General features: G+C 38.7%; 1 long non-coding RNA gene across 1 annotated transcript; it reads right to left on the reverse strand.

Moving 5' to 3' along the window:
* Positions 1-8,457: 8,457 nt before the first annotated feature.
* Positions 8,458-34,168, reverse strand: LOC139184840 (uncharacterized). Its single transcript, XR_011568351.1, has 3 exons — positions 33,728-34,168; positions 9,569-9,682; positions 8,458-9,056 (listed from the first exon to the last, which is right to left on the reverse strand). It is a non-coding gene; the product is annotated as an uncharacterized lncRNA (long non-coding RNA).
* Positions 34,169-72,089: the final 37,921 nt, after the last annotated feature.

Consider the following 72,089-nt stretch of genomic DNA (forward strand, 5'->3'; position numbering starts at 1 on the left):
TTTGGGGGGCTCCAAAATCACTGCAGATGGTGACTGCAGCCATGAAATTAAAAGACGCTTACTCCTTGGAAGGAAAGTTATGACCAACCTAGACAGCATATTCAAAAGCAGAGACATTACTTTGCCAACAAAGGTCTGTCTAGTCAAGGCTCTGGTTTTTCCTGTGGTCATGTATGGATGTGAGAGTTGGACTGTGAAGAAAGCTGAGCACCAAAGAAATGATGCTTTTGAACTGTGGTGTTGGAGAAGACTCTTGAGAGTCCCTTGGACTGCAAGGAGATCCAACCAGTCCATTCTGAAGATCAGCCCTGGGCTTTCTTTGGAAGGAATGATGCTAAAGCTGAAACTCCATTACTTTGGCCACCTCATGCAAAGAGTTGACTCATTGGAAAAGACTCTGATGCTGGGAGGGATTGGGGGCAAGAGGAGAAGGGGACAACAGAGGATGAGATGACTGGATGGCATCACTGACTCGATGGACGTGAATCTGGGTGAACTCCGGGAGTTGGTGATGGACAAGGAGGCCTGGCGTGCTGCGATTCATGGGGTTGCAAAGAGTTGGACACGACTGAGCGACTGATCTGATCTGATTTGATCTGAACCTTCACTTATGAGTCACAGGTCTGGAGCACTGTGAGGGCTCTGAGCCTGGAATTCAGGCATTAGATGGTCATAGACATTGACCCAGGTGATTTGTTTATGAATACAAAAGTAGTATCATTAAGCCTTCTCAATATAATTCTGCCCATACAAATCATTTTTGAAGATCTATATTGATTGTCTAGTCAAATAAATATGAAATAAATTCTTTTCGATCTGGCTAACATTATTGGCAAATAAGTGAAAATTGATACTCTTTTTTTCTCTTTCATCCCAGATAATATGCTTACAGGATAGTTTTTGTCTGGAATATGAATATATCATTCTTGAAAGTAAGCCCCGGAGCATTGGGCTAATTGCCACAAGACATAGCATGCAACCCCAGATCCACAAGCATCTACCTCCACTAATCTCTGTGTGTGTTCTTTCAGAATCCACCCTCCCAGCTCTGTGAGTCTATCTAAATATACATGTGGTTTCCTAGACTTGACTAAAATGACAACATATTTCAAGTCAAAAAAGAATTCATGTTGCTTTTTAAAAAAAAATTACAGGTAGTGTCTGCCCATTCCTTGGCCCCAGCTAACTCAATCAAATCATAGAGAAGTTTATACCTACCTTTGAAAGGATTTTTAATCATTTGTTAACATAGTCATTGAAGCAGAAGTAGATGTTTTTCTGGAATTCTCTTGCTTTTTCTATGAGCCAATGGATATTGGCAATTTGATCTCTGGTTCCTCTGACTTTTTCAAACTAAGTTTGAATATCTGGAAATTCTTGGTTCATGTACAATTGAAGCCATGCTTGGAGAATTTTGAGCATTACTTTGCTAGCATGTGAGATGAGTGCAATTGTGTGGTAGTCTGAACGTTCTTTGGCATTGCCTTTCTTTGGGATTGGAATTAAAACTGACCTTTTCCAGTCCTGTGGCCATTGCTGAGTTTTCCAAATTTGCTGGCATATTGAGTGCAGCATTTTCACAGCATCATCTTTTAGCATTTGAAATAGCTCAGCTGGAATTCCATCATGTCCACTATCTTAGTTTGAGTGATGCGTGGATCACAACAAACTGTGGAAAATTCTTAAAGAGATGAGAATACCAGACCACCTGACCTACCTCCTGAGAAATCTGTATGCAGGTCAAGAAGCAACAGTTAGAACCAGACATGGAACAATGGACTGGTTCCAAATTGGGAAAGGAATACTTGAAGGCTGTATATTGTCACCCTGCTTATATGTAGAGTACATCATGCAAAATGCTGGACTGGATGAAGTACAAGCTGGAATCAAGATTGCCAGGAGAAATATCAATAACCTCAGATATGCAGATGACATCAACCTTATGGCAGAAAGCAAAGAAGAACTAAAGAGCCTCTTGAAGGTCAAAGCAAAGAGAAGAGTGAAAAAGCTGGCTTAAAACTCAGCATTCAAAAGCCTAAGTTCATGGCAACCGGTCCCATCACTTCATGGCAAATAGATGGGGAAACAACGGAAACAGTGACAGATTTTATTTTCTTGGGCTCCAAAATAGCTGTAGATGGTGACTACAGCCATGAAATTAAAAGACACTTCCTCTGTGGAAGAAAAGCTATGACAAACCTAGGCAGCATATTAAAAAGCAGAGACATTACTTTGCCAACAAAGGTCTGTATAGTCAAATCTATGCTTTTTCCAGTAGTTATGTATGAATGTGAGAGTTGGATCATAAATAAAGCTGAGCACCGAAGAATTAATGCTTTTGTACTGTGGTGTTGGAGAAGACTCTTGGGAGTCCCTTGAACTGCAAAGAGATCAAACCAGGCAATCCTAAGGGAAATCAACCCTGAATTGGAAGGACTGATGCTGAAGCTGAAACTCCAATACTTTGGCCACCTGTGGCAAGGAACTGACTCATTGGAAAAGAACTTGATGCTGGGAAAGATTGAAGGCAGGAGGAGAAGGGGATGACAGAGGATGAATTGGTTGAATGGCATCACTGACTTGATGGATGAGTTTAAGCAAGCTCCAGGAGTTGGTGATGGACAGGGAAACCTGGTGTGCTGCAGTCCATGGGGTCACAAAGAGTTGGACACAACTGAGTGACTGAACTGAACTGAACTGAACTGGATCATTTGCTGAGGAAACCACTGCATGCCTCCTTGCCCTTTACAGGCACCTCTAAGTGACAAGACAGGCATGGTTGTTTCTTTTTACCGCAGGGGATTGCACTGAATATTAAATACGTATCTTTCCCACTAACTGAGACTGATGAAAATGCATTCCCCCCTCAAAATACTTATTGTGCATTCACTGATTAAAATGGAAAATAATACCATTTACAATCATGTTTAACATTTAGCTTCTAATTAGAAATAACACAAAATAATCTTATTTTATTATTGATATAGATTATGGTCCATACTCCTGTCATAGCATTTTTTCTTCTTAACTCTTCCATCTGAACTTACCTATCCTCTGTGTCATTTTCTCAAGTGTTTTAGAGGATTAGTCAGTTAATGCAGAATACTAACCAAAGCTTCCCAACACTAACCAAGGCTTTCCAAGTGGCACTAGTGAAATAGAACCTGCCTTCCAATTCAGGATATCTAACAGACTCAGGTTCAATCCCTGGGTGGGGAAGAGGCCCTGGAGGAGGAAATGGCAACCCACTCCAGTACTCTTCCCTGGAGAATTCCAAGGACAGAGGAGCCTACTGTCCATAGGGTCGCAAAGAGTCAGACACAACTGAAGTGACTTAGCATAGCAACCAGAGCTTGTGCAATAGTCACAGATAAATATTTAAAATATTGTTGCTGTTATTTAGTCACTGTTGTGTCAAACTCTTTTGCGACCCCATGGACTGCAGCCCACTCCTATTTCCACAGAATTTTCCAAGCAAGAATACTGGAGTGGGTTGTCATTTCCTTCTTCAGGAGATCTTCCCAACTCAGGGATCAAACCCACAGCTCCCGCATTGCCAAGCAGATTCTTTACCACTGGGCTACCAGCGAAGCCATTTTAAATATAGAATCATCTAAATTAAAAATAACTCTTTGCTATTTAACCAAACCACACAAAGCAGTGAAAAATGAAAGCATTCTGATCGCTGGGCTAGTCCAGACAGAGTCCTTTTTGCCAGGTCTGTACAGACAATCTCTGCTTTCATTTCTGTATATTGAGTCAAAATTTAGAAAGAAAAAGAAAGTAGGTCAAAAATTCATTCTTTGGAAATTTGATCTGATGAATCATGAGTCACAAACCAAGTCAGAAATATGATGGATAGCATCTTTAGCATTTAAGAAAGCATTGGCTTTAGATTGTCTCTGTCTAGATACACAGCTAATCATCAAAATCTTTACCAAAACTGTATATAAGTGTAAAAAAATTCATTTCAGACACATAAATCTACAAAGGTGAAAGAGGAAGAGAAATTGTGACCATTACGTGCTCTGTCTTGGTTGGGGTTGTAAATCAATTTCCCCAGCGTTTTTGCTTTGCTCTCCTCCTGCTTTCCAGAGTTTGATGTTTCTCGTTTACAAAAATTGGGGATATATTTCATTTACCAAAAAAAAAGTTGGATTTAACTCTATAATTTATAAATATTTATGCATATTTCCAAAGAATACATGGGCTTAACTACATTTTTCCCTGATTACTTATATGCTTAATACATCATGTTAGATCTCACATCTTGCACTTTCACAATAAAGCATTCAGATGAGAAAGCAATAGCCCAAACAACCTGTCAACGAATCAGCAGACACTTGGAAAAAAATGAAACCTGAAGTTAGATATAATCTATAAAATTGGTGAAGATTTTAATTCAAGGACTATTTTCTATTTACACTTAAAAAAAATTTTTTTTTTCCTGTTCAAGGATGAAATCTCTGCTCGGCTTCTGTAGAGGGTTAATAAACAGTCTCGCAAATGACCAGCTGGTGTCAGCGACCCTACCTCATTTCTCTTCCACCTTCACTCACATGGCAAGTGGGATACGAATGCGTTGTTCGGCACTGTATTCAAAGATGACACGACTGACAGTGATTGTGCGAGCCCAGTGTGTGACTGAGAAGCCCAATATGGTACCAGGAATCCTTCCTGTAGTTTTCACATATGAAGCTTGTTGGGAGATTTGTGACTGCAGCTGCTTTCAAGAGAGCCTGCCGTTGTTTATATCTCTGCCTCCAAAATACAAAATGGGCCGTTGCTAGGAATGAACCACTTCATTTCCTGACCAGTGCAAGCCAGACTGATGTCTCTGCTGTTCGTTCCCAGATGTTCCCCAGCACGACCATGTTACTCATAGTTGTGTTTTGCATCATTCGGGAATGAACAAGATAAGTTAACTTGGATGGTAAGTATCTCTTTGGTCGAAGGTTGTATCTCTTTTCAGTAAGAACTGAAACCCACCCTCCCCTTCCCATGCTGCCTCCACGAGTTTATTCTCTACGTCTGCATCTCTATCCCTGCCTTGAAAATAGGTTCATCAATAGCATTTTTTCTAGATTCTGTATATTTGCATTCATATATGATATTTGTCTTTCTCTTTCTGACTTATTTCACTCTGTATAACAGGCTTTAGGTTCATCCACCAGTGTAGAATGACTTGAGAGGGTAGCAATGACATATATCCACACTACCCTGTGTAAAGTAGCTAGTGGGAAGCTGCTATATAACACAGGGAGCCCAGCCGGCCATCTTCACTGACCTGGAGGAATGGGGTGGGAGTGTGGGTGGGAGGCTCAAGAGGGAGGGGATATACGTGTACATATGGCTGATTCATGTTGTTGTACAGCAGAAATGAACACATTATAAGCTATTATCCTCCAATTAAAATTTCAAAAGGAAAAAAACTGAGAACCAACTCTTAGAACCTACTCTGCATTACAGAGCTGTGATCGAAAGTAGGCAGAACGCAAAGGAGTATGAGCCTTAGGCTATGTCATCAAGTTGTTTACTAGACAGAAACACTCTTAAAATACTGCAAACCAATGAGTGATTAGGACAAGTGCTGGACAAAGACTTCCATAAAATGTAACTAGATGGAGAGACAATTTGAGCTTTGGATGTGATGAAATTCTTTACGGAGCAGAGTACATTTGATAAAGAGATGATCAGAGGGGACTCTCTGAGCATGGGAAATGTGAAAGCATGTGTTAGTTGCTCAGTCGTGTCCAACTCTTTTGCAGCTCCATGGACTTAGTCTGCCAGGGTCCTCTGTTCATGGGATTTCCCAGGCAAGAATACTGGAGTGGGTTACCATTTCCTTCTCCATTTTCTTCTTCCAGACCCACAGATTGAACCCAGGTCTCTTGCATTGCAGGCAAATTCTTTAGCATCTGAGCCACCAGGGAAGCCCAGGGAATGTGAAAGACTATACGAAAATGGCATATGGACCAAGTATTTTGAAAATAGTAAAAGACCAAAATGGCAAATGGACAAAGTATTTTGAAAATAGCAAATCTACAAGTTGGGTTCAAGAGGAAGACTACAAGATATAAGATAAAAGTAGGATGGAGCCAGGGCATATTAGAGCCATTACAGAGATTTCATAGAAACTTTGAAAATAATTAGATTAAGGAGCCATCCGTCCATGAGTAGGATGAGTTGTTACCCTTCTGGCACAAACTAGTTGTGTAATACTGAATGAAAGATTTGACCTCTAAGGACCTCAATTTTTAAATCTGCAGAAAGAAAGAAGACTAGAATAGAAAAAATAGTTCTCAACACCTGGCTGCAGGAATGTTTGGAAAATTATGAAGAAACAATGAAAGATTTGGGAAGGAGAGTGATACTGGTATCTAATGGACTCCACCAAAAAAGCCTGATATTCTGTGATACATGGAACAGTCCCACCAGAAAATGTCCACACAGTTTTCAAATAACCCCCAGACACAGGGGAATAACCTATTTGTTATTATCTGAGCCTAGAAGCCAATTCTGTTCTGTTTGAAAATCTAGAGTATGTAAATTAAATATTAATATAATTGCTTTCCCTAGATGTTACACTCTGGAAGTGGTTGAATTACCAATAAAATCGTCATCTTCATGATGAGCCTAAGTATTTATAAGAATGTAATTATTGAGCCAATGTTTCAAAATGCCAATATAAAATAAGGTGTTGACAGTATGTATTTGAATACTATCTTCATTTAAACCCAAACCCATTCATTCTCAGTAGGGGCAAACTCAGATTACTTCACCGTACCTTCTGGTGTAATTACACCTAAGTTTTCATATTTTGAAAGGTTCCTTCTCTTATTACAAATTACTTTTTCTTTGCTTCCTCATTATTATAGTTAGGGCATTTATTAATGCCCTAACTGTGAATTTTATTTCAGCTAGTAAAGAGGATGGTGTATGTGATGCTATGGACTGTAACCGGTCAGGCTCCTCTGTCCATGGGATTCTCCAGGCAAGAACACTGGAGTGGGTTGCCATTCCCTTCTCCAGATCTTCCTGATCCAGGGATCAAAGCTGTATATCTTATATCTCCTGCATTGACAGGTGGGTTCTTTACCACTGGCATCACCTGGGTAGACTGGGAGAAAATATTTATAAGCCAAAGATGCATTGTGTCTGCTGGGATTGAGGACCAGTGGGTGAGATGACTTGGAAGGCCCTTCCAGAACAAACCCTCCGTTATTCCACTGATGTAAGAGAGTCTGGGTATCAGATGTGGGTATCAGTGAATTCTCAGAAGCACAGTGTGCTATTTCCTAACAAATACAGCTATAGATGAGCAAATGATTTCTCAATGGATGGAAGGAGCAATGTCAAAACAATCCATCTTTCACTAACAGAATGATATTTATCCTTAGGATATTTACCCTGGAAGTAAATATAAGCACAAAATCCTTAGGATTTTTCAGTCAATTCATCACCAAAAACAACGGGCTTTTCTCTGCACTGTCCTGAAACAGCAGCGGACCTCTTGCACCCTGTCTGCTAAGCGGTTGCTTACTCGTCTGATCCATTTCCAATGACGTTTGAAATGTCACAACGCTTTTTCTTTTTCTCTTACCATTGTCACTCTTCCTCTTGCATGCAAGCAGTCATGGCCGTGAGATTTTTCACCATGTCTTCAGTTTAGCAAACATGGATGTAAGGCTTTTAAACTTGCAGCACATCCTGGACTCTCCCCAACACACCTTGTGCAAGCGACACCCTGACCTGAAGAGGGTGCAGGCATAACACCAGCCTCGGCTGTCAGAAGATTTCTGTTTCCTTTACCGGCTGTAGGATGTTTGCAGGGGCCCCTGGGAGATGCTCAGCTAATGAGTTACAGGCTGCCTCATCTCTCCAATGCTTTGACTATCTGCCCAATCTTTCTAAGTTCCTAACCTCACGCTTCCTCTTTCCTCCTACTAGATGTCCTTCTGGGAGACACTGGATATGGGGATAAAACATTCTAATCCCGGGGCCTGCAATCTTGTCAGTGTGTACAACCCAGGGGTCTGTTGCTTTGTTTATCTTTCCTACTTGTCTAGTGGGAGGTTTGGCAAAAAGGAAGGATTCAGATTGTGAGTCTTGAAAAAATATCTGAGTGGTTTGTTGTTGTTTTTTAAAATTCCAGTCATTAGTAATGGAGGGCTGAAACTCACTTGAAAATGAAGATGTATGCTTTGAATATAGCAATATTTTCACTTAACAATGAGAGAGATCTTTCACATTCTGTTGTCTAAAAACTGACATCGGAGCTCATTTAGTAACTGTCATGCAAACAGAACAGCAGCTCAAAAAGTAAGACATCTTTATGTTAGAAAAGCAAAGATATTATTTCCAAAGCAGAAGTCTGTTGACTCTCACTTAAGCCATGCTTTATTTTGGACAGACTGAACCAATTGAAAGAAGAGGAATTTGGAGATAGAAATTTTATTGGCTGCCTTCTGTTTTTTAATAACAGAAATTTCACTTCACATGAGGATCTCTGATACACAGAATCCTAACCAAGTCAGATAATGTTTTCATATGGCTGCAATATGAAGAAAATGAAAGCAAAGATGCCCCCTGATTAGGAATGTATGTTATAGAACTTGATTGTTGTGCCCTGATGGGCTTAAAAGGACTTCAAGTCCAGTTCGCAGACCATAATGTATAGACACCATACAGATATCCAGACTGGATTGGTTCCTGACCTTTGATGTGGCCACATCTCTTCCCTGAACACAGAGGTCTTCAAAGTGGCCTGTTGGTGGAGGAGGTTTTCAATGAGGCAGGGCTGGGACATGGGTTGAATAATTCCAGTCTCAGAGGAGCTGTTCGTCACAGCTGAGCTTTGTGAGTGTTGGAATGATGTGTGTGTTATATGCGTGGAGGGTCTGAGCTTCAAAGGCTGTAAAACAGAGTATGTCGTATCTTATATCACTTCTCAAATCTGTGCAAATTTAGATTTCTTCCTGACAAGACCTTCCCATTAGAATGGGAAGTTCAAAAGTACAGTGTGGTTTGGATTGACTGTTCAACAATAAACACCCCTGTGAAAGAAAAAGTCAAAAACAATGGTTAAAAATGCTAGTCTGAAGAATCGGATACAAACCTCTGTCATTTATGAGATATCATTTATCCATCAACTATGACTTCTTTTTATTCATTTCCTCTTATCCTGTGTGATTGCTGATTATTATCATTATATTTCTGTCAACCTTAACTCCAGGATCCGCAATAAAGGTCTTGTGAAGTGAAATAGCACAATTTGTCATGCACTGGAGTTTGCCTGGTTCAGAGTCTTAGAATTAAACACATAATTGAAGTGCTCCTTTGTCTAAACTTTATCCACAGCCATAATGTAGAGAACAGAGAAAGGGTTGGAACTATAGTGTTTCAAATGAAACCAAAATACTAAAAATATTCTACAGTTCAAAAGGCTCCTTGAGTAAATAGCCTATCACATCTATGGTAAGCCATAACTATGGTTAAATAACTAGTTCTAATTGCTCATCTATAGGGTAGCTTATTAGTCACAGAAAGCGTAAGCAGTTAACCTAACCAAGAAGTTGGTGTTGGATATCATTCTTCTGCTATATTGTAATCATGAAGCATTTTCAACAGCTCTGCAGACACTCTGTTCATGACATGGTGTTTTCTCATAAGAAAAGCATTCCTGAAAGAGTAGATTGAGAGAAAATATGAAGCATTTAGCGAAAACATTTCCACTGACATGACTCTCATGAAGATAAAGAATCTCCCTTAAATTTAAAACAAAACAGAAAAAGAAAGGAAAAACAATAAGAACAAACAAACCCATGGCTGTGGACTTTAAGCAGCAAAAAAATAACCAGACTAAACCAAGTCTAGAGACCTAGATTGGAAGACTAGGTGGGTCATTAAGTCATTCATTGATGGGATGGGAGGAGGAGGGAAATGTCTAGATTGTTAAGGTTATTCAAAACTGGAAAGCTCTATGACCTAAACATCTTAGATTAACTTGAGCCCTTTCATATGGGCTTTCATTCAGGTGGGGCTTCCCAGGTGGCTCAATGGTAAAGAATGCACCTAACAATGTAGGAGAAGCAGGTTCAATCCCTGGGTGGGGTAGCTCCCCTGGAGAACAAAATGGCAACCCACCCCAATATTCTTGCCTGGAAAATTCCATGGACAGAGGAGCCTGGTAGGCTATGGTCTACAGTGTCACAAAGAGTTGGGCAGGACTGAAAATGCACACACATCATTGGTGCTTATGGCTCAGCTGAGTTGAGAAAGGTCTGTTTACTTGAAAGAAGTTGTTTGGTGAACTAAACCATGAACTAGATTGGTCATAACAGCTACCCTCCAGCCTCATCATTAGAAGCAACAAGTAACAACACAAATACTGCTGCTTCTGTGTGTCCACTAACAAACCTTGATTCATAGAACTTCATTTTGTCAGCTTAACACAAAGTCTACATTTTAATATGGAAACAATAAAAAATAGCCTGTAATATTGACAGTTCATGAAAATCTAAAATATGTTTCCAGTGGGACTGCCCTGGCAGGCCAGTGGTTAAGACTCCAGGCTTCCACTGCAGGGAGCACGGGTTCAATCCCTGGTCTGGGAACCAGGATTCTGCAAGTCACATGTTGTGACCAAATAAATAAAAAGTTTAAAGTAAAATAAAATCCAAACACTAAAATAAAAAATTTTTAAAAAGTAAAATAAAATATGGCTCCAGTGACATGTTTGGTGATTCCATTTGGTAATTATCATTGTACTTTGTATTATCACTTTGTTCATTCCTACCTTTAAAGACATGATTTTTTTTTAAACAACTGATCAACTAGAAATAGAAGTCTGAGTTTATGTGTTTTATTTACTTTTTAAGGCAAGATGCTTATTACTGCCCCATCTTAGCACTCTTTGATTTTAGCAGCTATTCATTTTGCTGAAAGTTGGAGAAGTCAAGCACATTTATGATAAGCTCTTCTGGGCAAACAATCTTGTAAAACAAGATTTTACTCAAGTTGGTTATAAACTTGCTAGATTTGAGTGGGATGTTATATATATATTGGCTTCTTTAAGTCTACTATGGAAGATTATATTCTGGAGGGTAAAAAAAAAACTTTGAAACTAGAATGCAAGGAGAAATGCCAGCAGTCATTTCATTTCCCCACATTGCTAGTGGCCAAATGCTCTGAAGGTAGAACAGTTAAATGCAGTGTCTCCCTGACTGTGAGATTTAATTCACTTGCTCAGAATGGTAGGAAAATCCAGAGAGGCTGAAGACTCAAGCCCCACAAGGTCTTGCCTCATGAGAAAATTTGGACCAGGAAATCTTACTTGGCTTTGAGCTACATTCAAAGGGATGTTTTTCAAATTATTAAGAAGAAATCTGAAAAAAAAAAAAAAAAAGAAGAAATCTGACTAAGGTGATTATTCTTTATTGTTTAAGAATACAAGCCTTCTCCTCGGTTATTTCTTTTCTCTTTCTCTTATTCAATCTGCATCACCTGAATGTCTATCTAAATATGCAGTAAAAACAGGGAAAAGGATAAACAGTGAATTCACCAATTGTTGAGATGCTTTGAAACTACATTCTTTTTTTTTTGATTCCCATATGTTTTCAAGGCCATGGGGACAAAGGACCCTGAGTGAGAGATCCTGAGTAAACTTAAAGATTTAGAGCATCCAACAGATTAAACTCCTTCCTTTAGCATGTCTATTAGAATCTTTGAGTCTTTAATATAATTTAAAGCAATTGTCCCCATAGGGAGGTCTAACATTTTGCACAATTACATTGAAATAGTTGACCTGCCTAAGAAAACTAGAAGAATTTTAAGGGTACGTTTCAAGACCCTGTTTCTGTTGATAATAGTGTTCCAGAATTTATATTTATTAATATTGCTCTATTTTGGTCAGACTCCCACAGGAAATCCCAAGGAGTGTACGTTTCTGGCATATTTTATCTTAGATAGTTCCATCCCTTTGGTCTTGCATTCTGATTGCTAGACTGAAGAGTACCTTTGAAAGCCTCTGCTCTTTAATAGAGCTGAGGATGACAACAAGCAGGAACTTCAACACTCTAGGAAGACAATCTATCTACTTTCTCCAGTTATCATTAAAATGTCTTTTAGACGTAGGTCATAACTGGAAACCTATAAATGATGTCTGTGTAGTGAGCACTTCCCACAGAGCTGGAGTCCCAAGTGATTAAAATTTATCACATTGTTCTTATGGTTACAAATGCTGCTGATATGTGTCATTACTTAGAAAGTACTATTCATAACATTTGATTTCAGTCCAAATAGTTTTTTTTTTTTCTGAATTTCCCATAAAATGCTCTTGATCTTTTTTTTTCAAAGGTCTAATCTGCTTTTCTTTTGAAAGAACAAAGAAAAGAGGTTGATTGTCCTCTAGTTTAAATTTTGTTTAGTGTGATGTATTTATTGCCTAGTGGGATGCAGCTAATTTTCCGCTGGCTTTTCCGAGAAAGTCATTAGGATAGAATTTAATCCTGTTCACCATTGCAGGCTCTAAGCTCTTTCATGATTTACAAGTTGTGGTGTTTAGTATGTAGCTCTATTAAAATGATATGTAACTAAGAGGCTTCATATTTGAGCAGTGCTTTGATTTTCAAAAATGCACCCGTTGAATGTAGAAGTTTGCCCTTCACTAACATAACACGATATACACTGGAATGCTTCCTAGTGAGCTCTTAATATGGTAGGGGTTTGTTAGAACATAGGAAAACAAGGTAGCCTCTCTTTTAGTCTTCTGGAGAGCTAAAGATCTAAAGTTATTTCAACATGATTTTATAAACCTCATGGATTTTTCAACCCTCATGGATTTTCCATACCTCTGAGAGTTTATACACTGGGGCAAAATGTTAGTGCAGAGTACCCTCAGACATTCATCTCTTATGAGGTATTTTACCTGGAAAGCAGTGGATTGAACTAGCTTGTATTTATTGAAAAATAAGCCTGTGAAGGCAGCATGCCACCTGCTTTTCTGCCTAAATGTTTATTTCAGGAAAATTTGAGATAACCATGGCTGGACAAATTTGCTTTGAGTTTTTGTAAATGATTTTTAAATCCTGGAACTAAGAATACTTTATAATAACATTGAAATATCAGGAAAGGGAAGAAAGTGAGACACTAATGGAATTGAACACCCAAGGTATTTTTTTTAATCTTAAAGATAATTTATTATTGACTCACATCATCAATATTTCAAGTGAGAACAAATTTCATGAAAGGTGTGATCTGAGCTTTTGCTCTATTTCTTTGTGACTCTCTGCACTCAAGCACTTAGTGCTCCTCTCCTAAACCCCGTTAATTTTGGTCGCTTCCTTATTGGCTACAAGATGACCATCCATAGCTACGTGGATTACTCACTTCTTGGTTCACTTTCAAGTATTGTGCCCCTCCCATTGTCATCCAAACCTGACCCCTTAACTCTGGGATAATTACATAACACAAAGAGTTTTTAACTAAGAAGTATATCAAAACTTTTATCATGATTTGGATTCCTAGTTACGAGAAGTTCAACACCATCTAGCCTTCTAATTTAGCTAATACATACACTGCGGTTACTACTGCTGCTAAGTCGCTTAAGTCGTGTCCGACTCTGTGCGACCCCACAGACGGCAGCCTACCAGGCGACCCCGTCCCTGGGATTCTCCAGGCAAGAACACTGGAGTGGGTTGCCATTTCCTTCTCCAATGCGTGAAAGTTAAAAGTGAAAGTGAAGTCGCTCAGTCGTGTCCGACTCTTAGCGACCCCATGGACTGCAGCCTACCAGGCTCCTCCATCCATGGGATTTTCCAGGCAAGAGTACTGGAGTGGGGGTGCCATCGCCTTCTCCAAATACATACACTATTGTACTATAAGTCAACGTTCTGCATTTTACATTTTAATGTGATTTGACATCACAAGGGATGTCATGAAGATAATGCAAATTTTTACATATAGTTTCGTCTTTTATTTTTACTGATCACAGGATCTTCGTTCCCTTATCAGGGATCAAACAGCGCCCCCTGCAGAGGAAGCACAGAATCTTAACCACTGCACTGCCGGGGAAGTCTCTTACCTCATAATTTTAGAAATAAATTAAAAAAGAAAAAGGTGAGCTTCTTCAGTTAGAATTCTTGAGTGAAGAATATTTGGGGGTTAAGGAAGCAAATTTCCAGATCTAGGATTTTATTTATGTCCAAAACAAAATGTACTAGTTCTTTCCATTGCTGACATAGTTGGCTCCATGTAACTTTTGGAGCAAATCTCTTTTTGTATAATTATCTTGCAGTTTAGAGTCATTTCGTGGTGGGAAAAAAAGCCAGCTGGTGGCTAGCAAAAATAAAATACCAGGGGTGTTGATAGGAAGACAAAAAAAAAGGGATCATAGCATTGATTTTATGAATCTTACTAAAACAAATTCCAAGGAACTAACTTATTTTGTCATATGAGTATCTTAAAATTATCAAATAATCTTGGAAACAAGTAAACTATTGGCTGGGGCTTGACAAGATTTTGTTATCTGGAGATTTTTCATTGTACATTAAAATACTGAAAAGAGACAATGATACCTAAAATTAACCAACACAAAATGTCTGACTATAACAGAATTTTATAGCTAATGTAATTTCAAACAACCTCAATCAGGGTTTTCTATATATTTGTTGTAATTCATTTTGCCTTTTTATATTGAGCATTATGTTGCAATGATATGTCTGTAGGCAAGATGGGCCCAATAACCAGAAAAAGAAGCTATGTCTCTTGATTTTTATAGTCAATCAATCAGTAGTTTTGTCTATGTGATAACAAAGGCTGATTTGGTGTCATTGTTTTTTGTCTAGCAATGTCACTAAATTTCCTGAAAAGCTTTAGAAGTTATTCATACCAAAAAAAAAAAAAAAAAATATATATATATATATATATATATATATATGTATGTATTCTAAACATCCTTAGAATTGCAGAGCACCAGATTCAGACAAGACTGTAAAGATCTAGCTCTAAATCCAATGTGAAAAATCACCACTCTCCAGTCTCTCCAACAGGTGAGAGGTGCTGGTCTTCGAAAGCAGCCAAGTCCACCCTTATATGGAAGTTTCTATAGATTGGTCTTTGTATACATATGACAGAAGAGAGAATAAAACTTGTCCTCCTCAACAATGAAACTCTTCTTTCCTCTAGATAAAACACCTTGTGTTCCTGTAGTTTTTCTTACTCTGACATGATTTTATATCCTCTCACCAAATAACATCTTTTGCTTTTGAAATCATCCTTTCCTAAAGCAGGGTGCCTAGACACGAACCCGGGATTTAGAAACAAGTTTTGAGCACTGTGGAATGTTGAGTGGGGTTATCATATCTTCCTTATCCTAGAAGGTTTGCTACAAATTTGACCTAAACCCTAGTAGACTTAGGGCAGCCCCACCACTCTGCTGACTTACATTGAACTCACTGTTACCTAAAACCCTAGGCCATCTTTTCTAGCAGCATTTTCAATACAAACAATTTTTTTCCAGCTGGTTTTCTGAACCCAGGTATAGGGATGTGTATTTATTGTTTATTCTTATCAAAATTCATTCTGTGAGACTGGGCCAATTTATCTAGCTTGCCAAGCTCATTTGGAGCCTGATGTTGTCATAATTAGATGCGGGTATCTTACCTGCCAAACCCCTGAAAACAACATCCAGAAGGCAAGGCATCCCAATATGTTCAATTCTAACCCCTAAACCACTCTTGCTGAAGTTTAAATCCTTTCCCAGGTAAGGTAAGATCTCAAATAGGCCATGATTAAAAAGTGGACTTATTCTTTATCAACTCACATCCTTGATAACACTTCTAAGCAAGAATAGCATGCCTATCAAAGTAAAAATCACTTAGGGAAGCACGATGGATAAAGTCCTTTAACATGACCAGTATCTCTTTTGATGGTTTTTTTGTTTGTTTGTTTGTTTTGGTCTTTAGGTAAAAATGTTGATGATGAAACTCAGATTGTGTTTTTACCACAGTTGGATTTTTGGCTTTCTTTAACTTCATGTAAAGTGAAGACAATTAAGCAAAGGACAGTGAAAGCCCCTAAGAAATAGAAATGAAATCAAGGCAAAATCTCCAAGTCAAGTAGAATTTTTCTGTCTAACAGCTTTCAAAATATGCTTGACTATGATTCCTGTGGGATTTACACTGTTGTTCATTAGACACTATGAAATAACAAAAGTAATGTTATTAGTAAAATGTAATGATTACAATAACTTTCCCCAGAAGCAGACACACACTAATCACAGAGAAGTCTTTGCATTTAACTTAAAAGTGTACAATCATCAAAATGCTTGAGCAGCCACATGTGTAGGAGTGGTGAGCCTTGCACATATTTATGAGCTGCCTTAAATCCTTTCTGGAGTGAGGAGACAAGTAAATAAAAGACACAGTTACATATTTAATGAGGAGGGAGAGAAAAGCCGAAATTGGCATGCAGTCATTGCTCTCACAGACCATGTTATTTTCTGAATGTCATATTGAAATGTGTAGATGCCTCCTTTCAGCCAACACCATCAGTGTAGGGGACATGCTGTATCTCCAATGTCATAGATACAAAGGACATTGTTAAGCAAAAATACTGTAATGTGATAGCTTTTTTTAATGACCTATTGCCCTTAAATTTTTAAATAAATGTAAAAATGCCTCCTGCCATCATCCACAGAGTGATTCCTGAATGTCTTCAGGGGATGTGCCTTCTTCTGTGACTCTGGGCAGAATTCCATGCTACTGAGTCAGTATCTTTCATTTAGTTTAGATAGGATTTGCATGTGATAATACAATTCCATGTTGGAAGTCATTTTATTATATGACCTTTTGAGAAGAAAAGTCCTTTTCATTAGAGACAATTCTTTGTTCAATTGCTTCTTGTTTTTAACTAAGTGGCATAAATTAATCCAGTCACAGGATAAGCAGAGACTGATTTGCAGGGCAATCCTATTTTTAATCCTGTTTATCCCATGTACAGCAAAATCCTGATCTTCTGTCTTTAGGCCCTTTAGCCTCACCTTCTCCACACTTTTCCTGGGGCTCCTAGCCTTGCACACTATTCTTCCATGAAACCCTAATGCATAGCATGACCAGACTTAGCAGATAAATTGACAGAATGCCCAAACGAGTTTCAGATAAACAACTGAGAATTTACAGTATTAGCATCAGTATATTACAAATATTGTATAGGATATACTTATACTAACACAGTCTTGGTTGTTCACCTGAAACTCAAATGTAACTGGATGGCCCTGTATTTCATCTGGCCATGCTACAAACACATCTTCTGTGTTATTGTTTCCAAGTCATTTTGTGCAGATAGTCCCTTCCATCTCAGATGATTTACTATGCCCTGTCAACATGGGAGACCCAGCTCAACTGGCTTTTCCTCCTTTTCCATAAAATCCTGGTTGACCTCCTCCACTCCAGCCTCAGCAGAGCTGAGTATTCCCTACTCTCTGCTAAGACTGTGCCTCAAGCATGACTGAGTCACAAGCTGTATCTCACCATAGACCTATATATATGTACACAGATACATCTGTGTGTGTGTGGTGATGAGGTCTCTGGGGCACAGTATGCTTTATGCATCTGCATCCCTAGTGCTGGAAGACAAAAGAAAGAGAGCTTCTGGATGGGGTAAGAGTAGAGAGTAGGAGCCAGAGAAAACTGGGTTTGAATCTGGCCTCTGTAAATGAGACTCTGGATGACATGTTTACTAAAGTTTCTCATCTATAGTTTTTAAAAAATGAAACATCCCCAGCCAAGAAATTACTGAAAATTAAATGAAGGTGTTTATATGTAAGTGACCTTTCACCAAGCATGTGTGTGTTAGTGTCTCAGTCATGTCTGACTCTTTGCAACCTCATGGATTGTAACCCACCAGGCTCCTCTGTCCATGGGATTCTCCAGGCAAGAATGCTGGAATGGGTTGCCATTTCCTCCTCCAGGGTATCTTCCCAACCCAGGATTCAAGTCCAGGTCTCCTGCGTTGCAGACAGAATGTTTACCATCTGAGCCAGCAGGGAAGCCATAGGGTCATCTAAAGAGTCATCTAAATAGTTACCTTCTAATCTCACTCTTCTTATTGAACTAAAAAAGTCCTTTCAGAGGTACATTGTTTTTCCTTCCTTCATAATCTAGAAAGAACTTCAATTTCAGTCTTGAGATTAAGTTTTATATTTTGTCTGATTACGGCCTCATATACTCAACTTTTTATAAGATGTTCTCATTGTTTTGCCCACTTATCCCCAGATTCTGACTGAATGCCTTGTCCTTCTGTAACAGTCAAATAGCACTTCCAATCGGACCATATAAAACATGTGAAACTCTGCTCCCAAAAGCTTGCAAGGGAAGAGAGTTTCTAAAAATTACTCTTGTCTCATCTGTCTGACTCACATTTATCTAAAAATAAAAGGAAAACTAGGAGAAAAAATAAACGAACAGAGGATAACGTGCAGCCCCATGTTTCTAAGTCAGATAACAAGATAATTTTTCTGCATGCTCTATATTTCACTTTACTTTCCAAAATGACCTTTCCACCCCTAAGTCCTATCACTAGAATATAAATCCATTAATGAGGAATCTTTTCTCCCCCTGTCCTTTTTCATATCAATCTCAGCAGGATGCTAGACTGTTCTTTGAGTTCATTCACTTTATAGCCATTAAAAAGAAAATATGGTCTGGAGACGGCCTGTCTCCAAACGGTTACACACAGGATGAAGAAATAAATTCCTGAGTTTCTAGCTTTCACCTACTACTAATTTTCTATGCAAAACCCAGGGAAAATTCCAAAACTCATTTTTTAAATCTGTGAAATGGGTGAATCATTTAAAAGTATTTCTTTCACATATGCCATTTTTAGCAGAAAACAAAAGAAAAAGCTCTTAAAACATTAGTGTTTACAGTTAATAATTTTTGAAATCTGCTTGCCTAACTTTGAGCATCATGGATTAATGCCATGGCTCATTAGATGCTCTGAAATGTACTAATTGGTAAAATGTGATGGTTACCATAACTTTTCCCAGAAGTACACACATTCTAATCCACCTTTCAAAGGTAAAGAATTCTAGAGGAATCACCGAGGAAAATATGTAGGCAACCTTGGAGAAAATTAACAGACATCCTAGGAGATACATATAGGGTGATGTTAAATCACTTAACCCTTTACTTATTCATTCATCAAATGTTTAGTGAGCATATACTATAGGCAAAGCTCTGTGACGGACTTTCTGAGTTTCATATCCTTGATTTTCTAATGACAATGGGACCATATTAATAAAATGGATAACTCTGGGGTTAATAGCTTAATGTCCCTAAATTAGCCCTCTGATCATTTTATTGACATTAACATTTCACATCTAGGTAAGTTTCTTTCGGTAATGAAAGGAAGAGATCTTGAGATAACAAAACCTTACCGTGAAGATCCCATACAGGAAAGTGTGGTGTGGAGAAGTCTCTGAAACCGTCCTGAATCACCTTACCTGTTAGACATGCTACCACATAGAGTGCACGCGTGATCCACAAAAATAAGACCTCTTATTTTTGTGCTAAAAAGGGTGATCCTAATAAAAATTAAAAAAAAAAAAACAGCCTAGAAGAAATAAAATATACCTGCTTGAATTTTTTTGTAATAAGCATGTATCATTTATATCTATAAAAAATTTCTAAAGAAGAAAAGAAGGGAAGGAAGGAAGTGTACATAATTTAATTTTTTTTACAATTAATACTCATAGGAGGCTGTGGGTGGCAAGACAAATGTGCACAAACCAGTGCCTTTAACCAGAAGGCTTGGAAAAGCATCCTGATAACTGAACCCAAACCCTCGATATCTGAATCCTGCAGCCATAGAGGTTAGGGTAGGAACTTTGGATCAGCTTCTATCTTCCTCATTGTTCCTCAAGAGTTCACTTTGGTTTGCGACACAGAGTACCAGAGAGGAAAAAGAACTCCCTCCAGCTTCAGAAAAACAGCCGAGAGGATTTTCAGAGCTTTCTGCATTGATGGGAAACAATCATTCTTGACCTCTTGTCTCTCCCTCCAGAGGCTCATGGCTCTTCGCAGACACAACTAGAGAGACTGAACAGCTTCTCCCATATTTCCAGGTCATAGGGCAAGGCTAGAGTTGTTCAGATATTTACTAAATGCCTAATCAGCGTTAAACATAGTGCTTGGCATTCTACAAGTTTAAAAAAATAAAAGATATGTTTCCCACTGGAACAAGAAAAAAATGTACATAAGCAAAAAGTGGAAGACAAATTAGCTGCAAAACAAGAGATTTCACAAGGTTGTTGCTAAAGGCAAACGTACACAACATGAGAGCTCTCTTGACCAATGTATTAAATGTGTACTGCTTTTAAAAGTGGATTTATCGATGTCTGTCAAATGCATGCAGTGTGCATACACACACACACACACATATATATATACACATCAGTTCAGTTCAGTTCAGTCACTCAGTCATGTCTGACTCTTTGCGACCCCATGGACTACAGCATGCCAGGCCTCCCTGTCCATCACCAACTTCCAGAGTCCACCCAAACTCATGTCCATTGATTCGGTAATGCCACCCAACCATCTCATCCTCTGTCATCTCCTTCTCCTCCTGCCTTCAATCTTTCCCAGCATCAAGGTCTTTTCCAATGAGTCAGTTCTTTGCATCAGGTGGCTAAAGTATTGGAGTTTCAGCTTCAGCATCAGTCCTTCCAATGAACACCCAGGGCTGATCTCCTTTAGGATGGACTGGTTGGATTTCCTTGCAGTCCAAGGGATTCTCAAAAGTCTTCTCCAACACCACAGTTCAAAAGCATCAATTCTTCTGTGCTCAGCTTACTTTGTAGACCAACTCTCACATCCATACATGACTACTGGAAAAACCATAGCCCTGACTAGATGGACTTTTGTTGGCAAAGTAATGTCTCTGCTTTTAATATGCTGTCTGCTGCTGCTGCTGCTGCTGCTGCTGCTGCTGCTGCTAAGTCGCTTCAGTTGTGTCCAACTCTGTGTGACCCCATAGACAGCAGCCTACCAGGCTCCCCCATCCCTGGGATTCTCCAGGCAAGAACACTGGAGTGGGTTGCCATTGCCTTCTCTGAATATGCTGTCTAGATATATACATATACAATCGCTAGTCTGTTAGAATAAAAATTTTTTAAAATCAGAAGTTATGAAAATATACAAAGTTTAAGCAATTATAAAGAGAGCAGAGATTAAGAAGAGACGGCATTTATTGAGCAATTTGATTGCTCCAGGTGCTCTGTTAAGTGCTCTAAATGCATTTGGACAATTCTTGCAACAAACGAATGAGATAGATATTATTACCATTTAATATTTGAGGAAACCAAGATTTAGTTTCTAGTAATTTGTCTGAGATATCACAACTAGTCCCATACTGCTGAAGCACTTGGTGATATGTTAGAAAATTAGTGTGTTCTCCATTGCATATATACAACATTAGTCTGTACAACATGAGTGTTTAATCCATGAGTAAGAATGAGAAAAAATATTTGAAGAAAATGAAGCTTGGAAGCAATCTGTAAAGAAAAGCATATAGACATTTCATTTGTATTTCATAATTAAACTCTACTTGAGTCTCTAATATATGCAAGCCCCTCCTTTTGCTGGTGATAGTAGAAATATGAACGATAGGTATAGTTAGCTGTCTGCAAGAAGCTAATGATAATCCTGTGTGAGTGATGGACTGGTGAGAAGGTGAAGACAAAAGAGACAGACAATGCAATAGGTAGAACGTCCTGCAATGGAGATGTGAACCAAGGGGTGTAGAAGAACGGGGTGGACCACATAGTCCACATTTTGGAGCTGGGAATGACTTCACTGAGGAAGTCATAGCTAAACAGGGCTTCGGTAGACTGGCAAAGTTTGCCTGAAAAAAATGGGCAGGTTACACATTTCTGATAGAAAAACAAAGTAGGTACAAATGCATGAATTTGTGAGGCCAGGTTTTCCATATGAGGAAACAAAGCACCTCTGAAGTGGAACAGAGCCAGGAACTATTGGAGGTGAGGTCAGCCACAGCCAGCATTAAAGTAGGGAATGAGGAAAAGGCAAGTCAGTGAGGGTGAGAAGAGGGTGAGAAAAGGCAGAATGGGTAAGAAAATATGGCTGATCATTGGGAACTAAGAGAACTAAATGCCTCTCCTTTTCTAGCTCAGAAAAAGACATCATAATTCACCCCAGTTGCTCAGTCCAGAAACCAAGGTAACATGGGTGCCTCCTTCCACTCCCTCATTCCCTACATCTCATTGGTCTCCAAGGGTATCAATTCTGCCTTCTAAATCTCCCTCCTGTCCACTCACTGCTCTGCACCCTCAATGCTACTGAACCTCAGCAGGTTTCTATGTCCTCTTGCCTGGGCTAGTGCAGCAGCCTCATAACTGCCCCACCAGAGTGCTTGCTTTCCAGCCAGCATGATCTTTTTAACAACACATATCCAATTATGTCCCTTCCAGGGGCTTCTCAGCCCCCTTGAGGGAAGATTACTGGATTCACAAAGTCCCCTCCAGCCTCTACTTACTGTTTCCCACCCTGCCTCCCAGGTCCTCCACCTCCTACAAAACACACACATTCTATGATCCACTCATGTGGAATTACTTTCTTTTCCTGAGATAGTCATGCCCTCTTTTCTCCAGACTTTGACTCAGGCTGTTTTCTCTGTCTGAAGCATTATCTTCAAGTTTCTCTTGAGTAACTCCAACTCATTCTATAGCTTTCACCTTCCACCTTTTCTGGAAAGCCTTCCAGATCTTCACAATCAGATTAAGCATCCTCCCTTGGTAACTACATAACACATTATTCTTCCTTTCCCCCAGCATGTTTAGTTATCTGTATTCCAAAACACGGGCTTCTCCAGTGGCTCAGTTGTAAAAAAAAAAAAATATATATATATATATTTATATATGTGTGTGTGTGTGTGTGTGTGTGTATAAATGCAGAAGTCACAGAAGATGTGGGTTTGTTCCCTGGATAAGGAAGATCCCCTGGAGGAGAGCATGGCAACATACTCCAATATTCTTGTCAGGAGAATCCCATGGACAAAGGAGCCTGGCAGGCTACAGTCCATAGGGTCGCAAAGAGTTGGACATGAATGAAGTGACTTAGCACACACACTCATTCCTGAGAAGACTTTAAGTTCCAAAGAGCAGGACCACATCCATCGCGTTCATTTTATATCCCTTAGTAGTGGTGCATATTAGACCAGTAAATGAATAACTGAACAAATATTACTGACTCTGGGACAATACTGAGGGAGGATCAAGGATTAGCATATAGCAGTGGATGAGTCAGTTGAGGTTCAGCTACCAACTTAAAAAGTAAACAAGGGCAGCTCACGTTCAGCCACTATGGATTAAGCAGGTTTCAAGCAAAATCAGGCCTGGGGCTGCGTTGCCTACTTGCATTTGACTGAATAGTTTAGTGGAAGCCAAGAGACAGTGTTCATTCAGAACTGGAAATGTTCTCTTCTCAGCTGGAGTCCAAAATGTGTGAATAAGAAGGTTGAACCAAGTTGGGGGTAAGAAAGTCAAGAAAGCTACAGGGAAGTGATCTGATTTGGCAGATTGGAGAACTATCAGAAATTGGTTTTTAGTTCTCTACTGTAAAAAATAACTAAAATATGGGACTTTTTATTATAAGCAGTGCAATAGATAGCCACTTAAAATTTACTCCATAAAATAACATGTCCTTTGTATTTAAAGATGTAGGAACCCAGATTCGTCATCTCCTAAATAATCTGTTCCCTAATCCTCTACTTCACACCTGGACTTTAATTCTTTCACCTTGCTAATCTTTCCTGGTGTTTATCAGCGTCCTCGTATGGGTTTGAACAAAGAGGAGAGTAAAATCAAATGATCCATAGCTACATGTCCTTCATAAGGAAAGCGTAAGGTCCCAGATCTGGCTTAATAGAAACTCAGGTAAATACCTGGCTATTTGGAAAGGTCAGGGGCGAGGACAGGAAGTAGCTCTAGATAACGGAGTGCTTTACCAGTGGTGCCTGGGAAAGGCATAGGTGCTCTGAGTTGTGCTTCTGGGTTTGAGATCTGTATCTCTTCCTTGCATTTGGTGATTGGTCTCTGTAGCGGTGTCTGTCTAGAGGTAGGAAAAGCTGGTCATTATCTGGGCTTTAAATTGTGTATAAAGTCTGATAAGACTTTCTGTTTTTGAAGAATAATTTAAGCTTTTCTGAACTTTTTCGGGTAAAAGCACACTTAATCATCATGTGGCAAAGCTGGCAGCTGGCCAAATGCAGGACAATCAAAGAGCTTTCTCTCACAAAGCCCTGAGCCGGATACCTCAGCTTTGGATAAGTACTAGTGGGAGAAATGCAAGGTCCCTGGTTCTGGAAATCTTCAAAACCCTTCTGAGTTAAAGCAGATCTTTCTACCCTTTGGAGTAAAACTAAAGACTGGAGCAGAAAAAGGAGTGAATAGTCCATGAATAATCATTTTTATTTAACAAATAGAGAGTATAGAATAGTTTACAATTACAAGCCATAAAGATAATTCTTAAGCAAGAATTTCTCCCCTAATTGATGTGTCTGCATGTCCGCTCTCCCTTCCCCCACAAAATAAACCAAACTGTTACTGACTTTGGCAGTTTTATATTAAAATGCAAGGTTATATATAATCTGGGCAAACCTAAGATAAGCACATCCTTCTTAATTGCCTCTTTCTAAGTTATGTTTCTTACAAGTCCTCATGTTAGAGGCTCAAATTATATTTTCAGGGTATTTATCACGTTTTATGCCTCTAACTCTGCTGTGTTAGACCTCAAGGGACCCATATTAGAGAAGGTGATGGCGACACAGTTTAAGTGAATCCCTTCTTCCATAACAAACTACACTAGCTGCCAGCACTCTGATGTCATCAGCTAGATGGTTTCACTCCTCCATTGATAATTCATCCCTTTGATAGACAATAGTGAAAATTAAGAAAAATCAAGGTCTTAGAAACGTGTTGAGTGATAGTCACCAGCTCTAATTCTGCTTTGTTCTTGACTGTAATAAGTCACTTTCCTTCCTGTACTTCTTTTGTTCACTTTACAACCAGGAGTTTCACTAAAACGTTCTCAAAATCCCAATCTAAAATTCCAGGTTTCTTGACCTATTTTGAGGTGTCCTATAAAAAACACGATATGTGTCCTGCATGACAAACACTACTGGCTTGCCTTCATGTTTCATGTTTACTTTGCACTTCTCTTTTGTTCTTTTCAATATTCACCTATGATTTAATATTTGCGTGTTCTAAGTTTTTAAAAGGTTGATCCACTTGGAACTTTGTAAATGCTACAATTTAATACCAGGCAAAATTACATAAATTTCAAACATTAGTTAACCCAACATTAATAAACACCTAATTAAAAAAAAAAGCTTTAAAGATTTTTGAAACTATTTCCAGAAATACAAAAGAATAAATATTACTACTTACTAAACTTTGAAGAGTTTGATTGAGTTGTGAATAATGTGATAAGATAAACTGAAGAAACAGGAACCAAAATCCTCTACTTTTTATTTTTAACATACTAACAAATAAGGTTGGTTTGGAAAAATAAAATTGGTTGAGTGTCTTACTGTCTTTATTGTTATCTAGTTGTCATGTAGTACATTATCAGATGGCACATTCCACAAATTACTGCAGACATAGAGCAATCCTTTTCTAATCCTGTACCCATATATTCCCAAGAATATCAACATTAAAATGCTACTGCCTTAAGCTCAAATATTAAATTTCCTTTTGGAAAAATACATTTCCTCTCCTCTGCCTCTACTCCTGTTTCCTATGCCGTGTCACAACAAACCCCATTATTCTGAGAACTTCTGTTATAGATATTTTCTCTCTTTGTAGCTCATGCTCTGTGGAATAGCCTCCCATCATTCTTTCTTCAGTGAATATTTACTCAGTGCTATTATTGGCAAGTGAACCAAATGGACACAAGCTCTGCCCTCAGTAAACTCACATATTCAAGAAGTTATCCATTCCCTCTAAGGCCTAGTTTCTTCATCTACAAAGGGGTAACAGTAATTACGCATTGAGAGGATTCAGTGAAATAACAATTTTTAAATACTTGGCAAAATGCTTTGGTGAATACCTAACATTCAATAAATATAGTTTATTCCATTCTATTCCCCAAGTACTATAGTAGAAAAAAAACTCAATAGCTCAATAATAAAGATAATGTTTGACCCTTGTCTTGAAAAGGATTGTTTCTCAGAGGAAGGAAGATGGAAAATACTTTGGACATTGGGAGCATATAGTCTGTATATAAGAAGTTTAAAAGAACATGTCATTTTCTATTTAAAAACACTATTTAAAGAAAATATTTGCAAATGAAATGACTGATAAGTAGTTAATATGCAAAATATATAAGCACATCATGTAACTCAACAGCAAAAAAAACAATTAAAAAATGGGTGGAAGGATGGAATAGACACTTTCCCAAGAGGACATGCAGAAGGCCAACAAACACACAAAAGAATGCTCAACATTGTTAATTATCAGGGAAATGCAAATCAAAACCACAAAGAGACATCACCTCATGCTTGTCAGAATGGCTATCATAAAAAAAGAATACAAATAACAAATGTTGGCAAGGATGTGGAGAAAAGGGAACACCTTTAAACTCTTGGTAGGAATGTGAATTGATGCAACCACTGTGGAAAACAATACTGCGGTTTCCCAAAAAACTAAAAAGAGAACTACCATATGACACAGCAATTCCATTCCAGGGTACATATCCAAAAACCAAAATACTAATTCAAAATGCACCCTAATGTTCATAGCAGCATTATTTACAATTGCCCAGATATGGGATGAACCTAAGTGTCCATCAATAGATGAATGGATAAAGAAGATGTGGTATATACATATATATGAAAAAAAAAAAATTGAAGTGTAATGTCATGTCCAACTCTTCGTGATCCCGTGGACTATAGTCTGCCAGGCTCCTCTGTCCATGGAATTCTTCAGGCAAGAATACTGGAATGGATAGCTATTCTTTTCTCCAGGGGATCTTCCTAACCCAGGGATCAAACTCAGATATCCCACATTGCAGGCAGATTCGCTACCATCTGAGCCACCAGGGAAGCCCATATATACCTACACACATATATATACACACATATATATATATACACACATATATATATATACACACACACATATATATATATACACACATATACATATACATACATACACACATACACAATGGAATACCATTCCCCATAAAGAAACATAAAGTTTTGCTATTTGGAGCAACATGGATAGACTTGGAGGGTATTTTGCTAAATGTCAGAGAAGGACAAATACTACATGATATCACTTATATGTGGACTTTTAAAAAATACAACAAACCAAACAAGTGAATATAACAAAAAAGAAGCAGACTCACAGACAGAGAGATGGGGGTTGGTTACCAGTGAGGAGAAGGAAGGGGAGAAGGGTAATATAGCAGTAGGAGATAAACTATTAGATATAAAATACTCTATAAGCATGTATTATACAACACAGGGAATATAGCCAATACTTTATAATAACTATAAAGGGAGTCTAACCTTTAAAAATTGTGAATCACCATTTGTACACCTGTAATTCATATAATATTGTACATCAACTATACTTCATTAAAAAAAATACTTCGTCAAAATTTAAAAAAAAAAACTGAAAAGCTGTTTATTAAGCTAAAAAGAAAAAGCAGGATACAAAACCAAAAAGCCAGGCTGGTTTAGTGGATTTAATCCTGCATAAAACAAGGAACTGGCAGGGAGTTTTTGAAAAGAAAATCGTAGTTCTACTTGTATAGCAGAAAAACTATTATGGTCTCAGTATGGAGAGTAGATTGGTGGTGCCAGAGCCTGCAGGGAGTAAAATCAAGCAAGAGAATCCTAAAATCAAATTGGAAAAGATAATATCTGAACTAAGTGGCAATTATTGAAGGATGGAAGTTGAATCAAGAAATATTTTAAAGGGGGCATCCACTATATGTGGTCACTAACTGATTCTTGAGGTAAAAGTTGACCCTGAGATTTTCCATTTCATAGCCAAGTGGATAGATACATCATTAACTAAAATAAAGACTGCAGAAAAAAAGAGTGAGTGTATTGGAGATGCCAGAAGTGAAGAGATGTAGAAAATTAGAGATTATGGACATGGTTTTAGACAAGGGAAAATCCTGGAGAAAATCAATTCTACAAGAAGGCAGGGCAAAGGGCAGGGGCCGATACAAAAAATCTGGAAGAAAGGGTATAATAAAAAAGAATAATGCATTGGGAGCCAAGATAACAGAGAGTTTCAAGAAGGAGGAATTAAATATTCATGCCAATATCATAGAGAGGTCAAGTAAGAGAGCTCGGAGAAATCTGGCTCGATCGTCTAACCTTAGGATTGGGGGGAGAAGAATAATGTACAGTCTCCCTTCTGATGGGTTTTAGGAAGGGAGTATAATCAGAGCAAATTCATGTTTCAGTCTGAAGTTGAGAAGGTGAAAGGAGTACTCTCTACAACTTTCTATAAAGTTTAACAATGTGGGGACGAATTAGAAGATTCAGTATTTCAGTGAAGGGATTGGGAGATGAGCCAGCAGGCAGAGGAGGGGGAAGTCCCCAGACCACCAGGAAAGAATAAGACCAACCTGAATGGAGATAAGAATATGAGAGGATTAATGATGAGGGGACTCTGATTTCTTTTTATCTTTATCTTAAGTGAAATAATTGTCAGCACTTCAAATTCCTTTCTGATATCACATTAACGTAATAACTTAATACCCTGGATGTTCTGCAAGTCCTCCCTGTATGTGAAGGCACTATGCCAATTTAAGCAACAGTGATGCCAACCGCCATAATGGGAAAGTACAGTATCCCTGTTGCAAAACTGCAAGAACCTTTCCCATTCAAGTTAAAAGCCACTGGTTCCCCTGTAAGCATCTCGTGTCACCTCTGTATTTAATGACAGTCCTGATATGCTTCATAGATAGCTGTCTATGGTGGACCCTAGTCGTTTCCCAGCAAGGAAAACTCAAATCTACGTTCTTCTGATTTAGCTGCTTATCTCTGTAAAACACATATAGAACTGTTTCTAGCCAAGCCAAGACATTCTCCTAAAGGAGCTGCCTGAAACCCCATCGTCACCACAGAAGAAAACCTGGCAAGAGTCTAGGTGTGCCATTTGTAGTTATTCAATAAACTAAGGAAAAGGGATTGGGTGAACCACAGGTCTAAATCCAAAGATAAAGTTCTGAAAATTGTTTCTGTCACTGGGTATGCCTTGCTGAGAGCCCTGTTTTCTTTTGCCAAGATGTCGAGTCTAATATTTTACAGCCAGCTTTTTTCAGCAGTCTTGTGGTTAGAAGAGAAGATGGACTGCTATACTGACCACATTTGGATTAGATGCAGAAATAATTTAATCATTCTTGCATGTAAGACATTGTTCAAATGAGCAGTTTACTCTGCTGTCAAATTAGTAAATAAACAGACTGTCAAGGTAATTTGTTGATATGTTTACCCTAATATGGTAGATGTAACACGTGATCCCCAAATTACTTCACATTTCTCTTACCAAAAGGTGGGGTCTATGTCTCAACCCCTTGAAACCAGAAAGACTTATGATTGCTTCAGCCAATAGAATAAGGTGTAAGTGATGTGAACTTCAAGGCTAAGTCAAAAAAGGGCATAGAGCTTCTGTCCAGCCTTCTTGAGATACTCTCTGGAAGAAGCCAACAACCATGAAAATTGTCAATTTCTACTATGCTGGAAAGGCCATGTCAAAAGCCCCAGCTGAGCTACAAGTGAATGAGGGACATCAATTGCTAGCCATACAAGTAATGCATCTTGGGCATCCAGCCCAACTAGGCTTCCAGACAACTGTATCCCCCGCTGATATCTGGCAACACCTACATGAGAGACCCCAAGCAAGAACTGACCCTTAGAGGCCCTTTTCTGAATTACTGAGCCAAAAACTGTGAGCAAGACAAAAAGAATATTTTTTTAAGCTTCTGAATGTAGGAGGTAGTTTGTTATATAGCAGTGGTAACTAAAACAGAATTGTTACCTGGAAGTGAGATACTGCTGAAAATGACATGACACTGAAGTCACTCAGTTGTGTCTGACTCTTTGCGACCCCACGAACTATAGCCTACCAGGCTCCTCCATCCATGGAATTTTCCAGGCAAGAGTACTGGAGTGGGTTGCCATTTCCTTCTCCAGGAGATCTTCCCAACCCAGGGATCAAACCCAGGTCTCTCACATTATAGGTAGACGCTTTACCATCTGAGCCACTAGCAAGATCCTAAAACATCTGCATTAACTTTAGGACTGGGGACCAGATGGTGCTTAAAAGCTGAAAGAGCCTTGAGGAAAACACTATCAAAAATGCAATGGTCAGGACTTCCCTGGTGGTCTAGTGGTTAAAACAGAATCTGCCCGCCAATGCAGGGGGAACAGGTTCAATCTCTGGTCTGGAAAGACCCCACATGCTGCAGAGCCACCAAGTCTATGAGCCACAACTACTCAAGCCTGTGTGCCTGGAGCCTGTGCTTCACAACAAAAGAAGCCACCGCATTGTGAAAGAAAGTCTTCACACTGCACTGAAGACTCAGAACACTCAAAAATAAATAAATATTGTGTGTTTTTTTTTAAGTCCAATGGTCTTTGTCAGTGAGAGCTTAAGGATAATTGAGGAAAATGTTGAAAACTGGAGGAAAGGAGATCCTTATTCTATAGTGGAAAAGTTTGGCAAAATTATTGCTTGAGATAACATGGAACTAGAAATGTACCTCATCAAACAATAGATCTGGCTAAGGAGATCTTCAGGTAGAATGCAAAACAAACAAAAAAAATTGCCCACTGGTTTATTTCAGCCACATACCATATGGTATGGATAAAGCAAGATAAACCAAAGAAGAAAATTGTCCATTTCCAGGTTATGTAGAGAAAATATAAAACAGCCAAGTCATGATGGACTTCAAAATAAAACTGTTTCCAATCTCTTCCTGTAGAAGATTCTTAAAGTGAACAGTGTCTTAGGATACATGCCAAATAAGCAGAAATGTGGTCTCCTGGTAAATACAAAGCTAATGTGCAGCTATAATTTCAGAATTAATTCAGATGGTGCCTCAGAGACATTTTCGGACAACAAAAGATCTTCTAAGTATCTTAAGGTTTCAGAGAATGCATGATGAGTGTTAACGTATAGCAGACTTGTCAGGAGCCCACGGTAGTGAAAGTGTCACCTGGAAGAGATTTGTGAGTGTCACTTTTATCCAATAGGATAGATTTTAAATTTGTACACAAGAAGCTTCTAGAGTTTTAAATGAAGTGTATCAACTTGCACATTAACAACACCAAATGAAGGGAAGCCTTTGGGAAAACTATTCAGCTGCACCTTAGGCCATCTCTAATGGAAATGAAGGATTAATCACAAGTTAGAACCAAGATTCTCAGGACAACAGCAAATCCACAGAGAAATGGTAGTCCCAGTAGAAACAATGGTCCCCGGGAACAGTATTGATCCCTAATTTGAAAACCAGCCATACTACCCAGCTGTATTTCAGCTGTGTTTCAGCTAGCACCGGTGAGTGCTATACCTTCTGTTGTCCCCCTTTTTGCATGGGAGTGTCTGGCAGTTATCCAAAGTCTATCCCACAATTTTAAATTAAGTGTGTGGGAGCAAACAGCCTATTTTTTAGGTTACAGATCTTCAGATTGAGAGGAATGGTATTTTCAGGGCTGAACCCAAGAAACTCTATCTCAAGAAACTCTTCCCTCTAGAGTTGCTTTAGGTAACAAGATTCTGGATATCAACAAGCCTGAACTAGATGTTATAATGGAATGAAACATGAGCAGGGGAAAGGAGGGTTGATCCTGAGAGAGAACAAATTATTTTGCATGTAGAAGAAATGAAAATAATTTGGGACCAGAATACCCATAGTGGTTGTTTAAAACATGGCTCCAAAGATTGACATTCCTTCCATCAGAAGGTGATATCTATATAGGTGGACTTACAACTGTTTCCATCAATATAGTACAACAGAAGTGATGCTATGCAACTTCCAAGCCTGGATCAGAAAATCCCATGCAACTTCTGCCTGGTGTCCTGTATGTATGTGTCTGTATATTATATGGATATATGTATGTAATTATTAAGGACAGATAAGACTAGATAGCTAATATGGCTACTCTGCACATGGTTGGCAGGAGTTTAATAGGTAAGGTTAATGTGGGATCTTCCCAGGCGGCACTAGTGGTAAAGAACCTACCTGCCAATGCAGAAAATGAAAGAGGTGCAGGTTCAATCCCTGGGGAAGATTCCCTGAAGGAAGGCATGGCAACCCACTCCAGTATTCCTGTCTGGAAAATCCCATGGACAGAGAAGCCTGGCTGGCTACAGTCTATTGGGTCGCAAACAGTTGGACATGACTGAAGTGACTTAGCATGAAATGTGGGGGAAGAAGTTTGGGAAGAAAAGAAACCAAGGGAAAAAAAGAAAAAGAAAGGAAAGCCTGCATCAGGAACATTTATGAATTTATAAAAAGAAATACATATGTGTTTACGTAAGTTTGATTATTCATGTGTGTGTATGTATACAAACATCTTTTATATTGGGACACAAGGACAATAGACCAAGGATGACAGTATTATGAATGGCTACCAGCAAGATTAAGAGAGAGGAACATATAGGGCAAGGCGAGCCTTAGTAAAACAGAGAAGGTACAGAGTCACCAAAGAAGGTACAGGTATGAGACTGGCCAATCCCAAGAGAAACCACAGTCCAGGGAACAAATACCAATGGAGTGGTGGTGAACTGAGGAATGCATCAACACAGTAGGTCAAAGTGAATACACAAAAGCAATGGGAATCAGAAGACTACAGACACTAGAGAACAATAGGAATATTGGGCAAAAGCAAGATAGAGAATAAGGAATAAGAACACCTAAAACAATAGAAAAGACAAAGCAGGAACAAGATTCATAGTGCAAGTGAGATGTCTGGGAAGGAAATATCATGGGCTGTGAGCCACAAAAAGACCTTATCTTCCCAAGGGGCTTCCAGATCACATTATTTGTGGATTACTTTGGGCCAGCAGGTTTTACGGTAAATATAATTGTGTTTAATTAGTGGCAGAAAGACTGACGCTGAAGCTGAAGCTCCAATACTTAGGCCACCTGTTGTGAAGAACAGACTCATTAGAAAAGACCCTGATGCTGGGAAAGATTGAAGGCAGGAGGAGAAGGGGACAACAGATGAGATGGTTGGATGGCATTACTGGCTCAATGGACATGAGTTTGACCAAGCTCTGGGAGTTGGTGATGGACAGGGAAGCCTGGCATGCTGCAGTCCTTGGGGTCACAAAGAGTTGGACATGACTGAGTGACTGAACTGAACTGAACTGAACTGAATTAGTGGCCAGCCTAGGAACTAGAAACTCAAAGACTATTAGAATGAAGTGACTTACTATGAATAAAATCAGAATTTTCCAAAAATTTTAAGCCTTTTAGAAGAGCTTTGAATGCCTTTCCAGAGGCACAAGCTAGGTTCTGACCATCTGCTCACAAAATTGACAGTAAGAGAGGTTGTTAACTATTTTTCTTTGGAAATTTCATATCGACTTTTGCTGATTTAAGCTGTTCTCACTACTTTCTAAGCAGCTTGAATTTCTTTCTCTAGAGATAAATTTCACTATACATTATGGGCTTACCTGATAGCTCAGACAATAAAGAATCAGGAGACCCAAGTTTGATCCCTGGGTTGGGAAGATCCCTCTGGAGAGGGGAATGGATACCCACTCCAGTATTCTTGCCTGGAGAATTCCATGGACAGAGGGGCCTGAGGGGCCTGGAGAGCTACAGTCCATGAGGTCACAAAGAGTTGGACATGACTGAGCGAGCTTTATTTCACATACATTTATACTCATTATATTATACATTTTGGAATCATGAATATCTCAATAAGTACTTATTGGTTCACATGTGAACTGACTTAGTCCTTCAGGTAAAAATTGTAAATATAGTAAAGTTTGCATCAATCAAAAATTTCTCTTCCCAAATGTGTTTATAATATGTATCATCCAAAAAAATTATTTTAGAATTGCTTCTCTATACTAGAGAAAACAGTAAAACTTGGTGGAATAAAGTATAGGGCCAAATTGATTAAGGAAACCATATTCAAATAACTTCAGCAAATTTCATTCAAACAGAAGTACAACTAGCCTAGACAAAGATCTAATTATTTTGACTGCATTGTCCTCTTCTATTCCACCAGAGAAAAATATATTTTCACATAATTTTATATTATATGTTAACTGCCTTCAACAATCATGAAATCTCATGCCAATAAATTAAGAAAGACTCTCCTAAAAAATGAATGAGAAAGGAAGGAGCTCAAATTTTTGTTTTTTATTCCATTCTGAATTGTCTGGTTTTTAAGATAAATTTCTGCTATTTTAGTATAATATAAAACTTTTAAAGTAACTTTAAAAAGTTAACCATAGCAGGAATAACATTACCAATGGTTTAACTGCAATACGCTGCTTTCTCTTAAAAAAATGAAAATTTAAAAGTTCTTTTCGGTGAAATTGTATTAATAAGAGATTAATAGCCTTTGCTATCCAGACAGTATTCAATGACACATCCATTGCCACAATTTGATTTTCAACTTTGGAATAAGAAGTCTTGCCATAAAGGCAGGCCATTCATCAAAATGACAGCTTTTCATATACACTTTAGTCATGTGTTGTAATCACCTATCATGTCTTTTTTCTTACTATTTAAGTGTAATATTCCCTTGACCCTCAAACTCACTTAGGAAACATTTTCAATGGAATATTTAGGGCAATTTTTTTCTATTGAAAATTTCTTTTTAACATTGATTATGGGTTTTCTTTTTAGTTATGGCTTTTCAATGTAAAAAAAAAAAAAAAAAAACTATACATAAGTTCATGTCAAAATTTGGGTGCCCAAACTCAAAATTCAAATGAAAAAAAAAAAATTTCAAACCTCACACTTGAAATTCCAAATGTTTAAAAAATTATTGAAGATGAAAAATATTTTTTCATCACTGGAGAGTTTATTTTTAAGCCTCTTTTTCAACTGCACCAAGTTAGATCCCAAGCCAATTTAGACAAAACTAAAGTCTAAAAGAGAGTGGGAAAAAATCAGTAATTCAAAGTCATTTCAAAGTTGGACATGTGAACTAGCATGACTCAAGATAGGGTGAGAAAAATATCCAAAATGTCCAGGGCCTTACAAGTCTTAAATTTTTGATCTTAGCAAATCCTAACGGTTTACATTTGATTTAAAAATATAAGTACATTGAAGATTTCTAGACTCATATCTGATATAAAACTACTTTTTTCAGCTATTAAACTGGATCATATACAAGTTATATTTTCACCTTTTGAAAACTAAAATAGATTTGTATATTTGACCCAAAGTTTCTTCATAATTCACTTTCTACTAATATGGGGTGAAATGTAGCCAGATAAAGAATAGTATTCAAGTGAGGAGTGTCTGAAAATAATATCTATGTTAACTCTGACTGGTGTTTGCAGTTGTATCAACCAGGTATGTATTTAAGTGTTTAAACAATACCACTTATACTGAGTCATAAAAAAAAAAACATTGTTTGGATTTTTGACACTGTTTCTCAATCTCAAACACAGGGAATAGAGTATAACATAACTATAACATTTATTTTTATTGTACTTTTTACCTGTAGTATAGTGTCCTAAAGCCCATGACCAGAATAATAAAAAACTTTGTTGGGAGCTAAAGATACAAGTTTAAACCTAGAACAAATAAATAGACACTGCTGCTGCTGCTGCTGCTAAGTCGCTTCAGTCGTGTCCGACTCTGTGCGACCCCATAGACGGCAGCCCACCAGGCTCCCCCGTCCCTGGGATTCTCCAGGCAAGAACACTGGAGTGGGTTGCCATTTCCTTCTCCAATGCATGAAAGTGAAAAGTGAAACTGAAGTCACTCAGTCGTGTCTGACTCTTAGCGATCCCATGGACTGCAGCCTACCAGGCTCCTCCGTCCATGAGATTTTCCAGGCAAGAGTACTGGAGTTGAGGTGCCATTGCCTTCTCCCAAATATACACTGCTGCTGCTGCTGCTGCTAAGTCACTTCAGTCGTGTCCGACTCTGTGCGACCCCATGGACGGCAGCCCAACCGGCTCCCTGGTTCCTGGGATTCTCCAGGCAAGAACACTGGAGTGGATTGCCATTTCCTTCTCCAATAAATATACACTACTATATATAAAATAGATAAACAACAAGGATCTACTGTGTAGGACAGACAGCTACATTCAATAACTTGTAAAATGTGTATATATGTATGTATAATTGAATCACTTTGCTGTACACTTGAAATTAACACAACATTGTAAATTAACTATGTTTCCATTAAAAAAAAAAAAAACAAATAAAAGAAAGAAAAAAAGTAGATAAGTGGAGAGGAGAAGGAAGGTGATGGAAGGTGACTTAATAGCTATGGAATTTATTGTTGTAAAGAAAATATTCTAAATTTGACTGTAGCGCTGAGTGCATAATTCTGTGACTATACCGTAAACTGGGGCCTTCCAATGCAGGAGATGTGAGTTCAATCCCTGGGTCGGGAAGATCACCTGGAGAAGGAAACAGCCACCCACTCCAGTATTCTTGCCTAGGAAATACCATGAACATAGGAGATGGAGGGCTATAGTCCACAGGGTCACAAAACAGTGGGACATGACTTAGCAACGAAACAACAACAGTACTAAACACTATTGAATTTCATACTTTATATGGGTGAACTTTATTATATGCAAATTATATAATGCATAATGAATAAAGAATATAATGCATAGTGAATATATGCATAATGAATATAATGCATAGTGAATAAAGTAGATACAAAATATTTTTCATATCTAAATTTTTTTTCTCATGGAAAAAAAAAAAAACCCTAGAAGAAAAAAATAGGAAAGTAATGCCTAGTAGAAATATTTACAAAGAAATCACACTTTTTAATGAGATATTATATAGGCAAGTAATAAATTTAAGAACAATATGTTTTTTCACTAAAGAAATTAGATGGAATTTGTGGCTTGCTGAATGTCAAAATTTATAATGTATCAAACCACTCTTACGCACACTGTGGGAAATCGTAAGACAAGAAAGATATAATTCTTTCCTGAAAAAAAACTCTACGATCTGTTTGGGAAAGGAGCATATACATTCATGATAAAGTGAACTACTTAGATTGCCCATACTCACTTCTCGTTCACAGGGGATTCGAGACAGGAAGATTTGGCTATTAATAAATAAAAATTTAACTTTTCTGTATATTTCATTTCCCCAAAGGATTTAAGAAAGAGAAAGTTAATACCAGAACAAATAGGTATAATAGAGATAAGAAATCATACAAGGGAAAATGCTATACGTTTCAAATGAAAGAAACGCACGACATGAACAGAAAACCTTTGAGCTATTGAGCCAAGTAACACCCCATGATAACAATTAGCACTTTACATTCATTACATCATTAATCTTCACATGAGCCCCAAGCATAAGGGAGCTTATCATTATTCATGCTCTACAAATGAAGGTAAAAGACGCTCAAAAGAGATGAATGGCTCTGCCAGAATCTCGACATATATTGTCTTCTAGGTCCAAACTCAACCTCTCAGTGTTAAACAAGCTGCTGCACAATCAGATCTTAAATATTTTATCTCATCTGATTCACCTGGCCTTCAGGTGTTGAGAATTTCTACTATTTCTCCTCCTAGGAGAGTGCTAGCACTAGGAAGCGACTCTCCAAATAAAAGCAATTTTTTTTTCAACAATCACTGGCACGAACAGTGCCAAGCCATTTTGGAAATCAGTCAGATGGGCATTTTATGTCTGTTAGGAAAAATAAAACCAGTCTTAATAATAGTCACTGTCAAATCACATCACATTGTGAATATTTTTTCAATAATAGGCAAAACTATATATGACAGCGGCTGCCCTTCTTTGAAAAAAAATTATGTTGTCACTGTTACGTCAAGATATTAATTATCCATGTGGAATTGCTTCCCACTCTGATACAGGCCACAAGGAAATCTCCCAGGCCTTGAATATAACCAAGGTTATCCATGACCGTGGGAAAAGTTGTCAGTTCTGGGGGTTTAATTTTTATGAGAGAACTGATATATGCACATTTATTTCAAGTCAAGTTAAAGATTCCTTTTAAGGATTCTGGATTTATTCTTTCCATCTCTGAGACTATGAACTCATTTTTGGTATTTGGAAAAAAGTGAAATGTTCCATGTCAAACTAGATATTTTCTTGTCTAGCTTTCTTTTATAATAACTGAATATCATGAGTAATTCAGTGTTCTTATGATATAATTAAAAAATTACATACAATCACAGTAAAATGCTTTCCTAATTAACAGTGATACCTAACAGCAGACTCATCTAGAAATTAGAATAGTTTTTCACCAAAAATATCATCTAAGGGTGAAATCTAAGCTTCATTTTATTCTTTTTTTATTTTGAAAACTCACATTTAAAAGACCAAAAGTACAAAGAGTAATACAACTAACTCACTTCAAAAGCCAAACAACTGTGTTTCTATTTTCTGAAACAACATGAGAAATTTAATAAAACTCACCTAGAAATTTTCTGGGCCTAGGGATTATAATTGGGGGTAAGCTGGGTATTTTTCTACTACTTAGATTTTTTTAAAGGCTATTAATTTATTCAAATTTTTAAAATTTTCTTCCAATGTCGATTTTGACATTTTATATGGCAACAATTTTTCAAATTCGTTAGCATATTATCTTTATAGGTTCTTATTATATTTTCATGTTTATCTATAGTTATTTGTCCTCTGTTTAATGGCATATTCTCTTTCTCTTTTTTTTTCCCCCAAACTCTTTTGTCAAGGTTTGATTTCTTTTAGTGATCTTTTGGTAATATTAGACCTATTATTCTGCTGTTTATTGATAGCTTGTTCTCTATATTCTTAACATTGACATGTGTCTTTAGTGTATTTTTCTTCTTTGTTTACTTTTTGAAGGAATTATTTAAGAAAGCAAAAAGAATAATAGGGCTTCCCAGATGGCTCAGTGGTAAAAAATCTGCCTGCCAATGCAGGGAATGCAAGAGACATGGGTGTGATCCCTGGGTTGGGAAGATCCCCTGGAGGAGGAAATGGCAACTCACTGCAGTATTCTTGCCTGGAGAATTCCATGGACAGAGCAGCCTAGCGGGCTATAGCCCACGAGGTCGCAAAGAGTCAGACAAGATTGAAGGGCTGAGCGCACACACACACACAAAGAACAACAATATACCCACATTTTTTAACACTACTCAGCTTAAGAAAGTGAACTTCACTAACAGAGTTCAGAACCCTATTTACTCTTCCTCCTCAAGGACATCTCCTCTGTACCCAATGTCAGAGCTCAACACTATTCTGAATTTCATGTGCTTCCTTCCCTTGCATTGCTTTGTACCATTACTATATACACAAGTATCCCTAAGCAATGTATAGCACCATCTTGCCTACCTGTAAAGTTTGTATAAATATCTAAGTATATGCTTATATTTATATGTGCTCAGTCACTGTGTGGTGTCCAAATCTTTGAGACCTCTTGGATTGTAACCCACCAGGCTCCTCTGTCCATGGGATTTTCCAGGCAAGAATACTGAAGTGGGTTGCCATTTCCTTTTCCAGGGGATCTTCCTGACCCAGGGATCAAACCCGGGTCTCTTGCATCTCCTGCATTGGCAGGTGTACTCTTTACTACTGAGCCACCTGGAAAGACCCTGTAGTTATGTAAGTGTGAATATATATGCATGTATAACCAAGCAGATAGATAGATAGACGCTTTTCTGCTCAACCTTCTCTGTGGGATTCATCTATGTTTCCTGAAATCACCTCCCAAATACACTTCACTGGAATTTCTACCTTAATATCTGCTGTTGGAAAACCCAAACTATGACACTAATGTATTCAAAGCTTTTTTTACATTGTTTTCATGATCAGGTGTTTAATATTTTAATACTTCTACATATTTTAAAAAGGTCTTCTCCTTTCACCTCTTCATATGAAGAATTAAACCAAGAGATGCTTTAATGTCTAATAATCCTTTTATTTCTATAAAAATCCAGTTAAATTTGATCTAATTTTTCATTTAGTTTGGTAATATTCTGTTCATTATTTTACATCAGTGATCATAAGTGAGATTGGCCCATAGTTTTCATTTCTAATACTCTCTTATCTGATCTAAGTAACAAGGTTATAATAGTTAACATTTTTTAAAATATGTAATTTCTTAGGGGGTTTTCTCAGATTTTCCAGAAAAATTGGAGTAAAAATGAAGTTATGTTTCTTGACTCTTTGACTTAAATTACACCTGAAACAATCTAGAACAGGTTTTTTGTGAGTAAATTTCTAATATGGATTAAATGTATTTAATGGATGGAGGAAAATTCAGACATACTATTTCTTCTTGAAGCTATTGTTACCATAAAGTATAGTTTTTCTAAAAAAAATTGCAGTTTATCTAAGTTCTCATGTGTTTTGGAAACATTTATTTCATAGTTTTATCTTTCTAGTCTCAGTAGTATCTATAGCTGTCTTCTTTTTATTTCTAATATTGTTTATTTGTACTTTTTCATCTTTTCTTGGAGCCTAAAAATGTCTATTTTATTAGTTTTTTCAAAAAGTGAACTTTTGCCTTAGTTGATTCTCTCTACCGTATATTTGTTTTCCATTTGATTAATTTCCACTCTTATCTTTATAGTTTCCTTCCTTCTACTTTCTTTGTGTTTATTTTGTTGTTCTTCTAACTTCTCAAGTCACTTAGCTCATTTATTTTCAGCTTTATTCTTTTCTCCATAAGCATTTGGAGCTATAAATCCACTATAAAGTATGCTGCAGTTATATCTCACAATTTGAACTTATATTTATTGTTATTCAACTTTAACTATGAGTTATTTAGAAAGCCTTTTTAAGTTAATTGTCAAAGGTATGCATTTTTGTACATTGCTATTTATTATTGATTTCTAACTTATTGGAAAATGGTCTAGATGATAAAAATTCTATGAAATTATATCTTAGGATGGGATCAGTTTGACAACTCTTCATATGTGATTAAGACTAAAATATAATCTCTCATCTGGGGTTATTTATCATTCATGTCAAGCTTGTTAATGACTTTCACTTCACAGCAATCCCCTTTATGCCTGATAACTTTTTTGCCTCAAAGACTATTTGACTAACATAGCATGTATGTATTTATTTACCTATCTACCTATCTAGCTATCATTTCTTGGTAAATATATCTTTTCCTATTCTTTGTTTACTTTTGATTACTTTTTACTCTTATTTTAGATGTTGCTTTTCATCCCACTTGACAATACATGAATTTTAACTGTTAAATCTATTGAATTCAGAGTAGTTAATATGAGGAAAAATCTGGGTTTGTTTCTTCATTTTGTGCTATGTCTTCTGATTGTGCAATAGTTCTCTTTTTTCTTCTTCTGGATTTTTTTGGTCTGATAAATTTTTATCTCTTTACTGCAATGCATCAGCATGATGTATTTAAATGTTGAATTTTTTTAGTATATCCCATTGAGAATGTCCTGATGATGCACATCTTTCATTAAAGATGATCTATTTCATCCTTGGAAAGTTAACTTGCCATGTTTTGCTTGAATATTGCCTTTCCATTATTCTATTTCTGGAACTCTAATGAGATATCTTTTAGAACTTCCTCTCCTACACTCTGAGAATCTTTATGAACCTTAGTATTTCCTAGGAGTATTTTTCTCTTGATTATATTCTGGATAATTTCTTCAGGTCCTTCTATTTCTCTCTCCAATATCCAAAGGAAGAAAAACACTCAGAGTAGGAGTCTAGCATTTAAGTAACTGTTCCTCTAGGCACATCAGGCAGTTCTGAAGTGAGAGCACCAGAAGTCTGAGAAGCAGAAGAGAGGTCTTAATACATTTGCAGAGTGTGGGATAAAAATTGAAGTTCAGGGCTACCAAAGAGGGAGAGGAGAGAGCACTGATAAACCCTTGAGGTTTGGCATTGGAACTACTCAAGGCTATAGTCTAGGAGGAAAGATGAACCACAAGTAGAATTGTTCTTACAGCTTCAAAGTATCTAAATCCATAACTCAGACTGAGCTAATTTTAAATTACAAGTGCCTGGCCTAGCCAACCTGCAGAAGCAAATGTAAATCCACTCTGAAGAAGGAAAGCATTGTTGTAGGTCCTGAGGTTTTCTAGTTTCTTACTAGGAAGTCCATCATCCCTAGCTTTCTGGAGTGAAGGTTTTGGACCTGATTACTGATATCCTGATACAGTCATGGAGCTATAATTAGGAAAGTCATAGAACAGAAGAAGGGATCAACTGAAACATACATTGAGGTTTTGTTAGGCATTTTGATGAACTACACTGTCTTCCACAGCTTTTTTATATTAAAAGAAAAAAATGACTACACTCAAACTGACTGATTTGCCACAGCCACTATTAATTATTCTGTGACAGATTTAAGTGATTCTATGAAGGAAACAAGGATACTTCTTGTTCAATATTAAGTGTTAGGGACATGTGATGACATCTGTGGTCTGTCACAGACTGGGAGTTAAGAGATGTGGTTTTTTTCGGTCATGTTTCTGTCACACGCTACAACCTGGCTCAAGCCCATAATGTACTTTCTTGGCACCAGTGCAATGTGCCATCACTGTATTTGGAAAATTAATAGATTTGTAGATTCACAACTAAGAGAGAAGATGGAAAACTCTCTAACAGGGGATTTATAATATGGAGAAGCAGATTCATTGTTATAATATTATTCTGTGATTTCATAATATAAACTGTGGAAGGTGAATTTGCCAAGTTCTTCTAGCATAGCAAAGTAGTCAGCTGTTATATTTTTACTTAAATCCAAACCTGATTAGTAATCAGAACTACCTGAGAAGTTTCTTAGGCTAATGTTCTGGGATGACTCTTAGTTTATGCTTTAAATATCTTCTTTCCTCCACTCTAGGTAGAAACCTCCCAAGTTGTTCATTCACCATACTTTGTTTCCTTCCCTACCCTTTCCACAATCTGTCCTTAGATTTTATTTGTTCTTTTTTTTTTTCTTTACATTTTTACTCTGTGGCTGCACCATGCAGCGTGCGGGATCCTAGTTACCCAACCAGGGGTGGGAACTGGTGCCCCCTGCACTGGAAGCACAGAGTCTTAACCACTAGGCCACCAGGGATGTCTTTAAATTCAGTTTCCTCTAGTGGACAATAAGGCCCATGGAGACAGAGATTTTGGCAGCTCTCTTCTCCATCCTGCTCATAACAGTTACTCCAAGGCCTAGAAACTAGTAAGTGTTCAATAAATCTGTGAAGGAATGAAAATATGAAGAAATAAACCAGAAGAACTCTCTACAGTGTTATAGGAATCCTTATTTGTAAAGAGTTCCAGAAACAGTTTCAATGTATATTCCTTGACACACTACCCTGATTTATGACAAAGGAGATGAATGGTTGATGGAGTTGGGGCAGGGCCATCTCTATGGGCATTTGACTCGTGCAGTCACACAGGGCCAACTCAGAAGGGCCTCCCTCTCTCCCTGCCCACCCTTGAGACCCAAGGCTCTGCAGCTGCTGTCTTAAAGCTCTTAATCATTTTCTCTTTGAATTTGTGCTTCATAAGTAAAGTCCAGTGGGACAATGGAGGGTGAGCCAGAAGTTTGGAGCCAGGCAGTCCTGCTTCCTCCTCCCTTTCTCCACTGCCACCTGAGTAGGGGTTATCAGCTACCTGTGCCTCCCACCCTCACTCTGCCCCTGCCCAGCAACTGTGACGACCCTTGCCCCACATGGAGAAACATGGAACATGAATTAGGAAGGGGTAGGTTCTGGGTGCCTATACGGATTCAGTTTTGCACTTTTGCCCAGGAAGTTTGAATTAAATGCCAAAGAAACCATGACAGGTTGAGAAAGACCATGGAAAAAAGGAGAATATGTTTTACCTGCTTTTTGAACAAGGAACCTGACATTTTTCATTTGCACAGGGCCCCACAAATTATATAGCCAACCCTGAGAGAATGGGATATTCAAGCATGTGTACTTGAAAGCTGAGAGACACTATCCCCCAGGTTTATTTTCTTAAAGGCAAGTTGCTAGGAAACTAAGGCACGTTCCCACCCAGTAGATGCTTCTATCAGTAGGTGCTTTGCTGTCTTTTGCTCTGAACAAAAAGAATTTTCCATAATTGACACAATGACCTCTTTTTCCCTAAATTATGTTTTCTTGAGGGAAACATGACAGCACTAAAAAAACTAAGCTTAAAAAGTCTTAACTACTTTTTATTGAAAAATACATTTTATTTGAAGAATTACGCAAAAACACCTTACATATGAACCCTTAATATTTTCCACTTTTATTCTTTAGTCTTTTTACTTCAAACTCACATTTTTCCCTCTTCAACAGTACATGAACTGTGAAATTCCAAATGTTCAAGCTGGATTTAGAAAAGGTAGAGGAACCAGAGATCAAATTGCCAACATCCATTGGATCATCAAAAAAAGCAAGAGAGTTCCAGAAAAACATCTACTTCTGCTTTATTGACTATGCCAAAGCCTTTGACTATGTGGATCACCACAAACTGGAAAATTCTTCAAGAGATGGGAATACCAGACAACCTGACCTGCCTCCTGAGAAATCCTTATGCAGGTCAAGAAGCAACAGGTAGAACTGGACATGGAACAACAGACTGGTTCCAAATTGGGAAAGGAGTACGTCAAGGCTGTATATTGTCACCTTGCTTATTTAACTTATATGCAGAGTACATCATGCGAAATACTGGGCTGGATGAAGCATAAGCTGGAATCAAGATTACCAGAAGAAATATCAATAACCTCAGATACACAGATGACACCACCCTTATGGCAGAAAGCGAAGAAGAACTAAAGAGCCTTTTGGTAAAAGTGAAAGAAGAGAATGAAAAAGTTGGCTTAAAAGCCAACATTCAGAAAACTAAGATCATGGCATCTGGTCCCAGAACTTCATGGCAAATAGATGGGGAAACAATGGAAACAGTGACAGACTTACATTTTTGGGCTCCAAATCACTGCAGATGGTGACTGCAGCCATGAAATTAAAAGACGCTTTCTCCTTGCAAGAAAAGCTATGACCAACCTAGACATTGTATTAAAAAGTAGACATTACTTTGCTGACAAAGGTCCGTCTAGTCAAAGCTTTGGTTTTTCTAATAGTCATGTATGGATGTGAGAGTTCCACCACAAAGAAAGCTGAGAGCCAAAGAATTGATGCTTTTGAACTGTGGTGCTAGAGAAGACTCTTGAGAGTCCCTTGGACAGCAAGGAGATCCAACCAGTCAATCCTAAAGGAAATCAGTCCTGAATATTCATTGGAAGGACTGATGCTGAAGCTGAAACTCCAATACTTTGGCCACCTTATGCAAAGAACTGACTCACTGGAAAAGACCCTGATGCTGGGAAAGATTGAAAGCGGGAGGAGAAGGGGACGACAGAGGATGAGACTGTTGGATGGCATCACTGACTCTATGGACATGAATTTGAGTAAGCTCTGGGAGTGGGTGATGGACAGGGAATCCTGGAATGCTGCAGGCCATGGGGTCACAAGAGTCAAACACAACTGAGTGACTGAACTGAAACGGAAAACCTTCTTTCAAAACCTAAAGCCTTTATTACCAAGACTTGTGTTGGACAGAGTTCCAGTGGCTCCCAGATTGCTCTGACATCTCTGTTGTTGTTTGTCTCCTTAAGTACGTGCCCAAGGACTTGTCTTCCTCTAGGGGGCTCCAATTTTCCCTCCAAGTCACTTCACAGAAATCTCAAGTGCTGAAATATCTTTGGAGAAATTTGAGTCCTCCAAGAAACAGTCCGTTTAAAACCAGGTGAAGCGATAGCCAAGAAGCTGTCTGGAAATGTTGAGCCACTAAGTTAAACAAAGGAATCTGTTTCAGTGCTGAGGCACCATGCCTACCAACTAGAAACACCAGTAATTTTTCTAGACTGTGCCCCAGCCCTTACTTCATGGCTTGTGTGACTTGACCAATATTCTACCAAGGTTCCACATTTTGGGAGTCTATTCGCTGTCAACCTGTCATGCCTTTCATAGCCAAGGACCTATTTATCTGGGGAAGGACCAACTTTATTGCTATTACTGGTTCTGTATTAGGAATGAACTCCCTTTCTCTTTCCTCCACCCCTGTCCTATTAGGAATTCTCTTGTTCACCAAACCCCAGCTAGAATGCCTAATTCAATCTCCTGCCCTCCATATATATGCCTGTGTGTCCATCAGTAGCACTCATCAGTCAATTACTGTCCAGTGCAGGCCACTTGCCCAACACTAGCATTACTGAAATTCATGACTACCCCTTGGGCCCCACAAGATGGGTGTGACTTCCCGTCATCAAAGAGAATCAGAGCTTAGAAGCACAATCTTTCAACTGTTTGATTTCAAAATGTATGACCTTTTATTAGATTTTAGAAATAGTGCTCCTCTAGTCAGACAAAAGCATAGAGAAGTGTTCAAAATCCTGATCTGGAAGGATGCTTTGAAATGCATTTGGTGACTCTCACCGGTCATGGCTCAGTCAGGGAGAAGGACATCTCATCATACTGGGATAAAGCCCACCTGAGGGACCAGCCCAAGACAGTTTTTGTGAACCAAGTGGGTAAGCCATGTCCTTGCGGATCCATCCTTGCCTTTGGATCTAGCCCAAGCAAAATCCTGAACCAGAATCCCAGTTTACCATAGCCACCTCAATATATATTTTCCATGTTCTTCTCAGGACAACTTTTAATTGTTGCAAGTGAGAGTAGCTACAGAGAAGAGAAGAAGCAACTACAGGGAAAATTCCTATTTATAGTTTAGATATGAAGAACATTCACCAGGCCCTTCGCTGAGAAGCACTAGTCCTTTAAAAGAAGAATGCCAAGGTCAGAATGGCTGCGATCCAAAAGTCTACAAGCAATAAATGCTGGAGAGGGTGTGGAGAAAAGGGACCCTCTTACACTGTTGGTGGGAATGCAAGCTAGTACAGCCACTATGGAGAACAGTGTGGAGATTCCTTAAAAAACTGGAAATAGAACTGCCTTATGATCCAGCAATCCCACTGCTGGGCATACACACTGAGGAAACCAGAATTGAAAGAGACACGTGTACCCCGGTGTTCATTGCAGCACTGTTTATAATAGCCAGGACATGGAAGCAACCTAGATGTCCATCAGCAGGTGAATGGATAAGAAAGCTGTGGTACATATACACAATGGAGTATTACTCAGCCATTAAAAAGAATACATTTGAATCAGTTCTAATGAGGTGGATGAAACTGGAGCCTATTATACAGAGTGAAGTAAGCCAGAAGGAAAAACATAAATACAGTATACTAACGCATATATATGGAATTTAGAAAGATGGTAACAATAACCCTGTATACGAGACAGCAAAAGAGACACTGATGTATAGAACAGTCTTATGGACTCTGTGGGAGAGGGAAGATTTGGGAGAATGGCATTGAAACATGTAAAATATCATGTAAGAAACGAGTTGCCAGTCCAGGTTCGATGCACGATACTGGATGCTTGGGGCTAGTGCACTGGGACGACCCAGAGGGATGGTATGGGGAGGGAGGAGGGAGGAGGGCTCAGGATGGGGAACACATGTATACCTGTGGCGGATTCATTTTGATATTTGGCAAAACTAATACAATTATGTAAAGTTTAAAAATAAAATAAAATTAGAAAAAAAAATAAATAAAATTAAAAAAAAAAAAAGAAGAATGCCAATTCTTAGCATTGCTTTATGGAGAACTCTTGAAGCCCTGCCCAATACCTCTGATCCCATCCACACTAAGCTCTTTATTTTCTTTACTTGTAGATGCCCAGTGAGCTCCATCTTCCAGACTTGATCTTTAAATCAGGGGTTTATGAACTGAGGCTTCTGGAGTTTTATAAATTCCTTGGACTTGTATATGTCTTTGTTTGTATGTGCATTTTTAAAAGGAGTTTCGATGGATTTCACTAGATTTTTAAAGGGTGTTCATGGTTCAACATGTTAAATCTTCATCTTAGTTGATTTGTGGCTTTATCGACCAAGATGTGAGACATGAAGACATTTTAGACCAAGGCCATCCTTGCAGTCTTAGGAGATCCTGGCCAAAGGCTGCCAATTGAAGTTAGATCTTCTAATTCATGAGCCCCAAGACTTTAACTTGTTATCAAAAACCACAAGGAGACAATCATCTGAGACAGTGGTTTTCAGAATGTGTATCACAGTAGCTAGGATTCCATGGGATGCCTCAGAATTTTTGGTAGGAGGTGATCAAAAGATGGAGCTCCATATCCAGCTGCAAATTTGCTAATTCCTGTGTTATGTGCTTTATATGTTGCAGTTATGATTCAATTCTACTTTAAAATTTTTTATGAGAAAAACTTCTTTTGAAGTTTGAAAGTTACTACTTGAGGATATCACATCTCCTTTTTTATTACTGATTCCCAGGATCTGGTGGTTGGGACAAGACAACTTCACCAGCATGTGATGCACCCAGACACTGAATTAATTACTAAATACTACTATCCATATATATACCATTTCCATTTGCATTAGTAAATAAATTTTACTGTCATGCTAACTGCAGTCATTTGGAGGAGGCTGCCTGGGAGATATTCTTGAAGAGGATTCTGAGCCAGGCTGGGTCAGGAGGAAACAGGACTTTTAATAATTAATGATGTCCCATGGAAGGTATTGAGCCATGGTCTCAAGAAAGGTATTGAGCATCTGAGACTCCTATCCTAGATTATTTGGGAGGGGGAATAGCTAGCCTATATATGCCTCTCACAAAATATAATTTCCAAATGGTTATTTTGTCCCCATGGAAATGCAGACTTCAACTCTTAACCATTTTTATTGATTTGATAACCTCTAAACTCTAGAGATTTCAACCCTCCCACCTCTTCCTTTGCCGCTTTGTCAGACTTGACTTTGGACCAACAGTGGCCAGCTTTGTTGGTAAACGATAAGAAATAACTTGAAGGGAGAAACACCCTGACTTCCAGCTCTGTACACACAGGAGGAGCATTAGGTCATAAAAGGGGAGCAATATAGCCTAAATTACCAAATTAGTTACTAACTCTTACTCAGTCTTCGAGCGTGACAAGCACTAGGGACTCCTGACTTCCTCTGGCTGTTGGATGATTTCACTGCATAGTCATCTTTTCTTTCCATAACTCTTATCTCAGTTTATAAATGGTATGTGCGTGTGTGTTTGTGTGTGCATGCACTTATGTGATTAAATTCTCTCTCCCACTAGACCATGAGTTCCAGAAAAGTCTATTTTTGCTCATCACTTTATTCTCAAGTTCTTGCTTATAAAACATGTCACATTTATTCTACCCTAAGATGTGTTACTGTTACTACTTGCCAAAATTGAATCTTACAAAATGAAAGAACAGATCACAGAAGGGGAGAAGATGACAAAAGAGACAGGAAAATGAAAGTAGTTGCTTCATCTGAGAACCTTAGCCACCACCTCAAGCATGACTTCTGGATCAAAAAGAATTGCTGTGGATGCAGCTGACAGAGCCCAGGCCATTCCATTTTAAAACCAGCACTGAACATACAGTTTTGTTGCTTCTCCTGGGAGAACTCCTACCTGCAGTTCTGACCTTTGACTGGCACCAGTTGATTGTTTATACCTTCAACTTTCCTGACAGCCTTTCTGTCTTCCTCTGAGCTGCAGAAATATTCTTCAGACTTTTCCAGTCTCCTCATCCTTTTGTCCAGTGTCATTCTGTTGGAGTTATGGAATGGAAGGTCTGAAGTCAGGCTGTGAAAAATGTAAGAAATACCAAGAGCATGGTATCCCAGATGCCAAAAGAAGATGTATTTTAAGAAGGAAAGATTACTGCAAACATAACAATGCATGGACATTTTATTGAAAGATACCAAAATAACAACTAAAATTAAGTAAATAACGTAAGGTCAAATAGTGATAAGGGCTATGAAGAGAATGAAACCAGTGTGGGGGAAAAGAATAATGGGAGAAAAGGATGGTGATATTTTTAATCATGCCATCAGGGAGGCTCTCTTTGAAGGGGTGGTGTCTGAACAGAGACCTCCATTATGTGAAGGAGTGAGAGAAGACTATTCCACACTGAGGTAGGTAATAGCTGAATAAAGGCTCAACTGGTAACAGGAATGTCAAGAAGATAAGCATGGTTCAAGTGGAAAAAATCCAGGAGAAAAAGATGGGAGAGTTTTTCAGGGGCCAGATAGTAAACAATAATGAATTTTATTCCAAATGAGAACCAAGAGAAATTGACCATTGGGAAGGTACAGGGGAAGCAGGAAGCCTGATTAAGAGACTAGGATGGGAGTCCAGACATGGCATGACTGTCATTCATTCCAGAAAGGGTTGAAGCAGGTCAAATTCAAGATATATTAGGAAGGCAAACCCAAAAACATTTGCTAATGGATTGGGTGTAAAGGGTGGGGGAAAGAGAGAATCTACCATGATTCTTAGCTTGAAGACCTGAGTAAAATGTTATGCTACTGATTCATTTGGAGAAGATTCTTGTTCAGGGTGAAAGTGAAGTCGCTCAGTGGTATCCGACTCTGCAACTGCATGGACTATAGCCTACCAGGCTTCTCAGTCCATGGGATTTTCCAGGCAAGAGTACCAGAGTGGGTTGCCTTTTCCTTCTCCAGAGGATCTTCCCAACCCAGGGATCGAACCCAGGTCTCCCACATTAAAGGCAGACACTTTACCCTCTGAGCCACCAGGAAAGCCCTGTTCAGGGTGGAAACACCAAAAAAATTCTAAAAAAAGAATTCTAAAAAACTTGGACATGTTACATCTAATAGGCATTTAAGATGCCTATTAGATATCTAAGTGGAACCTTAAAATTACCAGTTACATGTACATGTTGTAGCTGAAGACTATAAACTCAAGCCTACTGAAGGTATTGTAAACTATGACCCAGAAGGTTAGCTAGGAAGATAGTGTAAATAGAAGAAAAAAAAAAAGAGGGCTGAGGCTTGGCACAGAAAGCAGGTCAACATCTAGAGGTCAGATGGGAGGGAAAGCAGCTAGTAGTGGGGAAGGAGCAGTGAGGTTACAAATACCAAGAAAGTGGTGTCTCAGGTACTGAAAGAAAAAAGTGTCCAAGAACAGAATCATTAACAGTGCCAAATATGGCGAAAGCGCAAGGAGTGAGGGGGTGGGAGACAGTGCAGAGAACTGGCCATTGGGCTGGCAAGTTGGAAGCCAGTGGGTTCCATTAACAAGAACAGTTTCTCTGGAAATAGAAACCCATTCTTTATTCCAGAGAATGGGGTGAAAATCCCTAGCATTGAAGTGGGTTCAAAACATTAAGGATATATTGAGTACACATGAGGCATTTGAGGGCTTTTATTAAAGACCAAAAAAATGGGCTAGAATTGGGTGTGGGATCAAGGGAGGGTTTAGTTTGTTTAAGTCAAACTTGAAGCCCATGGAATAATCTAGCTTAAAAAGATAAAATAATGATGTAGGAGAGAAGAGATAACAGTTTCTGAAGAAGGGATGGGACCAGAGGCCTTACAGGAGCACAGAGCTCATCAGCGTAATGGGAGGGCAGTTGACGTCCAAGCATGCGTAAAGGTTGGTCAGTTTGATGGTGGGAAGATGAGGTAATTCTCCTCTGAGTGCTTCTATTTTCTCAGTGAAATAGTAAGTGAAGTCACCAGCTGATAGTGAAGAAGGGGAAGGTGGAGTTGACAGTTTGATGACAGAGGAGATGATATAAATTTGCCTTCTTGGAGAGGAGGAAAGCAAATACCTCAGGGAAATCCAGGAGGCCTCATTAAAATCATTTTCACTACTTCCTTTCACTGCTCATGGCCAATCCTGAACACAGATATCCCACTTCTTTTAAAAACATGACTATTAAAGAAAATATACTGAAATATTTTTTAAAATTGAGATGTGCTTTTTGTGACCTGTTTATTCACTTGTACCATGTGTATTGAGAACTTGCTTCTTCCTACCTTATGAAAGGGTAGACTGCTAATAAGAATAACAAATGTAAACTCCTTTGAAAGGAAAATTTTATCCTATGTGTTAAAGAGATGGGACAAACCAAATACTCATCTGCAAAAAGAATATCCTTGCTCTTTTGAGTAGAATTGACTAGAGATATAAAGTGGACAAAATAAAGCAATCTCTTTGACATTAACACCAATGTATTAAATTTTTATGTTTCATATTTCTAGCTTCACACTTAGAGAAGTTTCTCTAATGAGTCATGCCACAACTTGATTCCCAGATGGTGACATTATTGTTAAAAAGACAATGTAACCTGAAACAACATAAAGAACTCAAGAAAGACCAGATTAAACTCATGCACTATGTTTTGTCAGCGTCTGGGGGCTCTCAAAGAGTCCTAATGCAGCAGTAACATTATCGAATTTAGTTCAAATCAGAAATACATTGTAACACATAGAACCATTGAACAAAATACAGTGGGCAGGACTTCCCTGGTGGTCCAATGGTTAAGAATCCACCTGCCAAAGCAGGGGACACATGTTGGATCCCCGGACCAGGAAGATTCCATATGGCACTAAGCCCATGCACCACGACTACTGAGCCCATGCTTTAGAGCCCATAAGCCACAACTGCTGAAGCTCGCAAGCCCTAAAGCCTGTGCTCCTGCAACACAAGAAGCCACCGCAATGAAATGCCCATGCACCGCAGCTAGAGAGGAGGCCCCTCTCACCGCAGCTAGAAAAAACCTGTTCACAGCAATGAAGACCAGCGCAGCCTTTCCCCTCCCTCCCAGAAAAATGCTGTGGGCAATGTGATTAATACCTTTTACATTCTTTTACTTGTATTTAGTTTTGAAGGGTTGAAATAAACCAGTATCCACTATATCAGTGAAGATATATGAAAAAGTAGTCTTTAGAAGAACTCTGCTTGATTTAAATTATAGACATGATATTGTTTTGTTAGGAAATAAAAAGCAAATTGAGGTAAGGAACAATTATGAAGGTAGTGGGTAAAACAAAAGGCTCATAAATGTGTTCTGAGTTATTTGTAAATGTTTTGTTTATTTGTCTGATCCCTCTGTAACTTAGCAGTATTGTATGAGGAAATGGCCGAAATTCCTAGAAGCTATTTTACACAGTCACATAGCCTGAAGTTAGTAAATTCTACAGTCCCCTTGGCAAACTCTCCATGTTCTCCCTTTGGAAATGTGATAAACTTGTTTATTCAATTTGTCAGTTTTCCGTTTCTGAGTTTCTTCATTGAATCTGTTATCTTCTTTATGTAACCAAGCTGTCCCAGGGACTGTGTGGCCACAGTTACAAAGAGAAATTAAGGATATGAGTAATAACAAAGAAAAATAGTTCGGAAAAAATGGCGGCCAGAGGAACTAGAATGTTCAGCTGAGCTGGGAGGTGTTTGCTATGACTGAACTGTTAATGAGAATCAGAGTGGCTCCATTCGCTTCACCCTTTTGTGTGAGGATGGAGAAGGCAGCAAGAAAGGAAAGGCTTTTTCTATATTAATTCTCTCTGAATTTGCTATTTATTTCCTTTGGTTTTTCTTTGGGAGTAAAATATCAAAGAACAATATAGTATATTCATTTTATCTCTTATCTTTAAATATCTTAAGTAAGGGGCTTCCCTGGCAGTCCAGTGGTCAAGACTTTGCCTTCCAGTGCAGAGGGTACGGGTTCAATTCCTGGTCAGAGAGCTAAGATCCCACATGCCTCACAGCAAAAAAAAAACAAAAAACAAAAAAAAACAGAAGAAATACTGTGACTTTAAAATGGTTCATGTTTCTTAAACATCTTTAAATAAAAAACTTGAGGAAAACAGATATTTTTTCCAAAAAAAACCAACCCAATAGTTTGTATAACACAAGGTTTTGTTAATTGTAAATGAGATGGGGCAGTTATTTCAGCTTTAAATCATACTGCGTAATACTAAATGTGTCTTCCACGTTGACTTTAAGACATGAAGTGTGTCTTCTCCATCTCTGTGAAAAGATAGAGTCTTTCCTCTGCACGGAGTGTCACACATTCAGGTGCTGGGATGTGAAGGTTTGAGACAAGACTGGCTGGAAAGCCCTTCAGATCCAGTTCTCTTGGTCTCTTGAGAGATAACGACCTTGTGAACAGCAGCTAGCACAGACAAGAGGAGTCCAGGGAAGCCAGACTCTCTTTACTCCGCTTACATTGGGAGAAACCATAAGTGGACTGGCTATGGTAGTGGTGATTATCAGTCATTGTAGAATTTTTCTTCAGTAAGCAATGAGGATATCACTAGAAAGACCAAAACCGCTGTTTCAGTGACAGTCATACAAACGGGACTTCTAAGCTCTCCTGTTCTCTCACTGGGACAACAATATGTAGACAAGTCCATTATTTAGTTGCTAAGTCATATTCAACTCATCTGTGACCCTGTGGACTGTAACCTACCAGCTCCTCTGTCCATGGTATTTCTCAGGCAAGAATACTGGAGTGGGTTGCCATTTCTTCCTCCAGGGTATCGTCCAGATAGGCCCATAGAACTGTACAAAACTCCCAGGGAATATTCTGGAGTTATCACTGGAAGAGGAACCCAAGGAAAGAGGGGTAGCCTTGGTGCTCACAGTCATTTAATTTAAATGCTATATGCTTCAAGGTGAGATATGTCAGTTGCATTTGTTACTTTAGAAACACAGGGGAAATTAATTCTTTCATTAAAGAATCAATAACTGTTTAGTAAATAAATCCTGTCTAAATTTTGTAATACATCAGAAAAGAGTGATAAAGAAGAAACCCAACCTCTGAATGATGGTATTAAACAGATTTCCCTCTTTCCTCTGAAGGAAAAGCACAATTCTTCCTACATTACTCAGGCCTTTTGAATTGAACGAAATAGTGCTGAGCTTTTAAAGAAATTGTTGAAATATGTTGAATTATTCCTAATTAATCTTCTTCATTTTTAAAACATCAGTCATATCCTTTGATGAAGATCTTATTGGATCGTCGTCGTTGTGAAGTCGCTCAGTCGTGTCCGACTCTTTGCGACCCCATGGACTGTAGCTTACCAGGCTCCTCCCTCCATGGGATTCTCCAGGCAAGAGTACTGGAGTGGGTTGCCATTTCCTTCTCCAGGGAATCTTCCCAACCTAGGGACTGAACCCTGGTCTCCTGCATTCCAGGCAGACGCTTTAACCTCTGAGCCACCAGGGAAGCCTCTTATTGGATAAGCCTTGTAATTCTCTAAGATAATACATTTTTTGGTGTTAATCTGTACATTTAAATTTATATACAATCCTGGAGCTCAAAATGGATTCATTTAATGTATATATTTTCAAAATAAATTCATTAAATGTATATATTTTAAAATAGATGTATTAAATGTATATATTTTCTCAATTATAAAATTCAGATACATAAATTAGAAAAAAATCTTTGGATTACTTCCAAAGGATAATTATTTATGTGAAGTTCAGCATTTTAGGAAGCATTTTCACATACATGATCTCATTTGTTATTCATTACAACCTCATGAGTTGAGAATTTCCCTATTTGATAAATAAATTAACAGACTCCAAGAAGATAATTAACTTCAACATCAGTAAGAGGCTAAGATGTGAGTCCTCTGCATCCACATTCTCTGTCTTTCCCACTGTAATGCATGGTCTGACATAACATAATACTGTCATAACTGATGGCAGCCTTGTGTGTACTATTTCCTCTAAGTCTACAGATGACTTAGTTTTCACAATGATGCTCCTGTTTTGCTTGTATTTTTAATAGAGAAGGAAGCTCTTTATAAGTTGTTTTCAACTCAATCAGCGGAATCAAGATCCACAAAGAGTTTGACTCTTATATTTGTTTTTTCCATTGATATGGTAACTGTTCACTTTCTTTATTACATTTCTCTTTGACCTCTTTGACAGTGATGTTGTTGAGATGAGAAACTGTCTTCTTCCTCATTATATTTCCAGATCCTACCATAATACAGAGACATAGGCAGCACTTAAAAATGTCAAATGGCAGATGCATGGATGTATGGATGAACAGGTAGAAAAAAGGATAGAAAGGAACATGAAGAGGTATATATGTATATGGATATAAGGATTGAAGGTTGGTTGGGTAAATATTACAATTTTTCAGTTACAGTGAGATGTGCAATGGTCTAGTGAAATTCCTGTCAGTGAGCATCATAATGAGCACATTCCTATTTCCCTTCAACCCTCCTTGTGTCTATTTAGCAAAGTTTATACAGAAGCTTGGTAGGGAGTATTAGGGAAATCCTTCCCTATATCTCTAAGCTTTCCTAGGCTCAGAACCAGCCGGAAAAGCATGAGAAAAGGAAAGGTTCAAACCAAAACCATTCAATGAATACCAGCCCCAGGCATGGTCACAAAGAGATAATGCAGTCCTGAACTTCCAAGCAAATGCCTAGGTCAGCAATAAAAAAATTTGTGCTGAGTTTTTAAACCTGATATTTAACTGTTTTCATTATTACTTCTAGTTTCTATTAATTGCCCCATGATACGCTTAATATTTTATAGATTCTTATTTACTCCTCATTTCTACTCACTAGGTTCAATATTATTAGCACTATTTTACAGATGAATAAACTGAAGCTTGTAGAGATTCTATTACATGTGCCAGACCAACAATGGCAAGTGATACAGTCTCCCTGTGAAAACAGCTCCAAAGTTCATGTTATTTCCACCACACCATATCATTTGGCCTCTTCCTCTTCATGGATGTTTAGCATATTTGAACACATGCAAGTAGCTGCTAGAAATTAAGAGCCACAGTAAGCAAATTAAGTTCCTGTCAATAGGGAGCATATGATCCAACATGGGAGAGAAGGAGCATGCACACAGGATGGCTCAAAGCAGACAATGAAGTAAGCCAACCAAAAGCAGAATGCTTCGCAGAGATTCAGAAATGATCCTTGATTAGCGTGGCCAGAGAAGAGTTCCTGAAAGGGACAGTATCTATACTCGTGCTCAAAGAAATGGGTTTTCTAGAAAGAAAATAGGGGTATTCCAGTCAGCAAAAAAAAAAAAAAATCCAATGAAGAAAATCAGGGTAGAACAAAGCATATTAGATCATCCCAAGTAGCCCAGTTTGGATAAAGTACACAATGTATATTTTGAACTAGTTGTCTTTCTCTCTATAGAACATTTATTGTTTTTTGCTGGTGGTTCAGACTTAGAAGTTCTGTCCCCATCTCTGAAATTTATGGACATGTATGTTGTCACAGTGTATGAAAGATTCTCCTGGCATGTAGTGGATGGGCTCAATGAGGCTAAATGTTCCGTAATTCTTGGAACACTGTGATGCAACAAAAATGTCCCTTCCCCAAAGGCCAATGTTGTTTGCAATGAGAAATATGGGAAAGAGTAACAGAAGAAAAGGTTGAAGTGAGATGGTTCTGGATCACGGCAAGCTTTACATACAAGGCTACAGAGTTCAGTATGATAGACAAGTATGAACCAATGAACTCTTTAAGCAGGAAGTAACGACATCAATGCTTTTGGAAGATTAACATAGGAAGGACTCATAGGATAAACTGGAAGTGGAGGAGACTGGCGAGAATGTTATAAACAGGCAGATGCCTACCAATGCTTCATGAAGCACTAGAGGCTTGGGGCGTCTCAAATCCCCAAGAAGATTATAGCAGATTAGAAAGAAAGCCCTTTTTTTGACAACTTTATGCAAATTACAAAAAAGTTCCCCTTCCCCTAGGTTGGGCTTCCCTTGTGGCTCAGCTGGTAAAGAATCTGCCTGCAATGTGGGAGACCTGGGTTTGACCCCTGAGTTGGGAAGATCCCCTGGAGAAGGGAAAGGTTACCCACTCCAGTATTCTGGCCTGGAGAACTCCATGGACTGTATAGTCCATGGGGTTGCAAAGAGTCGGACACAACTGAGTGACTTTCACTTTCACTTTCCTCTAGGTGGACACAGACCTGTGCCGGGGTGTATGACCTGAATTTTAGCCCCTTTACCCCTTGAGAGAGTCACCTTTTTCAGTGGGGCTGATGGTACAGGAGGGGATGGAAAGGCAGGGTCAAATTCCAGAAGGTCGCAAAAGATGTAGAATAGAAATGGGTAACTGATTGCAGTCAAGGGTAAAAGAGAAAGAGAGCTGATTCTGCTTCATGAAGCCTGGAGAACTTTACAATGGTGATGCCATTATTACCAAGAAGTAGGTCAGAAAATGTTTGGAAGCTGAGATTATCAATTTAGCTTCAGACATTTTGAGATGACGGTGCCTTCTGGACAACAACGAAGAAATGTCTTAAGGCCACTGATTATAACAGAGCAAGAAGATTGGGACTGAAGAGGACCACGATAGAGTGACCAACTGCTGTAACAAATGAGCAAACAAATTTTAGTGACTCACACACAGTAGAAGTTATTTTGGTTATTGTTGAACATAAAGCAGTCCAAGGCCAACATCCCTGGGCTGGAAATGGCTTTCTTTCACATGGTAAGTTGGGGACCTAGGTGCCCTCCATCTTTGGCTTTGTTTTTGTCCTGGGAACCTTTAGTATTATCTGCATCCATCCAGTAAAGAGTAAAGGAGAGAGTAGAGGAGGCATACCCACCTCCTCGTAAGAATCTTGGCCTGGAAGTGATACACATACTACTTTCACTCGCATTCTGTTGAGACTTGCATGACCACATCTAACTGCAAGGGAGGCTGAGAAGTGTAATCTACCGTGTGTTCAGGAAAAGAGGACTCTGATACTGTGACAGCCCACAGTCTCTGCCCCAGGGGAGACCGAGCTCGTCTCTTTAAGTAGAAATTCTGTGAAGGCAGAGACTAGGTTGGTCTTCTCCACTCTATCTCCATCATCTTGTACATTGTCTGAAAACCTAACAAGTGTGCAACACTTGACAAAGTTACAGCTGAAGCTATGGGTGTGGAAAACAATTTCAAAAAGAGAAACTGTGTAAAAGAAAGAAGAGGGATAAGAGGATTTTTTTTAAGATTTATTTATTTTTGGCTGTGGCGGGTCTTCATGGCTGCAAACAGGCTTTCTGTAGGTGTGGCAAGCAAAGCCTTGTCTGTTGTAGTATGTGGGCTTCTTATTGTGGTGGATTCTCTTGTTGCAGAGCACAGGCTGTAAGGCACATGGGCTTCAGTAGTTGTGGCCCAGGGGCTCAGTAGTTGCGACTTGCAGGCTCTAGAATGCTGGCTCAGTAATGGTGGCGTGTGGGCTTAGCTGCCATATGGCATATGGGATCTTCCCAGAGCAGGGATCAAACCTGTGTACCCTGCATTGGCAGGTAGATTCTTAACCACTGGACCAGTAGGGATGCCCAAGAGGATACTTGCATAGCAAAAATTATTTTGTATTATTGTTGGTACCATTTGTGGAGGACCTGTTATATACCTAACCTTCACAACAACCTTACAAGGTTGTAGATTTTATTCACCACATTTTAAATATGAGAGAACATGTACCTCGAAGATGTCCACCACCAGAAAAGTTCAGAGCCAGCATCTAGACCCTGGGTCTTCTGATTGTTCATCTCAAAATCCTTCTAGAACACCAAGTTCCATTTAGTGGGTGAAAGGCTAAGCAACCTTGACTATTGCATTGTACCCTAGAAGGAGAGACACATGGAGCTGTCGCAAGGGTAAGTCAGGTGACTTGGCAGACTTTGCGTTCTTAGGTTACGTTGGGACGCTTGCAGAGCTGCCTGGGAGATCATGAGCCACTCCATATATAACCAGTATTGGATGTCGTGCTTTGTTGCTTCATTCAGCAAGCCTTCCCCAGAGAACTCCCAGCTGTTGTGCCGACCTTAGCCCGGCCGCTATGTTGCAGTAACTTTGGCTTTCCTGTTTCTGAGACATTTACCACGTGGTGACCTATTAATTGTCTGCCTTCTTCAGCAGCCACCTCTGCTGATGTCACATAAATGCCACCTGCTCCTCAACAATGAGAAAAACAAGTGCCTCGTCAGCTAAGGTTTAGCCCAGGCTTCTCGGTTTCACTGAGAACTCTAGGAACTTTCCAGTTATTTTATCTCCGAGAAGTTCCTTGAACCTCTCCACTTTCCTCCTCTTCACCACTACAGCTATCAGTTCTTCCCTGAATTATTTAACAGGTTTCTTTCCGGTCTTCCCTCATCCATTCTTATCTCTCCCTCTAACTTATCCAGGCTTCCCTTGTGGCTCAGATGGTACAGAATCCACCTGAAATGTGGGAGACCTGGGTTTGATCCCTGGGTTGGGAAAATCCTCTGAAGGAGAGAACAGCTACCCGCTCCAATATTCTGGCCTGGAGAATTCCATGGACTGTAGAGTCCATGGGGTTGCAAAGAGTCGAACACGATTGAATGACTTTCACATAGCCAATTTACCCTCCACAGTACAGCAAGAGGAATTTTCTTTTTTTACGTTCATATAGTCTTGTTATCTCTTTGCTTAAAATACTGTAAGAACTTGCTCTGACATTAGTATAAAGATCAAAAGAGATTTTCAGCCTTACAGGAGCCAGACCCACCAACCTCATGGGACACTTGCTTTCTCAACTTCTGCCTCCTGGCCTTTTTCGGGGTTCTCACACACGCTGGGCTTTCTTCCCATCCTAGGACCATCACAAATGCTGGCCCTCCTTGCTCCTACCTACCTGTCTCCTATTCATTCTTCCCATCACAGTTCAATAATTACCTCCTCACAAGTTTTGCCCTTACTACTTAGCCAAATCAGGTCTCTGAAGGTGTCCTGTGTTTTTCTTTTATAACACAAATCACAATCTATGAGTATACGTGTGTGTGCATGTGTGCGCGATTATTGGGTTAATGTCTATTTCTTCTACTACTGTATCACCAATACTAGCACAATGCCACTTGGCACTTAACAGATATTTGTTGAATGAGGAAATGAATGATTTTGCCATTTTAAAAAACAGAATGTGTTCTCTGGGAGGACAATTTACACCACGCAGAACCCTTGGAAAAGAACTTTCAGATTTGAATCATTTTGTAATACTATCTCTTGTTTGGCATTCAGGGAGTAATTTTATTTTAAATAAAAATATTCTGTGGTTGATAAGTCAAAAAATTAGTATGAATCACAGCAGGAACAAGAAAAATTAAACCTCATAGTATTGGTTACATTCTGTTCTGAGTATAAAATTGTACTATTTATATAATATTTATTAGCAAAAAGGTGATCCTTTAATGTGCTCTTCTGCTCATCTAGATTTACATTATTTAAAAGTCTTTGTTCATCAAGTTTTATTTTTCCTTTAAGAATTTTCAATCCAAAGGTTTAGTAAATGAAGTATATATACAGTTCATGAACATATTTTAAGACTTTTGGGAAATACTCTAAACAAAAGCTATTTTGAGGATTAGGAAATAGCTTGTCTGAATATTGCCAAGTGAATCTGGAATAACCTTTCTGTGGGATGCAATGAAAAAAGCAAGGCAAGAACTTCAACATTCTCAGTTCAAGGTTAGAAGAAAATGTGAACAAAAAGTGTTTCTCATCCTGTTAACACTCGGACACACAGAACATAAAAACAGTGTCTTCTTTCACTTACGAAAATTTTTAAACACACAGGGAAACTTTGACCTTTTGCCTTTTAGCTTCTCTGTGAGGGACTCACATCAATTTTGACTTCTTTTTCTCCTTCCCAACTTCATACTGTGTATTTAATGACCCTTGTCTACCTGGCCATCCCACTGTATACATACAAAGTGAGTTGGCACTGGGAGAGGAAGAGAGGGCGGCCAGATGCTATGTGTATAATGGTAACAACATTGTAATATCAGAGCTTCCCTCTCGGCTGCCAGCTGAAGGAGGAAGGAAAATGTTTCATTCATAACACATTAAATATAAATGCCCTTTCTAAAAATGGGCAAAGATAGATGAGTGTTGGCAGAGTCAGGCCAAACAGTTACTCAGGGCAACAGAAAATTCTTACACAAGAATGAATACAGCTCTTAAGAACTAGGAACCTTATTCTGAAGGGTCTATGTCTTAAATCAAATGTTTTGCTCTATCATTAAGAACTTCAGAGGCCCAAGGACTATGTTGTTTATATGAAAACTGCTAACTATTGTAAGGGTGTTATACATAAAATAAGTGTATTATATAAGTAAAATAAATATTTAAAATAAAATTAAAGTGTTTTTAGGGAATGATGGCATGCAGAAATAACACTTTACCAGCCCAACCAGAGATCCAAAGGGAATTTCAGGTTAAACTCAACAAAGTGGGGCCAGCGCCCCTACTGGCGAAATGAGGCACTGCACACTCCAATGCTCACCTTTGTGAAGTACACTTGTCCGGTAAGCGAAGATGAAGTGAAAGTCGCTGGGTCGTATCTCTTTGTGACCCCATGGACTACAGAGTCCATGGAATTCTTCAGCCCAGAATACTAGAGTGGGTAGCCGTTCCCTTCTCCAGGGAATCTTCCCAACTCAGGGATCAAACCCAGGTCTCCTGCATTGCAGGAATATTCTTTATGAGCTGAGCCACAAGAGAAGCCAGAGAATACTGGAGTGGGTAGCCTATCCTTTCTCCAGAGGAGCTTCCCGACCCAGGAATCAAACTGGGGTCTCCTGCATTGCAGGCGGATTCTTTACACCAACTGAGTCATCAGGGAAGCCCCACACTTGCCAGGAACCAGGCACTAGAATCAGGGTATTTCCTAGAAAGATGGGGCCAGTATGGTGCAGTGGAACAGGGCAGCTTCAAAGAGAACTGACAGTGAAGACAAAAACCAAAAACATGTTTCTAAAAATGCTTCAACTGGGCAAAAAGGAATTCTCTTGTGAAAACAAAGACTCACAGCCAGTCTTGGAGCTGCAAAGCCCATCCAGCTCTTTGCTCAAGGTGTCTCCACTTGGGCAAACTTTCTCCTATAAGAACACATCTCAATTTTTTAAAAAGTACCTTAGATAGCATATAATCCACCTCATTCATGTTATAGGTAAAATATATTAGAACCTAGAACCAGACATAGGGAAAATACATTTATTCATTATGCTATTAAATATAGAAATATATTTATGCCATCCACTACTAATTTTGTAAATTGAAAAATATTATGCTAAAGTTAGAGGCTGAAAGAAAGCTGAGTAAGTAACTTTTGTTTTCTTAGGAAATCTAATGAGGTTCTACTTAAAATTCACAATGAAGGGATACTGAATACAGCAAGAGAGGTCAGCTATTATAGGACAAAGCTAATTAAAAACCAATTACATTCTCAAATTAGCCAAGAAACTATAGCAACTCCTACTTCAGAAGCAGGGTCTCTTTCCTAAATTTAGCTTCTTTGGGAGTAGAAATAGTCTAACATCTTCAGTGATGAAAAAACCCAACCATAGCTCCTGAGACAGCTACACACAGCTACATGAATGGCAAAATCAGGACTCGGGCCATTTTTAAGGTATGAGAAAACCAGATCTTCATTTAGGATACAATCTTTGTTCTATATGTTTGCCACTCAAATCCCATTGTTCTATTATGTTTTCTTCTTCCATAATAGCCTCTAATTTTTCATATTTGTGTAGTACTTTCTACGTATCTGTTTCTACTTTTAAATATTTATTAGCATTTTATTGGTTGAATCATTAATTTTCTATTTTATTTATATATTTTTGGCTGTGCTGGGTCTTATTTCATGTTCAGGCTTTTCCCTAGTTGTAGTGAGCAGAGGCTACTCTCTAGTTGCTGTAAAGGGCTTCTCCTTGCAGTGGTTTCTCTTGTTACAGAGCACAGGCTCTAGGGCTCGTGGGCTTCAATAGCTGCAGCACGTGGGCTCAGTTGTTGCAGTTCCTGGGTTCTAGAGCACAGGCTCAATAGTTGTGGATCATGGATGAAAGCAACCTAGATGTCCATTGGCAGACAAATGTATAAGAAAGCTGTGATACATACACACAATGAAATATTACTTAGTTATTAAAAAGAATGAACTTGAATCAGTTCTAATGAGGTGGATGAAAGTGGAGCCTATTATACAGACTGAAGTAAGTCAGAAAGAAAAACACCAATACAGCATATTAATGCATATATGTGGAATTCAGAAAGATGGTAACAATGACCCTATATGCAAGACAGCAAAAAGAGACACAGATACAAAGAACAGACTTTTGGACTCTGTGGGAGAAGGTGAGGGTGGGATGGTTTGAGAGAACAGCACTGAAACATGTATATTACCATATGTGAAATAGATCACCAGTCCAAGCCCAATGCTTGAAACAGCTCACTCAAAGCCAGCACACTGGGACAACCCAGAGGGATGGGATGGGGAGGGAGGTGGGAGGGGGTTCGAGATGGGGGGACATATGTACAGCCATGGCTGATTCATGTCAATATATGGCAAAAATCACCACAATATTGTAAAGTAATTAGCCTCCAATTAAAATACATAAATTAATTGTTTAAAAAAAATAGTTGTGGACCATGGACTTATTTGCTCCTTGGCATATGGAATCCTCCTAGAGCAGGGATCGAACCCTGGTCTCCTCCATTGCCAAGTGGATTCTTCACCACTCAGCCATCAGGGGAGCCCCTGAATCATTAGTTTTTTACTACTAAATCTATAAGTAAAGACTGTACTGGTTAGGATGAAACTAAACTGCTATTAAAAATACAAAATTTTTAGTGAACCAAAGGCAGTTGAAGTGTATTTCCCACTTATGCAACAGTTCAGGACCAGTATCCATGCTGGTAGGCCTCTCTCTTCAACCTGTTGTGTGGCTCTTCTATCCTCTATGGATGCAACAGCACCTCTAGCTAGCTGCCAGACGTGAGAGGAGAGCCAAAAAGACCTAAACACACATTTCTGAAAAGTCCCAGCCCAGCTGTGTACAAGTTACTTCCACTCCAAACCAAGGGAAAAAGAACACTGAATTCTGGGTGCTTGCCTGGCTATGTCCTTCCACTAAAGAAGAGACAGGACTGATCATTGGTAGACAGCTGACAATCTTTGCCATAGTCATCCTCTCAAATCCATCACTTAAGGCTTTAGTCTTAAGTAATTCAGGGAAAGGAATGAAATGTACAGCTGCATTTTATTCCTCAGGTTTCTTCCATTTGTCCATGATTCACTGAGAGCCTACTGCTGCTGTTGCTGCTAAGTCGCTTCAGTCGTGTCTGACTCTGTGTGACCCCATAGACAGCAGCCCACCAGGCTCCTCCGTCCCTGGAATTCTCCAGGCAAAAATACCGGAGTGGGTTACCATTTCCTTCTCCAATGCATGAAAGTGAAAAGTGAAAGTGAAGTCGCTCAGTCGTGTCCGACTCTTAGCGACCCCATGGACTGCAGCCTACCAGGCTCCTCCGTCCATGGGATTCTCCAGGCAAGAGTCCTCTCTAACTTCTCGGAGTCTATATTAACTAACAAAGAACACAAGGCTGTGCACAATTAAATATAAGCTGAAGAAATAAGATTTTTAAAAAATCAAAGGCATACTCAAAATCAAACTGAAATTAACTTTCAATATTAACCAAGCAGCAAACTTTTACTTATTTTTTCAAATGTATCAGTCAGTAAGTTAAAACCCATGTCCTGAATACAGACTTCGCTCAGGGCCCCATCTTCATCCATGCTCTGAATATAAACAAATATAATATTTGTATCCTGAACATAAGGAGTTTCCTCTCTAGTTGAAGAACTAATAATAGAAGTATATGACTTCTTTCTCAGTTTTAAAGTCTGCAGTGCTGCTATTACACAACTAAGCTAAAGTCACTTCCTTATTATATATAAACTCTCTTTTTTATTGGTTTTTACTTTTTGTTGGATGGATTTTATTCTTAAAGAGTTTCCCATCAAATATTTAAGGTATATGTGATTCATCCTTTGACTCCTCTATCATCAGGTCTCACTGTAGACAAAGCAAGAAGTGCCACAGTCTTGGTATAACTACAGCTTAGCCAAATGAGTACATACTGAACAGCGTCCGCCCAAATCAGCAGGCCACCCACCACGAGGGTGAAAAAGAAGACACTGATTTCTCCTGCATAGAACTGGAAGAGCTTTCGATGAAAACAGGAGATTATTGCGTTCTGTCATTGGCAAGTGCAAATAGTGCCCAGCACAGTAACCCATAGGCCATAATATTTAACAAATATTTCTGAAAGCATGATAGTAAAAAGAAAAATAGCAGTTAGACAGATGTATGGCACAGTATCTTCCTCCACACTCCCTCCCCAATTTCCTGCAGAATTAATTCTAGGAACATTGTACAGGAAAAAAAAAAAAATATATATATATATATATATATAGTTGCTTATGGATAAGTAACTGGGATTTTTGAACTAAGGTTCGAAATAATTTTAAATTGTGAAACTCTAAGTTTCAAAATATTAAAACATAAGATCTCTTTTCTACTCCAATCTAACAGTCTAGTTTTTCACTTTGTAAAATCCCTGCTTAGTTTTTAAGTATTGGTTTAAATTTTGCCAACTGGAAGCAAATAAAAACTTGCGGATGTGCTATAGATAAATGATTCTCAAAGGGGAGTTGGTGGGAGACTATCAGCATCTCAGCAAGATAATGGAGCTAGGAATGTGTGGCTTGGAAAGCTTCCCCAAACTGACTCCACAACTCCCCCACCCTCATCCTTACTCAGAACTACTGTTTGAGTTGTTACTTAATAACTTAAGATTGAACTGCTGTCATGGATGCTTAAGATGGAAAGAAATGGCTGGAAACCTTGTGAATAAAAACAGTGGCCCTTGGAATGCAATTGGTGCAGCCACTATAAAAAATACTAAAAATAGAGGTTCCTCAAAATATTAAAAATAGAACTACCATATAATCCAGCAACTGAACTCCTGGGTATACAGGTCTACCTTGACTCACAAGAGAGTTATGATCTGAAAAAAAAAATCATAAATTGAAAATATCATAAGTAGAAAATGTATTTTTTTTTCTACCTACCAAACATCATACTTTAAACATGCTCAGAATACTTAGGTTGGCCTACATTTGGGCAAAAATTACCTAACACACAGCCATAGTAGTCATATCCATACGTGACTACTGGAGAAACCATAGTTTTGACTAGACAGACATTTGTTGGTAAAGTAATGTTTCTGCTTTCACCAGAGACATTTTTTAATGAAGTGTTAAATATCTCATGTGAATACTGTACTGAAAGCTTTGACTGTGTGGATCACAACGAACTGTGGAAAATTCTCAAAGAGATGGAAATACCAGACCAACTGACCTGCCTCCTGAGAAATCTGTATGCAGGTCAAGAAGCAACAGTTAGAATGGGACATGGAACAACAGACTGGTTCCAAATTGGGAAAGGAGTACATCAAGGCTGTATATTGTCATCAGGCTTATTTAACTTATATGCAGAGTACATAAGTACAAAAGGCCAGGCTGGATGAAGCACAAGCTGGAATCAAGATGGCCGGGAGAAATGTCAATAACCTCAGATATGCAGATGACACCACCCTTATGGCAGAAAATGAAGAACTAAAGAGCCTCTTGATGAAAGTGAAAGAGGAGAGTGAAAAAGTGGCTTAAAAGCCAACATTCAGAAAACTAAGATCATGGCATCAGGTCCCATCACTTCATGGCAAATGGATGGGTAAACAATGGAAATGATAAGAGACTATTTTCTTGGGCTCCAAAATCACTGTAGATGGTGACTACAGCCATGAAATTAAAAGATGCTTGCTCCTTGGAAGAAAAGCTATGACCAACCCATAGAGAATATTAAAAAGCAGAGACATTACTTTACCAACCAATGTCTGTCTAGTCAAAGCTATGGTTTTTCCAGTAGTCATGTGTGGATGTGAGAGCTGGACTATAAAGAAAGCTGAGGGCAGAATTGATGCTTCTGAACTGTGGTGTTGCAGAAGACTCTTGAGAGTCCCTTGGAATGCAAGGAGATCCAAGCAGTCAATCCTAAAGGAAATCAGTCCTGAATATTCATTGGAAGGACTGATGCTGAAGCTGAAACTCCAACACTTTGGCCACCTGATGTGAAAAACCAACTCGTTGGAAAAGACCCTGATGCTAGGAAAGATTGAAGGCGGGAGGAGAAGGGGACGACAGAGGATGATATGGTTGGATGGCATCAGTTCAGTTCAGTTCTGTTCAGTCACTCAGTCGTGTCCGACTCTTCACAACCCCATGAATTGCAGCACGCCAGGCCCCCCTGTCCATCACCAACTCCCGGAGTTCACTGAGATGCACGTCCATCGAGTCAGTGATACCATCCAGCCATCTCATCCTCTGTCATCCCCTTCTCCTCCTGCTGTCAGTCTTTCCCAGCATCAGGGTCTTTTCCAATGAGTCAACTCTTCGCATGAGGTGGCCAAAGTACTGGAGTTTCAGATTTAGCATCATTCCTTCCAAAGAAATCCCAGGGCTGATCTCCTTCAGAATGGACTGGTTGGATCTCCTTGCAGTCCAAGGGACTCTCAAGAGTCTTCTCCAACACCACAGTTCAAAAGCATCAATTCTTCAGCGCTCAGCTTTCTTCACAGTCCAACTCTCACATCCATACATGACCACAGGAAAAACCATAGCCTTGACGAGACGGACCTTTGTTGGCAAAGTAATGTCTCTGCTTTTGAATATGTTATCTAGGTTGGTCATAACTTTCCTTCCAAGGAGCAAGCATCACGGCTGCAGTCACCATGTGCAGTGATTTCACTGACTCTGTGGACACAAGTTTGAGTAAGCTCTGGGAGTTGGTGATGGACAGGGAAGTCTGGCATGCTGCAGTACATGGGATCAGAAAGACTGAACAGCTGAACTGAACTGAACTTTACTGAAAGTGGAAAACAGAATGGTCATATGAGCAAAGAATGGTTGTATGATTACCCTCATAATCTCATGACTGACTGGGATCTGTGGACACAGCCGTGGCCCAGCATCACTAAAATAGAGTTCCTCTTACTACATATGCCAAGCTGCATATCTTTTTAGAAAATAGAATTTAAATGGGGATCACTTTCACACCATTGTAAAGTTGAAAAGTCCTAAGTCAAACCATTGTAAGTCAGGGACCTTCTGTATATCCAAAAGAAACCAAATCACTATCTTAAGGAGATATCTTCATCGTATGTTCACTGCAGCATTATTTACAATAGTCAAGGCATGAAAACTAACTTAAGTGTTCACTGACACATGAGTGGATAAAGAAAATGGACATATATGTGTGTAAATACATGTATATAATGTGTAGACATTTTCCCACTACTTCTCGTTTCTCTACATATATATGCATGCATGCATGTTTAGTCGCTTCAGTCATGTCTGACTCTGCAACCCCACAGACTGTGGCCCGCCAGGTTCCTCTGTCCATGGGATTTCCTAGTCAAGAATACTGGAGTGGGTTGCCATTTTCTTCTCCAATATATATATAAATGTTCAGATATTTTCCTACTATTTCCCACTTTCCTACATGTATATGCAATTCAGCCATTAAACAAAAAAGAAGTAAATCCTGCTATTTAGGACAACATGGATGGAACTTGAGAGCAATATGCTAAGTGAAATAAACCAGACCAAGAAAGACAAACACTGAATAATCTCACTTATATGTGGAATCTTAAGAATCTGAACTCATAGAAACAGAGAACAGATTGGTGGTTACTAGAGATGAATGGTAAAAGGTGAGGGAAATGGGTGAAGGTGGTCAAAAAGTACAAACTTTCACTTATGAGATAAGTAAGACCTAGGGATGTAGTGTACAACCTGGTAACTGTAGTTAACAATGCTCTGTTGTGCATTTGAAAGTTGTTAAGACAGTAGGACAATAACTATATCTAGTGGGCTTCCCTTGTGGCTCAGTTGGTAAAGAATCCACCTGCAATGCAGGAGACCTGGGATCCATCCCTGGGTTGGGAAGATCCCCTGGAGATGGGAAAGGCTACCCACTCCAGTTTTCTGGCCTGGACAATTCCATGGACTGTATAGTCCATGGGATGGCAAAGACTCAGACACAACTGACCAACTTTCACTTTCACTTTCTTTAAGAATAAAACCCATTTTTAAATTTCAGAAGTGACTTTAAATTTTTTATGATTATTTTTTCACATAAGTTCATTGATTCCTACCAACTTGTTCAAAGCCTTCAAAATCTACTTGTTGCTCTGGTGTTTTAAAGTTAACTTTTATTTCTTTTTTTTTTTTTTTTCTAAGGTCAGCAGAGGGCCCCCTGGGTGGACTGGGCCCTGTTATAGCCCCAGTTAGGTGTCTCCCCTGCCCTCATCCCCCCAAACCCCAACTGTCCACCACGAGGTCTGGCTCCCTACAGCCTGTCCTGATCCTTCCCTGGACCTTCTCCTGCCCTCTAAAGGGCTGCAGGGGGCAGTGCCTACAGCTGCCTAAAAGTTAACTTTTATTTCTATAATTTTTACAAAGCAGGACTCTCTCCAGAGTTTATGATGAACAGCAGATTCACCTTTTCTGGCAATCAAGTACCACTTGTCTCTATTTCTGATACTCACAACATAAAAATTAGTAATTGCAATGATATCAGCCAGTGTCTTAAACTGCTGCTGCTAAGTCACTTCAGTCGTGTCCGACTCTGTGTGACCCCATAGACAGCAGCCTACCAGGCTCCCCCGTCCCTGGGATTCTCCAGGCAAGAACACTGGAGTGGGTTGCCATTTCTTTCTCCAATGCATGAAAGTGAAAAGTGAAAGTGAAGTCGCTCAGTCGCATCCGACTCCAGCGACCCCATTGACTGCAATCTACCAGGCTCCTCCATCCATGGGATTTTCCAGGCAAAAGTACTGGAGTGGGGTGCCATTGCCTTCTCCAAAACATCATTAATTCAGTGGATGACACTGAAAGGAATGATATTCTAAGATAATAAATTATAGAAGGAGGCGTTAAGCCAAATACTGAATAAATAACCAACCTCTAACTATCTAATGTATATGGAAGTTTCAACAAATTATTAGGTCATCTTTGATAGGAACCCATCTCAATTATTAAATAATATCCAGTAAACCCCTTCCTTCAATTTGGCTTTGTAAATTTTTATTTTGTAAAAATCTGAAGTAAGCCAAAGAGCAAGAATATACAATGAAGTAAAAACCATTTCTTCAATAAATGGTATTGAGAAAACTGGACAGCTACATGCAAAAGAATGCAACTGGAACCTTTTCTTACTTGTATATAAAAATTAACTTAAAATGGGTTGAAGAATTAAATGCAAGACCTGAAACCATAAAACTCCTAGAAGATAACAGCAGATAAGTTCTTTGACACCAGCCGTAGCAATAGTTTCTCAGATACATCTCCTCAGGCGAGGAAAACAAAGGCAAAAATAAACAAATGGGACTTAATTAAACTAAAAACTTTTGCACAGGAAAAGAAACTATCAACAAAATGAAAATACAACCTAAAATGAAATGAAAAGGCAGCTAAAATTTCCATGGCTAGTCATTTCAATTATTCTCCTGAATTTATTCTTAAACTTTTCATCCTCCTTTGCTTTGTGAGATTTACTATGACAATTTCCAATTACAGTTATGTATATCCCACCGCCAGCTGAACATAGATGAAGAAAAATACACAATTATATCAAACTTTCAACAGCTCTTTACCTATTCTCACTCTCAGTGGATGACCTTGGCTACTATTTTAAAGAGAAAAACAAAGTGATTTGAAGTTCAGTTGCTCAAGCTCTCACTCCAGCTATGTATTTCCATCTTTGTCCACATACTGTTTTTTCATCCTGTTTCTATAAAGGAACTGTATATGGTCCTATCAAAGATCAACATCTCCTTTTGTGTACCTTATCCCACCCCTTCTCACCTATTAAATGTTGTCTCTCCAGCAATTCTTCCCCCTTCCTCTTCTGCCTCAATTGTTTCCCTTCTCTTTGGATTATTCCCATCAGCATATCAATAATCTGTTATTTCACTCATCTTACAAAAAAAAGAAAACACACACACCAAAAACAAAAACTGGTTTTTGACCCCATTTCCTTTTTCAACTATTATTTCTCCTTATAGGAAAGCTCCTTAAAGGAATTTCCTACAATTGCTCTCTTAATTTTCTCCCAGCATTCTCTCTTG

This window comes from Bos indicus, chromosome 9 (assembly GCF_029378745.1).
Source record: "Bos indicus isolate NIAB-ARS_2022 breed Sahiwal x Tharparkar chromosome 9, NIAB-ARS_B.indTharparkar_mat_pri_1.0, whole genome shotgun sequence".
In the NCBI taxonomy this organism is placed as follows: Eukaryota; Metazoa; Chordata; class Mammalia; order Artiodactyla; family Bovidae; genus Bos; species Bos indicus.